Source organism: Dryobates pubescens, chromosome 7, assembly GCF_014839835.1.
Source record: "Dryobates pubescens isolate bDryPub1 chromosome 7, bDryPub1.pri, whole genome shotgun sequence".
NCBI classification, from domain to species: Eukaryota; Metazoa; Chordata; class Aves; order Piciformes; family Picidae; genus Dryobates; species Dryobates pubescens.
The window spans coordinates 11,280,817-11,352,905 of record NC_071618.1 but is presented as its reverse complement, the minus strand read 5'-3'; the positions used below and the strand labels follow the sequence as shown (position 1 = coordinate 11,352,905).

General features: G+C 39.6%; 1 protein-coding gene across 1 annotated transcript; it reads right to left on the bottom strand.

The window, feature by feature from the left end:
- Positions 1–25,630: 25,630 nt before the first annotated feature.
- Positions 25,631–69,697, bottom strand: EFNB2 (ephrin B2). The gene is made up of 5 exons (XM_009898702.2): positions 69,104–69,697; positions 47,549–47,832; positions 29,985–30,077; positions 29,113–29,226; positions 25,631–27,591 (listed from the first exon to the last, which is right to left on the bottom strand). The coding sequence occupies exons 1-5, from the start codon at positions 69,229–69,231 to the stop codon at positions 27,209–27,211; spliced, it is 1,002 nt and encodes a 333-aa protein (XP_009897004.1). The 5' UTR covers positions 69,232–69,697; the 3' UTR covers positions 25,631–27,208.
- Positions 69,698–72,089: the final 2,392 nt, after the last annotated feature.

Sequence of the window (72,089 nt, the reverse complement as noted above, 5' to 3'; positions counted from 1 at the left end):
ATGAAAAAAAAAACAAACACAAAACTAGCAAACATACAAACCAGCAAACAAAAAGTCAGAAGAATATCCAGTGTTTGTTTCAGAAGGATCTCATAGAGGTGAACAACTTCACCTAACGTTGGCAGAGTCAGATTAATTATTCACTTTAAATTAAAAAGTAAATCTGGTTCATAGTTAGCTCCATATGCTGTTTATGAAAATCCTGTCTCACTGATCAGAAATGCATTGTTTTATAGCTGTGAAACAGAAGTTAAAGACACATCATTGATTAATATGGTACAGATGAATACTACAATTTCCGTTATTTCAGAATTTATTTATTTATAATTTATTATTATTTCATTTATTATTATCTGCTCATTATTTTGGATATTCAATAGGGGTCTGGAAGAGGCAAGATGAAGAGTTGCTGAAGATCCAGATCTATATCACTAGGTATTCCTTGGACACCTCATTAGGCTTTATGAAATGCAAAGAAAGGAAAAATTTCTCCCACCCTCCAAAACACAATAATCAGAAAAGGCTCTCACGACCAGAAGTTGAAAATGAAGTCACTATTGAGGTTTAGCTATCCAAAGGGATTTGCAAGACATCTAAAAACACAGAAGGGTTTTATCATCCTCACAGTGAAGGAAGTCAGAAAAGCCTCTGTTAATCAGAAGGTAACATAATTCCAAACATCGCTTTAGAATACCTGTATTACCAATGTGTTTAACAGTGATGTATAGTGTTGATTGCCCCAACTTTGTGTAGCCATCCTGATTTTAAAATGCTTGCTTTTTAGTGGATGGAACTGAGGTGTTTGAAACCACTAATCCAAAAATCTCAATACCTTTAAAAAGTGAAGTTCTGCCATCAGTTTTCTGAGAGTGCTTCCTAATTTTCTCACTATTCCTAAAATATGGCTGATGAGAAGTGAGATCCCTGAAGCACAGAGCTATCTGGACTAACTTAACCTAGTTAGCTCAGACATCATTACCACTCTGGTGGCAGCAGTTCAAACTGATTTCTTCTCCTCAGCAGAGCAAATTGCTCTAACTTTGGCAGAGATAGTGTTAACACAAGAAATTGTCCATTTCTGTAGATATGGTGTGCAACCTCTTGCAGTTAGCTTTTAATGTGTACACAGTAAATCATCATTAGCATTTGAGTAATGTGCTAGGGATTTTTCAAGTCCTGACGGATCTTCGGGTATGCAATAAAACCCTCTTTTTTTTGCCCATGAAGGGATGAAATGGCGAAGCAAAACTGAACATTTACAAATGTTAACATTTGTGGCACTGAAAGATCAAGTAGCAGAACTAAAGGGACAAGTACATGCACTTGGAAAAAAATCAATGCATATGAGATATTTCTTTGATGACATATGCCTCATTTTAGACTCCAAAGAGGTGACAGGAGAGGGAGGCCAACTGCAGGGATGGAAAGATGAGTGAAGCAGAGATAAAGCACAAGAGGAGCAGGATAATATAAAAGATAATGATTCAGTAATTGTGAAGACACATTAAAAGAGGAAGGAAGCATGGCAAAAACAGTGAATGCAATAATGCTGTCTAATATATTGAGTATTGGATATCATAGACAGGGAATCAGAAATTTTAATAAAACTCTTTGAAATAAATAAGAAGGGACAAAACTATGTAATTCACGCTAGAATATTTTTCACTAGTAGTAAAATGTAGAAGGGAAGATTGAGAGAAGCATTTCAAAGAAGAAAAAAATATGGCAACAAAATATTGTAACTTTTTTCCTTTCATTAAAGTTTATCTTTATTCTTTTGTATCAATCTGCAATAGTTGAATCTTTTTACTAAATTTTGTTTTCTTTACCATATCGGGGGGTTTATTCATAATAGTATTATTACAAAGCTGTGTTTTCTTAGTGAATTTCTGAGAATAAAAAAGGGTATGATCTTTATGGATATGGTGGGCCTTACATTGCAGGGGAAGGAGAGTGATCCACAAGGAAAGTTATACTTCCAGCTTAAGTTCTAACACAATACCTTGTCTCCTGACCTTATCATTATGCAAAGAACTGCAATTAAATGTATATGAAATCATGGCACTCTATATAGAATTAAATAAAAAATATCATCATACATTATTTTGTGTTAATGTTTTTGAATTTTTTACTGAGATATGGAAGAGAAAATGCAGGCATAGAATCATAGATTCACAGAACGGTTTGGGTTGGAAGGGACCTCCAGAAGTCAGCTAGTCCAGCCCTCTGCAGTGAGCAGAAACAGCCTCCACAGCCAGATCAGGCTGCCCAGAGCTCTGTTGAGCCCCACTTTGAGTATCTCCAGGGATGGGGCCTCAAATACCTCCCTGGGCAACCTGTTCCAGTGTTCCACCACCCTCATGGTAAAGAACTTGTTCCTAATGTCCAACCTAAATCTACTCTAATTTAAAACCATTGCCCTTCATCCTATCACTACAGGCCTTTGTAAACAGTCTCTATCCTTCCTGTAGGCCCCCTTCAGGTTCTGGAAAGCTGCAATTAGATCTCCCTTCAGTCCTCCCTTCTTCAGGCTAAACAACCCCAGCTCCATTAGCCTGTTTTCGTAGGAGAGGTGTTTCTACCTCCCTGATGATTTTCTTGGCCCTCCTCTGGACCTGCTCTATTAGGTACATGTCGTTCACGTGCTGAGGGCCCGAGAGCTGGATGCGGTACTCCATGTGAGGTCTCACCAGAGCAAAGTGGTAGAATCACCTCTCTGGATCTGATGGCCACACTGCTTTTGATGCAGCCCAGGATGCAATTTGCCTTCTGGTCTGCAAGCACACCCTGTTGGCTCATGTCCAGCTTCTCATCCATCAGCATCCCCAAGTCCTTTTCCACAGGGCTGCTTTCTGTCATCTCACCCCCCAGCTTATATTGATAGTGAGGATTGTTCTGGCCCAGGTGCAGAACCCTGCACTTTGTCTTGTTGAACCTCATGAGGTTCACCTGGGTCCACTGTTCCAGCTCATCCAGGTCCCTCTGGATGACTTCCCGTCCCTCTGGCATATCAACAACACTGCTCATCTTGGTGTCATCTGCAAACTTGGTGGTGCACGTGATCCCACTATCTATATCACTGATAAAAATATTAAACCTTACTGGTCTCAGTACAGACCCCTGAGGGACACCATTTGTTACTAATCTCTGTCTGGAATTTAAGCCATTGCTGGACCATCCAGCCAGTTCCTTATATACTGGAAAGCCCACCCATGAAATCCATATCTCTCCAACTTGGCAAGTAGGATGTTATGGGGGATGCTATCAAAGGCCTTGCAGAAGTCCTGATAGACGACAGCTATAGGTCATCCTAACATGCTATGAGAATAGTTGGTTTTCCAACAGAGAAGACAGTTGCTGATTGGAAGCAAAAAGAAAGTTAGACTTACATATGGCATTTTGTCTTACAATTCTCCCTTATTCTTTAAAGTAAAAAAAAAAAAAACAACAAAAAAAACCCCAAACCCCAAGCCAAGACTATTTTCTTGATCTAATTTAAACTAGATCAAGTATGGAGTTATTAATCTACCAAAAAAAAAAAAAAAAAAAAAAAAAAAAAGGAAAGAAAAAAAGGCAAGACATAAAATGAGGTCATTCTTTTTAATATCATTATTATAATCACTTTCTTGGTAGCTGCTTCTCACAGTTAATTCAGCTGTAGATAATACCAAGCATGCAGGTGTCAATTGATTTTTCTGAAATTTCTGAATGTTTTCATTGAATGACTCACAATGGCACTGCTGGGTAATTTGGTCCCTCGCAACATTCTGAAACTCTTAACAGCCGTTGTTTGTCTTTCACAGAAATGAAGCTTAAGCATCACATTACCATGGGCTTCACTCACTGCAAGTTGCATTTATAGCAAAAGAGACTGCAAGTTTAAATTGTTCAAAAGTACAGCCAAAGTTGCAAGCTTTCCAGATGAAGAGGACTTTGTCTTAGTAGTTAGAACTCACACCTGTTCACCAGGTCCTTAAAATTAATTTAAGCCTCATAATACTGCTATAAACATAAGTAATAAATTATCACATGAGCCTTAATCTGGCTCCAGCCCCAGGAATGAATTTCACCTGTGGTGAGTGTTGTGTGAAGGGAAAAAAATAATATGGAAAAAAAAAAAAAGTATGAGAAAGATTCCACAGAACTAAGCAACCTGGTAAGTTAAACAAGAGGACTGGCAGAGAGCCTGCTATGATTGGTCAGATTGGATAAACAATGTGAGAAAAGTAATCTGAGATATTTAAAAAGCCATTCCAAATCCCTACCTAGAAACAAAGGAGATACTACACTTTCTTTGTGTTAGCCAAGAAGGAGGGAGAATATCATTCTTCCATTCATGCTTTTGTTGAGGCTCTGAATTTTCAAAAGTACCGAGTTGAAGCCAGAGGACAATCTGAGCTCTAGAGATACTAAACAAACCAGTGATAAAGGAAAAGACTGAATAATAGGATAACATTAAATGCTATTTTCCACCAATTAATATCATAACAGATACAGTTCTAATAGTATTAGAAAAATATTGTTTGACATGGTATCTCTGTGACATAAAGCAGAAAAAAACCCAAAGCCTATTGATAAAAATAAAAGGAAAATACTGAATTATGGGCCAACCAAACAGATTTATAGCTAAAAAATCAAAGCAAAAAATATTTAATTCAGGCAGTAAAAATCTACTAGCAGTTATCTAAACCCAACTTTAAGAGGCTTCACTGATCAAGTATTTAAGCTCCAAGGGTACCATTTCACACCTTTTCTATGCTGCCAACTTCTGCAGGGATTTATCTGCTTACATGGCATGATACTTCATGTCCCTATGTGCCTGACCACACAAACTACACATCAAAATGCAGATTGTACACACATCTTCCCGCTTTTACACATGATTGGTGCCTGAAACAAATAAGTGGATTTGAAGTAAAGTTTAAATTAATTACTGTATTTATCTGGGCCTCTGAGGTATTACCAGGCCTACCACAGGCTAGGACTGAGCTTATAAATACAGATGTCAAGGTAACAGATTAAAGGTTTTATAGAGAAGGAAATAATCAAAAAGCCAACCAACTGAATTGTTAAATCAGGTGATAAAAACACCTGAGGATAGGGTAACACAGTTTGTAAAATCCTTTCTGAAACTAAGGAATGTTGAGGGTTTTCTTTAAAATGTCATCGTTCAGTGGGAAATGCAATTTAACTTAACGAGGCAATGTATGTGCTGTTGAATGACCTTCCTTTTGTTTTACAGTGACATCAGGTATTCTGACATAAGACTAGGGCCAAGTAGAATAGAAAGCATATGGCAACTCTTGAAAGAAAAGCATCAAATTTTGGAACTTAGGTTCACATTTGCAGATACTCAAATATTCGTTTCACTTCAGGAAATACTGCATACAGTTACAATATAACTGCTCAAACATTACTCGTGCAGGGCAACTGTATTTCATTTCCCTATCATGCATGATTTCTGAAACTAGCTTCAAAACTGTATTCTAGAAATGGCTTCATTCCAAGACATTGTGTGTTGGGTATTTCTGTATATAATAAAGCCCAGTTTCTGCTGAATACGAAATGGCTTTTATTCATGTATTTCTTGTGCCAGAGTCAAGCTTACCCTGAATTTGTGGTTAACCAAAGCGCAATTCGGTGTGTGACACAAGAAAAATCTGAGATAATTAATGATCTAAAACTTATATGCTCTCAGCAGTGATAATAAAATGCCTTTATTCACACTTATGGAGTGTCCATCTTATTGCATAAATTTAAAGCAATATTTTGAGAGCGTAATTGTAGCGGCGTTGATTAGATAGAACCGGAGTCATTCTTCATCCTGCCATACCTGAGTAAAGCTTGTAAAAACGAGCTCTAACTAGAAAAAAACCCAAAGTGTTATAACCTATCATAGACTAAATGTACAGACTTTATGCAGAGTGTGAATGCATAATGTGAAAAATTATAATATGCTACCTGGTTTTACTATTTTTTAATTATTCTGCACAGTTTTTATAAATGGTTCTTTTTCTGAATAGAGCAATTGTAACATGTCATCCTTCTTGTTACCCCGAGTATTAATTTAGTAAGTTTTAATTAAATACGAGCATATGAAGATTAGAGCATCATACCGTGGCACGTATGTGTGCATACCTTTTTAGGAGACATTTGGTACACCTGAAAGTGAATGATAAGGAGAAATTTGAGGGTTCTAATTTCCATCTAATTTGAGGTTAAACCAATAAACAAATGTAATATAAGTTGAGGTAAAATTAAGTATGCACTTCCTGGACATAGCTGCCTTTTCCTCTCCAGCAAACCATAATGTTTCACAGGCATAAGAGTAATGTGAGCCGTGTGGATGGCATGGATAAAAGTGGCTGAATCAATATTTCTGAATATTCATGTTTAATTTGATTTAACCATATGCTGTGGGAGCTTATTGTATTTAATTATGAATTTGCTTTTTAAAAAAATAAATCTTTTTAATCTTCCAGGTAAAACTTTCCAGACTTCTTCTCTGGGAATCTTTTTGTCATTATTACTGTTTTTTGACAGGCCCACTGTGTGGAAAAGACTTATCATTTCATTACTCCAGGACATTAAACTGCTCAGCAGTGTGAGTGCATCCCCCTCTTGGTGTGTTGAGTCATGCAGCATCTATGCAGGGTTTCCAAAATTCCTTTATCTCTAGTAACCTCTGTGACCCACTCCAGTGACTGACTGGCACCTTCACTGTGTGGGGTTAGAATACCTCCAGGCTTTCACTTTGAGGAGCTTTTGTAAACTGTCCTTTTAAAAGCTGAACAAGGCTTTCACAATTATGAAGTAATCCAGGAACCTTTTCTGTCTTTTTGAGTTCTTGCACAAGAGTCTACTGTCAATGAAACTATGTGCCTAAATGAGCTCTGTTACAAAAAGAGATAAAGATTACAATTGTAGTGTTTAAGCTGACCTGTGATTATCTGAACTGAATCTGACACAGCTTTGCTCCATGCTAAAAGCTGCAGTGGCCGCTGGCAAATTACTAAGCCCTGGCAACTCAACAAACATTTTCATTTTAATTATATCAAAATGATGACCCTGTTCAAATCTTCCCATTTTCATCATCCAGGTTGGAAACACTGGCTGATAATGTTGTCATTAAAATCAACTGTCCTAGCTACAAAATTGAGAGCCCTGGGCAATGGTGACTTTCAATTATCATTTTGCCTTGCAAAGCTCGCCCACATGTAAGTTGGCACAAATGCTTATTGAGCTAAATCAATGAGACAGGACAGCCAAACACATGTTGTTGTTGTTTGTGGGTTTGGTTTGGTTTAATAAAATGGTAGTACCACAATAGGCCTAATAATTCTATTTCAGGGTATGGGTGTATGCACAAAGGTGAAGACTTGCTTAGTTTGAACTTGATTTTTCAAAGAAATGTTCAAATATATACCTAAAGTGGAGAAAAAATTATGTACCATAATCTAATTTTTGGCTGTGCATAAAAAAGATAAAATTTAAAGTATAAGACATACAGAAACTTTTATTTTTCAGTACATTCTTTAATTTATATCCATCTGAAATTACACAATATTTTACAGTGTAGGCATACCTAAAAAATGAATAGAGAAAGGGAAGCTAGTGGCTCCATTCCTATCCATAGTAGTTGCATATTGCCTTCAGAAGAATAATTTATCGAAACAAATTAACAAAACAAAAATAAAAGCAACCTCAACCCTCCTATAAGAGCAAGATAATGTAAGCCTATAGCCACAAAGCACTGAAGAGCTTTTGAATCATATGATTAGTCTTGTGGTAGTATTTATGTCTTTCCTTGAAACAATGTGGCACTGATGTACACTACTGTGACATTCTTGGTACCAAAATTAGAAGCTATTTTTGAAAATATAATAATAATTTAAAAAAAAAAAACCAAAACAACCAAGCAAACAAAAAAACCACCCAACAACAAACAAAACAAACACACAAAAAACCCCCACAACCAATTATTCTGTTCTATACTATGTCCATCCTTCTCCAGGAATACCTACCCCTGCACTTGCAGCTCTTCAAATTCCTAATCTCTGAGTGAAACCACTTCTTGCCACAGCATTGCACTAGGGTAATTGTAACAACAACTACATAATAGTTGTTAGGCATGACTGTTTTTCTAGATTCTCTTTCCTTTCCTGAACTAGCATCGGTGGAAAAATGAAAGTGTCTTGACATTTGTTACTATAAATGCAAATTTTCATGTTTAATATTAAGAGTTACATTTCATACATTATATCACTTCAAAAGGGGATTCTTAGGTTTGGTGACCTTGGTGTTGCTTTTTTTCTTTTCAAATGGCCAGCAAAAGGACACTTAGAACATAGACCTCTTCTTTAGCTGCATGGTAGCACTTCGCATTGGTATTTCCAGAACTGTTTTACACTTAAAACAGCAGAGTGTTTTTTCTTTATTTATTTGTCATTATACTCCTAGCATTTTCCTTCTTAGATTTCTTTTCTAAAAGTTTACTCAAAGTCAGCCAAGTATGCAAGTTCCCTTTTATTTCTTAATTCCAAAAGGGAATATGGTAAGTGCCTGCTCTGCTTTTTATTAATGCATAATTTACAGTGGAGATAATCCGGATGATCCAAGGAACAAAAACACCCACTTCATGCAGGTGTGTGGGCGTGGTTGAGTTTCACTGTGCTGCCAGAAATCTAACACAGGCCTTGAGACTGAAGCTCCCTGGATAAATATGCAATTCTTAAAAGATTTTGCATCCAATATATCACTGATGAATAAAAGTAAATAAACAAAAAACTGGTACTTGCCATTTTTGTACAGTCTTTGAAAAGACTTGGTACAACAGCGATTTACCTTGCTTAACAAGGAGAAAATAACACCTAGTACACAGTTGTTAACACTTCTTATAAACGTCTAAACCAATTTTTTTTTTTTTTTTTGCTCAGTGACAAAAGAAATCTTCACAGGTTTTCACATCTCTAAGCAGCTGTCCACAATCTGCAGGTTTTTTCTGCCAGTGCTCTTCCTCCTTCTGTTTGCTACTCTGCTTGTCTCTGCTCTTACGTGTTAATATGAAGTGCCACCCTAGAACAAAACTTTCATCAAAAGCATATAAAAGTGCAGATGTGATGGTATATTAAACACAAAGGTGGCTAGAGCAGACTTTAAAGAAAACCCACAGCATTCTGCGATACTGCAAGCATACGCTGCACTGAATAATATGCATGTTTCATTATTGTATTTCAGAAACAAGCTATCCATACCCTGTACCTGGTACCTGCCTGGTACTGTCTATCCTTCTGTTCCTGGGCACTCGCTGCTCTGGGAGGGGTTATTTGCTCAGATGCAGCAGTGGGTGAGCATAGGGGGCTGGCTCAAGCCACAGGTACTGTGGCTTGCTTTCTTAACCTTACCCAGTGAGTCCTCTTATAACTAGATATATTATAATACTAGAATATTAACCTTCAGTACAGGCTCTTCAAATGTGACTTTATTGTTTCTGGACAGTGGTTCCAAATATTCATGCCACACAACACATAAGCTAGTAAGTGTGTCCAGATTTCTGTTGCTTCTGTTGAGTCATGCCTGGCTTTCCATCATGCCTGTATTTGTATTTGACTGTACTTACTAAGGTCTCAAACCAAGGTTTTCCTTCACCTTACCAGACCTGACCTTATGTGCGCATGGCACTGGTAATTGCCAGTAGCCAGTATTGTTAACAGAAACTTTATCTCTGATTCACAAAGCAGTATGGTAGTCTTTTGACATTGGTCTCTTTCATCTTCACATGAAAGTATTGGAAAGAGAACTTCAGCCCATTCATTTTAATGCATTTTAATCTTGTGTCTTACTTTGCCACACTTACTTATTTAAACTTACTTCACAAGTCCTCACATTGATGTTATTAAAATATTACCATACTGTGATCAGGCTACTTTTGAGACCCTTACTGAAAAAAAAAAAAAAAATTAATTTTATCTCTATCAAATTCTTTAGTCTCATATAAATATAAAGCCTCTTCAAACAAATGCTCAATAGAATAGGTATCATAATAAATTATGTGGGCAGATAATTATGTTAATTTCTTCTTATTATTGCCTTGTCCTATTCATAAACTATTGCCTACTATGCCCTTGACACATATCAAATAACCCTCATGCTAAGATATTTCGAGGATAGAGGGTCTCCCAATACAAGAAGCATTGCAAACGATGCACAGCTTTGTGTGTTTTAGTTCACAAGAGAAGTGAGAATCGGAATGTCACAAGGAGTGCTTGCAAAACAGGAGGCCTTATTAGGGTGCAGTGTGACCGTTTGAGGCTGTGCCTTTAAGAAATGGACAGTACTGGGACACTGGCTGAATGTTTTTGTATTAAAATGAAAACATGATATTCTAAACAAATTTCATTGGTGAAGGGGCAAAATGCAACTTTAAATTGTAGGGCAGTTGGAATTTTTTCTCAGTTTGGGTTTCAGCCTGTCCTCCATGCTAGCCTGAACTGCTTCTCTCTGCCTGCCTGCTTCTCAGCAAACTAAGTGGAGCTGACCTTGAGATAAGCAAACTAATTCTGCATGGGCTTTTGAAGCTTAATAACAACTCTTTTCTCTTTCTTTCTCTCTAACCCCTTTTTGGGAAAAAAGGGAGGTAGGGGGGGAGAGAAGGGGTTACAGGGAGGGAAACCCTCCCTGAGGAGGGAATTTTGTTGTTATTTCTCTTTGCTGTATATTTCTGTATATATATTGTAAATACCTGTATATATTTGTGTTATATATAATCTGCTTCCTATATATGCTTGTAAATATAGTCTGCTTCTCTGACTGAGTTTAGCTGTGGTTTCTTACTCTGTGGGGGAGGGAGAGCTAGGCCCTCTCTCAACCTACAACACAGAGTAATAAGTGGGAGCACGTGCGACAACTGGGGAAAGGTTTTTTTACATATGGTATGTGTGTAGTAGTACATAACTCCATGACGGTTTTGGTAACTCTCTTTCATCTTCAGTTGTTTATGATTTTCCATTGCTCTATCCTGTTTCTCATCAGACTGCAACACTTCTGAGAGAAAGCTTCTGTCAAGCAGATCTGTTTTTAAGGCATCTAAGACACTACAAGGGCATCATAAGTGCATATTTTGAATCTTTTCTTCTCCCTAGTCATATTCTTATTTCTGTCTCTCCTGGTCTTGAAGATTTGCCACTTTCCTGCTTCTCTGTGGTGTTAGATGCTGCCTCTAATTCAAGCAACAAAATTAAGCCAATGGCACCAGCTTCTCTCTCCAGGCTTTCACTTGCTGCTTCAAGGCAGAAAAAAGAGCAGTTCTGCTCAGTCTGCAGCTGCAGGATAATTAACTCTGGTCTGTCAGCAGAAAAATTTAAAGAAATACACACTTTAAGTCTTATTTTAATTTCTTTCAAGTAAACCACAGGCCAAGTGTTCCCCATTTATTTTTAAATTCAACCTCACTGACTGTGGAGTCTGCAACTAATAGCTGAATTTAGCTGGGTAGATTTTGATTCACCTAGTTCTTCTCCCCAGGCACTAGATGGGGAATTCACACAATATATTTGGGTCTCTGGATTCCACTACAGAAGTCAGATACCTAAAATTTAGGTTTGATCATTGCCATGCTACAACACTTTCTGCATCTGGGGCAGAGACCTACATCAGCTGTGCCTAAGACTGCTTTTCACTCCCACACTACATCAGACTGAGGTTTCCTGTCCCACCTTAGGAAATAAATGAATGAAGAGCATTAAAGACACAGAGTCTTTCTTTCCTTCTGTCCGATTATAAATGTTTAGGATGGTGCCTTGCTTTCAGAGGAAATTCAGTCTCATTTCTAAAGATGTAGAGGTGGGGTTTTTTTCTGAAAGCAGTTTGATAAGAGCTCTAAATATATTAGCAAGTTTAAAAGTTTATTATTCCTCTTCAGAGCAGCAGGAAGAAATTAAAAAATAGGTGTCAATAGCTGACAACTTCCTTTAATGATCCAGTTAAATATGACACAATAAGGTGACCCAAAGTTTACACCTGTACTATTTGAACACCACTGAAAGAAGCATATGGAGCAATGTTGAATTCTCTGTTTACCTGGCAGTAATTTTATTCATGTTGCCATGGGGAATACACAACTCATTAATTAGTTTACTCATCCTTACTATTCTTTGCATTAGTTTGTAAATAGACATTTCTAGCTTAAATCAATCATTTGTCAAGGATCTAATGGGTTGGCCATGTCCTTGTCAGAGAAAATGGTTAACACTGCATTAAGCAGCTAAAAATTGCCATCTCTGCTAATGGAAGAGAGACAGGAATCTGTCCAAATCTCATGGAACTAATTCTAAAATAACAAGGCAAACCAGAGATGCTTTCATACACTTCTTTCCCACCTTGTAGTGGAGAATTGAAAGCGGTTGCAGACACCTAAGCAACTGAAGCCCATGGAAAAGACATATGGCATAGGATAAATCACATGATTGCCTTAATGCAAACTACTGAAGACAACTGAAAATGTCATCTGTGAATCTTGACTGTTGGTGAGAACATCTCACCCAGAGCTAAGCTTTTTGAAGTGCGAGGCCTCAGCTGTTTCCTCAACACTTCCTGCTGACATCCTTGTCTTTGATGCCAGCAGCAGCTCTGCCTCTTCTAGGATAAAGTACATGTTCTTAACATGAGAGTAGGTTTTATTTATTGAGCCTTAAACAATATATTTTTTTTCCCAACTGTTAGTAATATCATTTTGTTTAATAATTTTGTTGTGACTGTTACAAAATAAAATCTCCCAAATGCTCCAATGAGAGGGTATTTTCTTTGGTTATTTTACACGCTGCAAAATTGCCCCTGCTACCTGACCATTCTGGCTCTCAGTGGCAGAAAATGCACGAGTAAGTTTAATTCATAAAGTGTGTTTAGAGAAGTCATCCTTTCTGCCTCTAGTCTTACCCTTTGTAGTTACATGAACCTTAAGAAAGCCATAAACACAGTTCTGAAGTGGTTAAGTAAGTATTTAAGCAAACAAAATATGTGTCCAGGCTTGAAACTTTTGAAATGCCATCTAAAAATCAGTGTGTAGGAAATAGCACTGGCTCAGCCACTGAACACAAAAAGCAGTACTTTGAAAAAAAAGCACTTTATTGTTCAAGTACTCTAGAAGTGTATTTTTAAACATCTGGAGCTGTGAAAGCTGTAAGGCTGAGACAGTTTGTTACAGGAGGAGGCAAAGGATGGCAAACAGTGGTGGGATTAACAATGAAACACCTGGTTTCTGGCCTAAAATGACTAAGAAACTGAAGATCTCACTACTGACAACCACAGCTCCCTGGCAACCTGAGCTCTTCTGTGATATATTTGTCTAATGCTGGTTTTAGACCTCCTGTAGGCTCTCACGCCAGGGGAAAAACAAAACAAAATGAAACAACAAAAAACCACCACACATAACCAAAAAAACCCCAACAACATGTGGGTTCTTTCTTTGCTTGTAGAAACTGGAAAAGAGATGAGAAACAAAGTACAAAAGATAGCAAATAGACATTGGTAATGAGGAGTCCCTTTCCCTGTATAATGACCAGCCAGTGTGCCTGTTGCTGTAATGCAGACATTCAAATTGTTTCTTCAAAATCACCAAGCATTTCCTAGCCCTCACGGATTCCCTAGTTTTCCCTCCATTTCCACAACATAGCATTCACATTTCCTGCTACAGGGGTCTAACTGCATCAAATGTTTCTCAGTCTGCCAGAAGGATTGCTTACTAGCACCATATATACATGTTCCTGTCCTATGTACTTCCGTACATTTTGGAGTGTAGATGAGTACAAAGTCAGTGGGAATTATGCCTGTGTATGCCAGAGCTGAATACGGACCTAGATTTACTGTGTCATCCAATATTTGTAATACAATAGCATTTGTCAAAGTGCCAGTGTGAAGTGCAAGTGGATTTCAAACAGCTGTAGTGCTGCCATATGCTGCCCTTTGGTTAAGCCATGACTTAAAGTTCAGCTTCCTATTTAGAGCAAAAATTGACAGACTAATCTTTTTCAGATCTTCAGAAGCAGTCAGGCTGTTTGCTGTGCTTTTCCCCATCTAAACCACAGAATCACAGAAGGTAGGGGCTGGAAGGAACCTCATAAGATCATCTAGTCCAACCCTCCTGCCAGAGCAGGATCACCTATACCAGATCACACAGGAATGCATCCAGGTGGGTTTTAAATATCTACAGAGAGGGAGACTCCACAACCCCCCTGGGCAGCCTGTTCCATGGTTCTGTCATCCTCACAGTGAAAAATTTTTAACTCATGTTTCCATGGAACTTCCTATGCCTCAAATTCCACCCATTGCCCCTTGTCTTGTCATTTGGCATCACCAAGAAGAGCCTGATTCCATCCTCTTGGCACTCACCCTTTACATATTTATGAACATCAATGAGATCACCCCTCAGTCTCCTCCAAGCTGAAGAGCCCCATCTCTTTCAGTCTCTCCTCATAAGGAAGAGGTTCCACTCCCTTAATCATTTTTGTGGTTCTGTGCTGGACTTATTAAAGCAGTTCCCTGTCCTTCCTGAACTGAGGGGCCCAGAACTGGATACAATATTCCAGATGTGGCCTCACCAGGTCATAGTAGGGGGGGAGGAGAACCTCTCTCAAACTGCTGACCACACGCCTCCTAATCCACCCCAGAATGTCACTGGCCTTCTTGGCCACAAGAGCACATTGCTGGCTCATGGTCAACCTTTCATCCACTAGGACCTCCAGAACCCTTTCCCCTTCACTGTTCTCCAACAGGTCAGTCGCCAACGTGGGGTTGTTCTTTCCCACGTGCAAGACCCTACACTTGCCTTGTTGAACTTCATTAAATTTCTCCCTGCCTAACTCTCCAGCCTAAGATTCACTGCATGGCATCACAACTCTCCAGTGTCAGCCACTCCACCCAGTTTGGTGCCATCAGCAAACTTGCTGACAGTTCACTCTGTGCCCTCACCCAGGTCATTGATGAATATATTGAATAGTACTGGTCCCACTACTGACCCCTGAAGAACTCCACTACATACAGGCCTCCAGCTAGCCTCTGTTCCATTGACCACAACTGACTTCTTTCCTTCATCCAGTTCTCAATCCACCACACTGCCTCACCTTAGCTGCAAGGATGCAGTAGGAGACAGTGTCAAATGCTTTACTGAAAGCAAGATAAACCACATCCACTGCTCTACCATCATCTATCCACCTGTTTATGCCCTCATAAAAGGCTATCAGGTTGGTTAAACTTGACTTCCCCTTGGTAAAACCATGTCGACTGCTCCTAATGACCCTCTTGTCCTTGATATGCCTAAGGATAGCACTGCTGATAAGTTGTTCCACTACCTTTCTGGGGATGGAGGTGAGGCTGACTGATCTATAGTTACCTGGGTCCAGCTTCTTACCCTTTTTGAATATTGGAGTGACGTTTGCCTCCCTCCAGTCCCCAGGCATCTCTTCTGTCCACCATGACTTACCAAAGACGGTGGGGAGTGGCCTGGCAATGACCTCCACCAGCTCCCTCAGCACCCGTGGGTGCATGCCATCAGGAACCATGGATTTATGGATGTCCATATTACTTAACTGTTCCCTAACCCAGTCCTCATTCAGATGGGTGCTGCTGACAGCTCCCTCTGACACTGGACCCAGCAGGTGCCTTGGTTTCTGGAAGAAAAAAAATCCAACCACCCTCTTGCTGGAGCACACTGTCCACTATGAAGTGTGTGAGATCTCAGCCTAAACCAAAGCTCAGAGAAGAGCTTGCAAACAGGTACGTTACCAGTATGACACAATTTCCCACATAGAACATGTTGACTTGGAAGACTGTAAATGTCAAAGCCCTCAGACAAGATTTTGGCTGTGTAGCTAGGCTTGTAGTCCATTCTGCAATGTGAGCCATTCCTTCTGTGTTGAAGAAGAGTACCCTAACCAATAAGTTTTGAGATATTCTTGATCTAGCCCTTTTAGTGAACAGCAACAGGATAATGTCACTGCACATAATGGGTGAGGCTGGACAAGTAGGGTTAGAGCCTAACTCCCTAGACTGCTGCTTTGCAAATTTTAGTGCATTATGAGGCTCCTCTGAGCAGTAGCTGTTCAGCTGCAAAAAGTGACAAAACTCCAATAGAAAAGAACAGAATCAAAACAGCTGGAAGGGCACTAACCTGAAATCACACATCCATTCTGAGTCATGCTGGCTAGCCATGAATTTAAATCCAGCACTCCTACATCCCTGGAAACTAACCTAAACTTGAAGGCATAAGTATGTTTTTAGAGGCAATGGAAATGAAGACCCTTAGTTCATGGGTAAAGACCTAGCCTTTCCTCAAAGTGTGGTCTGTCTACAGAGGAACATAAGACACATTGTTAGACAGGAGTGATTCACGTGATTTGGGAGAAAAAAAATTATTAAGAGACCAAGTTGGAATATACAGTGACAGAGTATTCAGAGAAAGATCTCCTATTAAAATATTACAAAGGAAATATTTCAATTTTGCTATAGAGAGACACAGGTCAATACTTCTTAAGCTTTGTGGCTGCGACCAAAGATATAATCCTCTCTTTCTGGATAGAATGCCTAAGAGGTGCTGAGCAGTTTCAGATCCATTAATGCAAGCTTAAAGTGCTAATCACCATCCAAGATGTTTTACAGCAGCACTTTCCCACCATGCTGTGGACAAGATTGGCCATGATGGTATCCGGACTGTTTCATGTACAGTTCCTCCTCAGCTCTTCTATGATTACACTGTAGGAAAAAGCCTCCACTAGTAAACTACATATATTCCCTCTCTGTTTGTTTTTAAAGGATAAAGCAGAACTAAGGGAGAGTTCAAAGTAGAGCAAAAAGAGAAATATTATTTGAGGTATGGAAAATTCACTAAATGGAAATATATTAAGGAGCATGGGTACTGTAAGAATGAGATTTTTTTTTTCCTTTCTTTCTTTTTAAAGGTAGAGATATGCTAATATGTGGTAGAACTTAGGAGCTGATTTCTCTGGCTCACAAGAAATGAATAGAGAAAGTTTCAAAGGTGGAAAGCTAAAAATTGATCAAAGAAAATGCTCTTTGGTATAATGTGTGACTGAAGTATAAAATTCACCTCCACAGAAAACCACTCAGCCCCAGAATTTAGGATGATTAAAAAAAAAAGCAGAATTTGAACACTGATTAAGAGTGTTCTGAGTTCTGATTTTCATTGTTTTTAAAGAAGAAGGACTTGGTAGACTCAACGATTATGTTTATCTTAAAATAGCTGTCAGTGAGTAGGATTTTTTGGAAGCGTCATTATTGCCAAGAGACTTGCAAGTGTTACTAAATAGGTCTTATATTTTACAGTGATTTAATTGCCACCTGATTCATGGCTGTCAGTCAGTTAGTAATCAAGGGCCAAATTCTTCAGGGTATTGAAATCTCTCAACTGCATTCACAAAAAACCCCTCCATGTCAGGCTTTAAAAAAACCCCAAAAGACAAAAACCATTTGGATCAAACACTGTTCTAGGAACCAGTAGTAATATTAAGTAGAGCTGTCAAATAAGATATAACAAGTGTAAGGCTTCCCAGACCTCCTTCTGCAGCCCCAAAACAGCCTCTCCTGAGAAGCCGATACTCCCTCCAGGTCTGCAGAAGTTGCTGCTGTGATAGCTGCAGCTGTTTCTCCCTGCTTCCATGATTCTCACCACCAGAGCAGTTTCCAAGGGTTTAATTAAGCCGGATCCTCCTCATTGTTTGCATCTTGCAAAGCACAGCTGGCAGAGTGCTCGGCGGCAGTACAGCAGATGAGCTAAGGCATGCCAAAAGTCCTGGATCAGCCCCCGCATGCCTTCCTTACACTATCAGCCCACTTCCAAGAAATTTTTTTATTTCCAAACAGTTGCTGTCACAGCCGTGTGCAAAAAGCTGAATGACTGAGCGCCATCACTTGGAGCTTCAGCCCCGCATTTATCACACACTTGGTGCCGCAGGGAGGGCCGTGTGAAACTCCCATCTTGTGCAACACGGAGCAGCTCTTCCCTTTGAGAAGGAACGATCAAAGTGCTGGGGACTGAGGCCTCACCACCTCCTCTCCGCCTCCTTGCAAAAGCCTGAATAGCCCAGGGTAATCCCTCACTGCTGGTGACTGAAAGAGAGAAAATAAAATCAGTCCTTACAATTTCTGTGAGCAGAGATGAGGCCTTTCCGGACCAAGGTGTATTGGTGTTTCAATCTGTCAGTGATGTGACACAACTAAAATGTGGCAGTAAGTTATTGCTTAAAATATGGATGCAATCACATGTCAGACTCATCCCAAGTCTCATCTGGATGTTCATAGGCACTGGTCTGTTAATGGTATCTTCAGTAAGGGAACACTACAGAAATGTTGCACAAATGCTACACAGAAAAACAAAAGTGGTGTATAACTTTATAAACATAGCTCTGGTGCTATCTTTAAAGTATTTAGGATGGGTAAAATTCCAGAAGAAAAAAGTTGGCTGGTTTAAATGCAGCACTAGAAGCAGGTGGAGAGGAGATGGTAAAAGGGATTTATGTTTCTCCTGCAGGAACAATGTCTTAGTATAAATCCCTTGTATTGTGTGTAATCACATAGGTTACATCTACCAGTGGCCAAAGCATCCAGACTTTAGTTTTATCACTGCCTGTCATAAGAGACTGAAAGGACAAAGCTATATAAATAAGCCCCAAGCTGGGGCACCAACAGTAAAAACAGCAGCAATTTTGCTTCTCAGTATTGATCTGACTTAAGGAAAGAACAAAAAAACAAATACAGGTTATAGTCAAAAGTCATTCTGTCTTTCAAATATGTTCACTCAATTTTGAATTTCACACCAATCACTGTTTCTTAATTATGTGCAAATAGTATCTTCAAGTGTGAAAAGCTTACACTTTTCTGAAAACAGATTTTACTTTTTACCTTTTTTTTTTTAAGAAACAAGACAAAATAATCTGAGATTCTTTAACTTCATGTATTGATGAATGGAGATGTAAAACCAAATGGACTGAAATGAGCTATATTTAAATTGTATTTAAGAATTTTACTGCATGCTATTTTCCTTCAGATGCAATTGAATAAATACAAAAGGAAGAGATAAAGCCACATAAAAAATTCAAAGTAAAGCTACTTGGAAAGTAAGGGGCTTAGAAGAAAACACGCTTTTGGTACAAGGACTGTTTCTGTGTTCCATCAGAATATTTTTTTTTTTCATTAATAATTTGTCATCAGCTGAAATCCAGAGCCACTCATACATAAAGGAGAAAAGCCTAGTGAAAAGAAACTTTCATGGTGAGGGACAAAAGCTTTGTCCAGAAGTGAAATATTATCTGAGGAGATACAAAGAACCAGACAGGGCCTTGGGACTGATAGGGGCTGGTGTACTGAGCAGGTGACCAGGACATGGCATCAGCATATCTGATAAGCAGACTGAAGGTAAGCAGCCACCGTTTTCTAAACAGTGGAAATTCAAGAGAAGACCTTCAGACCCAGTCATATGAATCTCTATGATTTGAACACTCAAGACCTGAAAAATTTACATGTGCTTTGTTGGTTAGGTATAAAATGACAACATAGCACATAATGAAGGAAAAAGTGTGAAGCAAAGGCAGCAAAAGCAACGATTTTTAACTCTTGCACCATCATTTGGGTTTCCCCAAATCCTGAGATCAAAAAGTGACATATAAAGAGTTATTTTGCATCTTCTCCTGCCTTTTGGCCTCACATCCACCAGTATTGCTCTTGCTTCTGAATAACTACTAAACAGTTTATGTGATCATATATTTCTGAGAGCTGAGCTTAAAGGATGCCAAAATTCAGTACTTTGATCAAATTATGAGATTTGTAAACACTGGGAACATAGCATGTGGGGATGAACAGATAATGTAATAACAGCAGACAGCATATACATATGGAATAGAAACGAATGCAGGAAAGAAGTAGGAAAGAATGAGTTTAAATATCAGAAGAGAGGACAAAAAGACACATTAAAATGTGAACAATTTTTATTGTAGATATGCTAGTAATCCAACCTACTTTTAATAAACAGATACAGCAATTCGCTGAAAATGTTCAATAAAAGACAAATTACATTTTTTAATGTCACTTAATAACACTCTTCTAAAAGCATGTCATTGTTGGTATGGTTTTGAGTATAGTCTTCATAATATTCAGGACAACACTCTTATATAGCACTTTCTTATAGCTAAAAGGTATAAAAAATCTCTATGAGTGTTGCTTATGTATATGCAATTCTGAACTGTGATAAGTAGGATCAGAAATGAGACTGAACTATGATAATTTATATCCAGTGAAGGTCTGATCTAGAAGCAATGATTCTCCCACCCTCCGTGAATTCCTCACATTATTAAATTAATTGCCCTTCTTTAGCAGCCTAAGCACATAAAAACAAGTCTTCTTCCAGAGGTTATAACAGCTATGCACCAGATCCTTAGCTGTTTAGTCTTCTATAGTCCTGCAGTTATTCAGCTCTTTTTCACAGGATTGCAGCTTGCAGAAAACACTGAGTTCTGGTCTTGGTTCTCCATCCTGTGTAGGATCTATGTCCTCTCAGTGCCTAGCAGAACCACCTGGCCTGAACTCCTTACCTGCTAAAACAACAGCCAACACTTTGCAAATACTGCACTTACTTGCCTTTTGTCTATCAACATTCTTCTTCTGCTTGTTGTTGCCTGTGTTCCACCAAAGCCCTTACCAGAGTTGCTAACCAGAGATGTAAACACCTTGTTCCTCTAAGTACCTCTACATCTGAGCCTCTGATTTCTTCCCAGAGTTTTGTCATTACAGATGTCCCCAAGCCACTTCCCCGGGATATCCTTGCCCTCTCACACAACTTCCTTCTCCTTGCCTTCTGTCTCTGCCTCACTGGCTTTTCTCCAGGAACAGCCACTTGCAGCTGCCCTTTCTCATCCTCACTGCCCATGAGCAGGTTCTTGACCCTGTTTCACAGGACTTGTTAGCCCCTGTTTGCCAGCACCTCACCCATCACTGGCAGATCCAGGCATGGACAAAGATATCATCTGTGCCCTACTTTTAATAGGAACTCCAGTTCCACTATCAGCCCCACGATTTTATCTGTAGGATGACTCCTACGGGTTGCATTAAGCCTTAATTAAGCACCAAATTATTTCTGTGAGTCATGTGAAAGACATCATTTCACAGATGATAGAACAGTCAGTTGAATCCCAGCACCAGTGAAATCATGAATGGCACAATCGTGAACGCACTGTGGTATATCCTCCAACACTCATCTTTTTCCAAAAGATTGATTTCTGATCTGATGCTTCATGTAATGACGTGCCAACTGTAAAATGGGTGTGTTTGGTGGTTTTAAACCATGGGCTTTTTCCCCACCAAAATTTCTATTGTGGCTAGGAAGATGGAAAGTGTCTCTTAGACTGAGTTTTCATCTGCCTTTATTTTGCTAACCACTACACAGTTTTAAGCTTTTCTACAAAAATAATCTTTCCAGCATCCACAGAATCAAAACAAGCGTGTTGCTGAGTGATCAAACACTTGATCAATGCATCACAGCAAAGCTAAATAGAAAGGCTAAAGAAAGGTAGAACATTTTAAACCTGGGCAGTAACATTGTTATGCTTGCTTTGTGAGGCACTATTTCATGTGACAGATCCTTATTCCATTCTAGATGGGTAGCAACTGTGAATTATAATTTTATTTTCCACTTAGCAGAGCCTATTGACTTGGACTAGCTCTTATCAGGAAATCAGTTTCATAATAAAGGCAGTAAATCCTGATTTTGTGCTTGTTTGATAATTAATAGTGCAGTGTCAGCAGCAGAGCAAAATGCAGCATGATTTTTTTTAAACTCTGTAATTTATAAAAAATGGATCATAAGTCAATGACTTTATGCTGAGTGTCTAAGGCACATATTCTTTACTAAAATGAGTTTAGCAGGCTCAGCGGGGGTTCTGTTATGTTTGTGAAAGTATGCGTGTAAGGCCCTCCCATTAACCCAGAATCTTGTGTCCCAATGTATAACTACGTAGGTACAGTTGGACTAGCAACTATTTCCCCCACTATGTGAGTGGAGTCACCACTTATAGCAACACTTTCTTTTCCTTTATTGGTGAAAGAATGACAAAGATTGGGATGTGTGTGTCAGTCAGTACAAATGCTAGTTACAAATGCAATATATAAATATTTATCATAGATGGAAAATAGAGGCACAGAAACAAAAATGCTCTGTTAAGCTATGTAAACTTGACACTGTCAAATGATTGTTTTTCTTATCACCATATTTCAGCATTTACCAAAGTCTAAAAGGAAAACAATAGCCTTAGCCTTTACTAAGCTAGAGTCATAGTCCTAACAGATGTATCAGACAAGCTTTTAGCATAGACCAGAGCATCTCACAGCTACTAATGATGTGGGGACCCTCATGGCAGCACACCAAGATGAGCAAGTGAAATCCCTTGTGTGTAAAAAAGAAGCAGGGAGTGAAGTCTCAGTAAGCATGTGCCTCTGAGTATGCAAGACTGTCTTCTTTAAAGGGACTTTCAGACTTAAATATGGGATTAGGTCCAAAGGATTTACTGGGAAGTCACAGAATGATCACACACTCCACCATGGGCACCTATGCCTTCTGCTGGACTAAGTAACTCTTGCAGAGACATTGTGTCAGTCAGACGAACCTCAGTGCTGCTGCGTGACTTTCCCTCTAATACCAACTTCAAGTACAGATTCCGTAAACTGGACCTACAAAATGAGCTCTGTCAGCCAAAGAGCCACGCTAGGCCAACCATTCCAGTCTTTAGGGCTTTCTGTATGTCCAGATTCAGAACACCTTTGCCTTTGCAACAAAGAGCACTGTTTCCATAGTCATTTCCTCTCCAGTTATGCAGAAAATTTAACAAATCAGAATGGTGAGACCAATACAATGCATAACAAGCTGCCATTCCTCAGTAAAAATACTATGACAAATTGGTATTTGCTGGCATCTTTCCCTGTTGTAGACCTTCCCGTTATTCCATGGATGATCATGCCATTTACTTCATGGTGATTGCACTTGGTCAAAAAATGAAGTTATTGAGAGAATTTGTTATCCTGGTGAAAATTGAGTAACACAACCACAGAACTTGTATTAAGGCTTGTGATCCCTGCACATAACACTCATCTCCCTAACATAAGGCACAGTAAAGCAGGGACAGGACAATGCATGAGCCTACTGAAAGAACCACGCAGAAATATTTTGACTTTGCATCATTTCTAATCCCTCACTGTTCTAAATTCTCCCATCACCTGTTCCTTCTTGCTCAGCCTCACCACCCCCCGGGCTCACCACTCCCCCTCCTCAGGAGCAGCAGGGACAGAAACTGTGCCCAGAACAACGCAGATGTAATTTCTTCTCTGACTCTACCCCCAGTATAAATCCACTCTAATGTCTGGGAATTATTTCTGTGGTTATAATCTCACTTCCCAGATCACCCAGGCAACCTGGCTACTGCACCCAACTGAAGCTTGTTGACTTCCAAGGGTGTAAGACCCCAAATGTGCTTTTAAAATCTGCTGGCATATATAAGAGAATATCTGGGAAAGAAGCAGGTTAACAGAAATCAGTGTACTATAACGAGCAATCAGGGTGGAGAGACAGGGAAGAGAGAGGAGAGGGAGGGGTAGAGGGAGGCAGACTTGGTGGCTTTCTTATTTTCATCTTAAAAAAAAATAAATCACAAATCAAAAGAAGAAAATACTTAGAAGGCAAAGTTTCCATAGGAAAAAAAATATTTTATTTTTTTTTTAAGAACAAATTCAGTTTGAAACAAATGTGGAATGTCAATTTTGTAATTCTCCTTTTCTGGGAACTAATTGCAATGTGGAACTAAAGCAGATTTCCAACTTATGACCGGCTAGTTTTAAAACAGAAAACAAACAAACAACAAAAAACCCCAAACAAACAAAAATAAAAAGGAAGAAAAATTATTTATAACTCAAGCATAATACTGTGTTACAGACTGGACAATGAAATTCTTAAATAAATATTCATGGTACACAATTTCAGCACAAATATGCGGCAATTTGGCAACCTTTTATACCATTTGTTTCTTCAATACAGTGCAAAGGGGAATGACACTGCTTTTAAACAAGCTGTAGCTAAATACATTGCAAAATTCAAATTTTATACAAAACATCTTGCTCAGACTTTATAAAAAACCAACATTGCTCTATATACACAATCTGGTTAAGAAAAGCGATTTTTATCTTAATTTTACTGTGGTTTTTTAATTATTATTATTTAAAAAGGTGAATAAGGCTACTGTAACACCCCAAATCCATATACAGTAAATCTGAACCTATTTACAGCATCTTCACTTAGACATGATGGTGCAAATTCAAGTCAGGTGACTAGGGATGATCATACAAGCAAGGCATTTACAGTAACTTTTCAAAGCTGGACCAACGTCAAATAAAGGAACAGTTGGTAGATTGTCATAATTCTGCACCAGACACAAAACAGATGCACAGTACATTTTTTTTTTTTCCAATTGGTTGCAGGTTGCTCTTGAGCAATTAATCTGATTTTTTTCACAGTTTAGTACATAACTAGAATGTAGCCAACTGATGAAGCATAGATTTGATTTAATAAAGATAAGTATCGGTAAACCCACCTTTTCCCCTCCTCCCCCAAAACAAAATCTTAATGACTTACAAGAGAACCTTGTATGGATGGAATCACAGAAAGGAAGGGTTGTTGAAAAGAATTACATATGTACTGTAGTTAGTCACCATGGTAACCTTCCACAGAACCATGGGTTGGGATATTTTTTGCTTTGTTTCTCTCTTTTGGACTAACATCCCAGTATCATTTTCAGGTTCAGGAAACAGAGAGAGTGATCATTTCTATGATAAATTCCTTTCTTTCTTTCCTTTTTTTTTTTTTTTTCTTGCAGGTGCTCACTGGAGGTCTGAGAACCCCAACATGCTGTTGCTACATTTTCTTTCCAAATCAGAAAGCGAAGTGTTACCATAGTAACACGACTACGTTAGAAATGTCTATTTGCATAGCACATATGAAAGCAGAGGTTTTTTTATTTGCTCCCCAGGGTGGGAGCTTTAAGGGAATAGCCATGCTAAAGAGAAAACTTTAACCTGAAACCCCCCTCTATGAACCTCAATGAAATCTACAGAACACATCAGCCTGTAAGGCAAGGGAAAATACAACACAACACAGAAAAGAAATGCCGGCACATCTTGTCATTGTTAAACACGTGATGCAGTAGCACTCGCTTGCTGATATTTTGGGCCTTTTATTTCCTAGTTTTCTCTTATGAGATGTGTTGAATTTATTTATTTTTATTTATTATTATTAATAGGCTCCCACTGTTATTTGTGGATGGCTGATGTTTTTCCCCGAAGCAGTTTCTTTTTGGTTTTGAATGTGTGTGAGTGTATATATATATGTGTGTGTGTGTGTGTGTGTGCACACACGCATGTGTATATGTGCACATATATGCATATATAAATATATGTATGTACACACACATATATATGTGAAATGATGACAAGTTAAGACTATTTAATTGCCACAAATGAGTTTCACATCTTCTTGTGTAGATTCTGTGCAATCTCAAAATATTAGTTAAAAGCAAGTAAACCAAAAGAAAGAAGAATGAACAAAATACTCTCACTTTATATCCCTTGTGTTCTATACACCTACTATAAATAAGACATATCTTCCTTCTCCATCTCAGTGTCATAATTTATTTAATTCTTACAGACTGCAAGAGGTTTGCCATATGTGCTTTAACTTTGCAACAGAGCACCAATGAACGGCTGTGTCAGTCACAGTACCTATACTCACTGTGCAGGGACAGCACTACAACGAACCAAACTGTCAAAAGACTTGATCAGACAGAAATTCTGTCTTAACTTTTAGAGATGAGAAAGGTTTGGTTTCTTGTTTTCACAATTTTACCAGTCACAGAACCAGCAACAGCTCATTTGACCCATTGGCTTATAATCATCTTGGCCAGATTTGGCTCTCTGATATTTTATTAAATGCTCTCCCTGTGTTTAGTATAATGTGATAGTATAGCAGCTGAGCCTGCTTAAAAGTCATCCGAAGCAGACTACGTTTCCACTACAGCTTCAAAGCTGTATATTTTATTGCCAGTACCACAACAGCCCTGCCCTAATATATTCTCAGCGGCCTGCTATTGTCTTGTCCTCTCTAAGCTTGTTCACTTACTAACAATAACCCTTTGTTCTACTTTATTGAAGGTACTATTGTTTTCTGCACACTGGTATTTGGTTACCACAAAATCCTTCAAATGCAGCCCTAATCCACTGTGTATGCTATTGTCTCCTACTTGCCTCTTAAAACTTAGCATACCAAAGTGCTGTACTACCTAAATGGTTTTGTTTTCTTTTTTTTCTTTCCAGCTTCTATTTTTGAGGCATCAGTATTCAACTGCAACTGCAGTGAGCCCTTCCCTCCACCACCCAGTCCTGCTCTTGACTTTGTTGACGGCCTAACTTGCTGGCTGGAAGGCTCCTTACTATCAAACACGATTTCTATAAATGCATTAGCCCATTCAAGTGAGGCTGTGTAGCAGATGGATGGAGCACACATCTCCAAACATTAATGTTTCATTAGTGATTCAGGAGGTGGAGTGAAAGGAAATATTATGTGAAGGATGGCAGATCCCTGGATTACAGAAAAAAATGGAACAGTGATGGACTAAAAGCAAGAGAACTTTAACCAGTCTTACTTAGACACTAAGGTCTGTGTGACAAATCCAGTATGCACTGAGACACACAAAAAGTCAGAAGATTGCATTTCAAGGTTGGTATATCCTAGAACACCTTCTCAGGATGCCTAGAGCTATTAAACATCCACAGATCACTCCATCTTCCCTTGGTTTTTGTACATGCCTGAACACCCGCAGCACATGGCTTTGAGGATGATGAATGTAACAAGAGTACAGCAATCAGAATGGGCATCTTCTACGTAAAAGTCTTCCAGCTTTTAGTGAATACTTATTCACCAAGATAGGAATTCTACAGACTAGGTAAGCTGTCCAGCTTGCGTCGGCTCCTGGATAAAGAGCTGTCACCTTCTCCCCCCTGTGCTTGAGTCAATGCTAGCACACAAGGCATCATCACAAACCCCAACAGAAAGCATTTGACCAGTGAGTTTCCTCTATGAATCAAATGTACCACAGAGTTGGTTGTGTGTTTCTCAGACCTTGTAATAAATGTTTGCTGGACTCTGAGGAGGCATCTCTTGAACTATGTACACTGGATGTCCATAGTCGCCGCTGACCTTTTCATAGTGAGGGCAAAAGACACTGTCTGCAGTCCTTAGAGGAATGATAATGTCACTGGGCTCAGAACCATTGTTGTTGCCACTGCGTTTTGGGGTGGCTAATGTACTAAGTGAGAGAGTTGTTGTGTGTTGCGGGGAATGCTTCCTGTGTCTTCTCCGGTACTTCAACAAAAGAACCACCAAAGTGATGATGATGACGATGAAAATGATGCACCCTGATGCAATCCCTGCAAATAAGGCCACCTCTGAACCCAGTATACTGGAATGCCCAGCCTTACTGCCATCTGTGCTAGATCCTGGAAAGAACGGAAATACAACAGACAAAAGTTATTGCCATCCTGTGACCCATTTACGCTGCTTAAAAATGTGTAGAGTAAGCAAGACTGGAAGAATTAACTGACAGCTAAACTTTGACAAACCAATTACCCTGTTAGACAGCTAAATGCAAACAGCTGAAGTCAGCAATCAATATTAAACAAGACTTTGTGTCTGTTGGTCTCACTTTTGTGATGCTTCCAAGCCACCCTGTTTCATACATCATCATCCATCACCAGCAAGGACTGGCATTGACAAGGCAGCCTTTGATGCACACCACATCTTTTAACAGATGATGACCTGTCTCAGGCAGCAGAGAGGGGTGGGATAGGACTGTGAGGGGAAATAACACAGGGAAGTAACTATTCTCAGGGCAACTGGTCTCACATTGTTCGGCTATTTTATCTTTCACACATTGATTTAAGTTAAACCCGCCCTTAGTACCTCTTTACGTGGACTCCTCTTGCTTGCAAATGAAACAAAAGAGCTTGAGGCAGCAGGGAACACAAGCAAAATGGCCATGGTGTGTGTCTGCTTGTCCTTATTTACATTAACTTAGAAGAAAACTACACCACATGTTTGGTAGTCAGGAAAAGCTCACATGTTGAACAGCCTGTTGAATATTTGGTGCCATCACACTGTCATGTTATTTGTCACAAAAATTAAGTGAACGCTCACTTGCCACTTTCTCACTTGAAAATTTGAATTGACTTTGCTCACTTGATGCTCGCTCTCAGGTGGAAGAAGTGTGAACTGCTAGAACCTCTGTAGGATATGGCTGAAACCTGCTCAATGACTGCCATATCAAAGGTTCATTAGGCCACTAACTAATGACAGAGCTAGGAATGAAAACTTGAAGCCATTTTCAAGAACGCCATGATCATCGGTAAGCCAGTTGTGCCTCATAGCATTCCCAGTTCACTGAGTTGCTCTTTTGGAGACCTTAGATCTTCAGAGTTAGCTTTTTTTCCTGTTCACCTCATATCTGAAATGCATCCTAAAGATATTTGTTTGGAACCAGTTTAGTGAAAGATCAGCCATTTATGTGCAGACCCTATAAAGGGTCAGTTAAAAGACCAGGACATTAATTATATATCCTTTGACAATAAACTTTATAAATGGCTGTTGAGAACTGTTTGATAATGTATTATACGGGAAGAGGAAGAAAAAATGACTTGTTCATCTGCCAGAGTACTACATGTAAAGCACCGCCTAAATGTAAGCACCATCGTAAAGCTGCTTAGAGAACGTCCTATCCAAAACCTTTCCTGTAAATGAGTGATGCTCTCACATGATGGTATTGACTTCCACTGCAGAATGATAGAGGGAAGAGAGAAGCTTCCAGACACCATCCACCAGAGCATCAGAACTGGCTTTTGCTCCATCTCAGTATGTAAACATTTGTTTATCTGGCACTTTAATGGTGAAACAAAATGAGTTTGGGGAAAAACGATTAAACTCCACCAGAACCCCATCCCAGGTGGGAGCTCCACCTCACTTACCTGAGTGGTCCTTTACAAAGGGGCTGGTGGTGGAACTCTTCCCATTGGTGCCTGCTTCTTGCTCAGGGCGCTTGGTGGGATCCGTGTGCCGGGGTAGCCCTGCCGAGTTCGGATCTAGGGAAGAAAAAGACGATTCATGCCGCTTCAGCACTTGATGGTATAGAGCCTTACAAGATGGCTCTAGACACCTTGTGAGACAGGAATGGTTTTGAACAGAAGAATTATTATGCAAAGGACTGGGAGATACAAGAATGTTATTTTCTTTTTGAAGCAAAATGGTTGTATTAGTTATTGCAGAGGTTTAAAATGTGAGGCCACTTGCAGAAACTATAGGGATTCCTGTAATTGGCAAGAAAAGCTTTGCAGATGACATTTCAGTTTAACCGAGGAAGCTGATTGACTACTAAACCAACTTCTACTTAGAAGAATAATTCTTTCTTCCTGCACAATAGGTTACCTATATGTGAAAAGAGACAATGAACAAAAAACCCTCTGTAATCAGAATTCATAACAAGCAAACTATAGTAATATTAGCTGCCCTCTTTTCATGTATTTTAAATAATTTTAAGCATTAGAGTTGTGGCTTTTGTTTTTAAAATAAAAATAAAAATGACTGAAATACACTACTCCCAGGTGACCTTTCCTTCTAGGGACTTCTCCAATGAATAGATCTTATTACACTAACCCTCCTTCTGTAGCAATCTGTCAGTAGCTGAAGAAGAGAAAATAGGCTTTGCTTTCAGACTGTAAGGGAGGAAGGACCACACTAGACTTGTCTGGTTCTCTGGTGTACACCACTAGAAGAAGCCTGAAGACTACAAAGACATTGAGACTGATCAAAGTAATTTAATGAAATGGCAGATAATCTTTACCTTGTCCAACTTTCATGAGGATCTTCATGGTTTTTGTCTGGCACACCCCTCCCTCCTGGTTATCCAGGCCCTCCAAAGACCCATTTGATGTTGCTGATTAAAAAATAAAATAAAAATAAAAATAAATAAACAAACAAACAAACAAACAGGAAATCAACAGGCAAAGTGATGTGAACATGAGTATCTGAAAGCAGAAATCTTTTAATCTACCAAGACCTGTTCTTGTTGCTCAGGCTGACCTATGAAACATTGTGAAATGTTGAAAGCCAAATGAATGAATACACTGGTAAGCCATACAATATATACAAATGGAGAAGTATGTTATCAATGTTTCAGATTTACACAGCCATCTTATTTTCCCAGGCACAATTGACTGAGTGACTGACTTGGACAAAAACACAGTACCTTGGATAAAAGGTGATGGAGTCAGCTGAAAAGGAAGCCCTGGCAGGCTTAGAGAAGCAAAGCACTGAAAATTCACCCTTTTTTTTTTTTTCCCCAACAATATCTTTCTAATCACCACCTTACACCTGCTTCCTCTATTACAAATCTCCTGCTGGAAAAAGTGAACACATACAAAAGACCCAGGTGAAAGCTGAGATTCTGCACTGATTGGAAAACCATTTAATATTTTAAAGTACAATCTCACTTTTCTCAGCATTGAGGAACCTCTGTGGGGGTGGGGGGGCGAGGAGGGAAATGCTGCATTCTCACAGGAGAGTTTTAGCTCATACAAACAAATGGGTGCTTTCCCCTGCATTTATATTATTCTCGCTTATCTAGGTGCTGGCGGGAAACAGGCAACCCTGCCACAAGCTGACACTGCAATGCAATTTGTGAGCATAGTACAGCTCCCTTGGAGAATACAAAATGTTGAGTCATGGTCTAGGGGTGCACCCCCTCAGGCAGCAAGCCAGCTGTTGATTGCAAAAAACCCAACAGCTGCTGGAAAACTATTTGGCAGCTGCCTGACCCTGGGCATCACCACTGCTCTGCACTGTGCCAAGCACTGGCTATGTCTGTATGTGCACTGGTGTCTCAGCCACAGTGGCAAAGCAGGGATGTCTACTGATGGTGGACTCTGGCTTTGCTAATTAGGGAATGCACCAGGGTTTTTCCCACCCCAGTTGTCCTGGGGAAATAAATTTCATCATTGTTTCTTGGAGCTGTTTATCCAAGGCCCAAAACACAGCTATGAGCAGGTGCCAGCACATACACTGGCACTGGGCCACCAGCTGGAGAAAAGAAGCAGAAAATGGGAGATAACAGAGCTCACTGCTTGCCGTGGCTGTGGTGAACTGCTTAAGCAGCACTTTCCTGCCCCAGCCCTTCTCCTTTCAGCTCAGGATCTAATTCAGCCAGGGCTTCACACTGTTTGGACCTTTGTTTTTAATTCTCGTTCCTTCGCTTTTGCCTTCCTTGGGGATTTTCTTTCAAAATGCAGCCTATGTATATTTCCTTCTTCTTTCACAATGTCATCCTAGCCCCATGGTAGTATTTTTCTTGCTCTAATCTTCTCTCTAGCTGTAAAGATATAAACCCCATACTGCTGAACCCTGCTTCCTAGCCTTTGATCTGCCTCTTGTTTTTGTTCCACTTCTGCCTCTTTTGTGACTAACTCGAATTACAGCCACCATACAAACTTCCCGAATTGTGCTTTCTTTTCCTAACATTCCCTTCTTCTTATATGTGGTCCCTCCTAGCTCCTCCTCTTGTTCCTTCCCTCCTAAAAACATGACAATGCCCATATGCACAACGAATTGTGGGATTTTATTCCCCCCCACAAAAAAAAAGAACGAAGAAAAGAAGACTTTTTTAAATATAAAAGAGTACAATGAGTAATTCAAGGTAAAAGATGACCTGAAATGTGCCAATGCATTGCCAGACTAGGAAAATAATGGAGACATATAGTTTTGCTTTCTTTTATTTTTTCCAGAGGGGTAAAAAATCAATACTATGAACCACTTCTACACATAAATCAAATGTGTCTTTGCTGAAAGTGGGTTTTATGACCTATTTGCCAATGTACTAGCACAAGGACAAGGGGAAAAAAGCAGTAAATAGAAATATCAAATCTGAGCATCAGCTCGAAGTACAACTAATACAAAATGATTTTGGCTTGCATTTTTTATTCGTTTTACAATTGAGGTGATGGGGGTTGCGTATCTCCTTAAACACCTTCAATGTGATTTTAATTGAAGGGGTTATGCTTCTTCTGCACATCAATGCCATTTTGTTTTTTAATGGTCTATCCATTTAGCCCACAGACCAGCAGACCTCAGTAAGACGCAGAGGGTGCAGTCTTACCCCAGTTCAGAACAAGAAAGTAAGACGGCAAAAAGAATGCAAAGTTACTTCAAATAGTCTCCAAACGGGAAGGTCCAGATGTACAATGAGTCTGGTTGTGTGCCGATGCGCGAGCGCAGTCTGCCTTGCTTGCTGGCTAAAAGAATGTGTTCATAGCTTTGATGTCAGATGAATGAATTTGCAGAACTGTTCACTTTTTTCCACAGCTCTTCAACAAGGGGTTTTCGAAAAGCCTATGTTACAGCTCAGAGTAGAGACTGCTACATCCTGAGAACCAGGGAATTTCAAAGAGGAGCATTTCATTGACAAAGCAAAGTTTCCATCTCAGCCTCTCCCTGTAATTAAACTGACAATTATCCATGGCCACTAGAGGAAATTATTTTTCAAAATTCATTAAGACTATTGAAATATAACCTCAGAGATCCCTAGTGTACCAGGAAGAAAGTGGGTAGCTTTAAACACATTGTTTCAAGCTTTGAAAAGCTGCAAGGAGGAAAAAAAAAAAAAGGTAACCTGGGACATCAGGGAAAACAGAATTTCATACTGCTAATGTCCCTTGACAGTTTAGTGTGCAGAAGTCAAACAAGGGAGCAAGTACAAAATATTCCTCAAACACTTGCTGCCTTTCTATATTGATCTCCAAATAAAACTTATACTTGCTAGCATGTAAGATCCTCCACCACAGTCACTTCTACAGGAAAGTGACCCTGCATCTGGAGCTCTACTCAGAGTTAAAGGCTATTTAAAAAAAAAAAAGTGTCTGTGACAAAGACTTCTGACAATAAACACAGAATGTATCACAAATTCCTTGCATGTAAAATGGAAATGTTACTCTGTGGTGTGTTTAGATGATCAAATTAATCCAGTTTATTTTTATACACACACACACACACACATATATACATATATATATAATATATAAAAGAACAGGCTTGGGGGTTTTTTTTATATTTAGATCTATATATGGCTGTGTTTTAGAAGCATTTGCTCACAAATTACCGTGCATGGCCCTGCACTAAAGAAGACGAGATAATACATCGATATTAACATTACTAAGCGTAAGTAATATACAGTGACTATAGAATGTTCTCAGGATCCCACATTTTACATTGCATTAATGCAGCAACAAATAGGAAAATAGAAGTGAGTAGGATGTTGCTACATAGGTAACAAAATATTTTTAAATCTTTTGAGGGATGGGTACCTCTGATTTTCTCAGGCCTGTCCTACTCCACTGGTGTCCATTGCAAAATTAATAAATGCAGTCAAAAGCACACTAAGCTATCTAGACAACAGTTTAGTCACGCCTACAGATAAACAGATATAAGTGTTTTAAAATCTCTATTAATTTTAAGACTTTCTGACAAATTTGTTGTAATTTATAGACAATGTTTACAGCAGTCAGTCAAAAATGATGTTTGATCTCTGTGAACACAGACACTGTGTTTGCATTTTTTCAGTGCAACAGCAGCTGCTATATTGTAAGGAATGGGAGTTTGGAGTCTTCAACTTCCAGAAAAAAAATACTTGCTATGAAATTATAGCTAAGAGCCTGCTGATACATACTTACTTTGGAGAAGCTAGTCTACATTTTCAGTTTCTTAAAACACTGCCTTAACATATATTCTCCCTTATACAAGAAGACATGACATTATTCAGACCAAAGAATCATTCCAGCTCTGCCTTGCCTTCTTCAAAATATATGTATTATTTAAAAAAAAAGGGCAAACCCCAACAAACAATCACACACAAACCCCTGCAACTCATGTGGATCAATCTGTGATGTTTTGCATTTATTTGCTTTTAAAACTTCACAACTCTTGTTTATTGCATGAAATGCTTTAGTCATAAATGCAGAAGCAGGGAATCAGTGAGCAAAAGAGAGTCAGCTGACAAGAATAGTTCCTGGCTATGATTCTTATACAGTCCCCATGGAGAGGAAGTAATATTACATTTTAATATGTCTTCATTTGATTGTTATTACTCTGCCTCCCAGGAGGCTAAGCCAATGCATGGATCTTGGCTGTTTTCAGCCTATCAGGTTGGTAACATTGCTCTAATCAGATGGAGAATTAAGCGGCTGGATTTGTGCCTTTATATAGCTTTTCATTCACAAAGAGATTAGAAATGAAGGCACAGTCACAAAAATTCAACTTCTTTCACTCCTAAAAAAAACACATCACAAAATGAAAAAACATCAACACAATTACTTAAAACACCAGCAGATGAAAATATCAGCCTCTTAATTCTGTCACAATTATTAACCACACTTTTATCTTTTAGAATTATGAAAAACATCACCTACTTACAAATTCCATGTCACATCCTTTGAACTACCACAACTTTGTAATACATTTACTTCTAGAGTTTGAATATGAAATGGACTACATAGCCGAAGACAGGAATTATGATCATCATGCTTTATTTTCCTGTGAAAACTAAAGGGACCTTAAACCACAGACTATAGGAAAATATGTCAACTAATGGGCAGGGACAAAATAAGGTTTGTCCCTCTTCAGTCTGCTGTCATTTGGCAATGTATCAAAAGACATATCACTGACGAAGCAAGCAAGAATGTATTGCTGCTGGTGTGGATCTGCTAATAGAAAAATGAGAGTTACAGAAGCTTTTGAAGTAGATCAGTGCTTTCCAATAGTAGTGATTCTCAACATTTTTTTTTCTTAAATACTGCTTGATTTAGTGTCAGAAAACAGGTTTCTCAGAATCAGAGCTAAATAAAATCAAATAACCCTACTCATCTCCACTTTCCCTAGATGTGCTTAGAACGAAAAAAGCCTAAACACCAGTAAAAAGCCACAAAAGCTTTAGATCCAACAGCAGGAAGAAGTTATTCTTAAACCAAACCTGCACTTGATCTCTTCCTGCACTCGCAGGATTACTAAGTGCATGTAAAGCTTCTGAGGGTTTTTTATTTTATTAATTAGTAGAACACTATTTTGGACAGGCATTGTGCATTTGTGCTCTGCTTTCATCTAATTTTGGTTCTTTTAATGACTCTTAATGACTCTTTCCCATAAATTATCTAAATTTATGGGGCAGGTTTAAGAACACCAGAAATCACACACTGTGAAACCACAAATCATAGATCACAACATGGAGGTTGTTTCTAGACCAGTCAGGGATGAAGAACAAAGAAGCTGAGGTAACAGAAAGAGTGTTTTAATTAAATTTATTTTTTTGCCCCCCTTTGGCCCCCAACTTACTAGCAATGCCAGATCTGCATGGAGATTGGAAACAACTAAAAAGCATTGCTCAGGCCACTAACCAAAGATCAGGTAGTTTGGCAAACACTGTGTTCTGTGAACTGCAGTTTACAATGAAGATAAATACAGTAATATACTCCTAGCAACTAATGGTTTACCCTTGCTTGCAGTGACAAAAAAAAAACAACATAAGACTGACACTGAAACCTTTACTTTAAAAAAAAAAGAAATGGTCTACTAAAATTTAACTACCAGCAGTCCCAAACCTGGACTAAAACTTAAATGCATAATGAATAGTTGTATGGAGTACTGTCAGTGCGCTGTGTTTAAATCCACAGTAAAATCACATCCTAACTTTTCTACTGATCATATAGAGACAAAGAAAGGATCCTTAATGAAAGAGGACAAAACCCTTCTGCATTTGTGCAATTAATACAATTTAGGAAACTGAGACACTCATGAAAAGTGTATAAACACGGTTTACCAATAATTCTGTGCTTTTCTAACAGATCTGGGATTTTATTTGCTCTACTTGCAAAGTTGAGATGGCAGCAAAATCTTGAGGAGTTCCTCAACCTAAAGGCCATTCAGAAACTCTCATTCCTTCAACCTTATTCCACACATTTCTTCAAATTAAGACAGATTTTTAAAAATTAAACTAAAGCTTTTAAGAGTGTTTATAAATAACTCTTGAAGCCAGGCTTTTTTTCTCTCTATCCACACAGGAGGCAAAACTTCTGTGTGAAGGGCAAGAATTCTTCTTTCTCATTCTTGCTCTTTCTTAAATTAAGTCAAATGTTCTATGTCTTCAGGATTTGTATCTACACAAGTTTCACAAATATATATTCACAAGCTTATTCTGGACAGCAAGTAAGCAACAACAACCTCCCCAGTCAAGCTAATACCAGAAGAAAATGAAGTAAAATAAAAATAGGCCTTTTTCTGTCTAGAAAAAGGCAAAAGCTCTGAAGTAAAACTCTGATTCACTTTTCCAACCACTGCTCTAAAATGTGTTTTGACCAAATGAGAATGTCATGAGTTGTGGTATTTATGATGTGGGAGTCATGATATAGGGGGTCTTTATATAATTCCCCATAAAAGTCTCTACTTGTGTTCATATGCTAAGAGAGGGACGGATTTTATTATTGCTTCATAATGTAATGTGGAGAACACAAGCAGGACACAGCCAACCCGTTCTGTAACTTAATATACCTTGATATGTGTCAACTTTTTAATTCCAGATACACATCTGGAAATCTGCAGACTTTCCTTCCTGCCTCTCATGTCATTCAACTGAGAAGTACTGTCCAAGTATTAAGAATAAAATAGGGAGAGAGTTCTTGTATATAACTTGTTTCCTGCACGCAGAATGATTCTATTAATTCCAGGGAGACATGCCATCATATAGCAAGAATATAGGAGGTAAAAACAACAAACGCTTTATGCCAACAAAGTCTTTCCATACAGGGAAAAAGAAACTGTGAGTAAGATGAAATTGGAAAGTATAAAAAAAATCTGTGAGTTTCCATGGGCTTCTGATGCCCATCATTTAAAAACCAGCATCATTTAATCTCTGGGTTAGGGAATATCAAAGATGAAGTATACTTAACAGTAAACTATTTGCTGAATTATTATCCATTAGAGAAAGTCACAGCATCCACCTACCCACAACAAAATCCTACTTGCTTCAATGCTGCCAAATGTCCCTTTTCAAAATTCTCTTGGAATGATTTAGAGGTTCTATTAAAAAAATAAAAATCAATTAAAAGCATCTTAATACTGTTTCATATTGAATGACAATTTAAGTCTTCCATTACAGTTAAGCATTTGTTAAAGTTCTGTATTTCACATACTCCCAAGAAATACTGTCAGATAATGATGTACTGTACACATGGCTACTTCTAGTTTACATAAACAAATTATATATTGTGAGTGCTGAAGTAACTGTGGCAGAGGTGTTCAGGAGGAGACTTGATAGGGTGCTTGGTTGCATGGTTTAGTTGATTAGGTGGTGTTGGATGATAGGTTGGACACGATGATCTTGAAGGTCTCTTCCAACCTGGTTTATTCTATTCTATTCTAGTCTAGTCTAGTCTAGTCTATTCTATTCTAGATGTAAGCCCACTAATTGTGAAATATTCAGTATATATCAGAAAGAATGTTAAGTATGTTACAGATTACTAGCTAGTTATCTCCACCAACCACAAACAGGTATTTCATGCAAGTCTATCCATTCTCCCAGCAAAAAATTGGATGAGGAAAAATATCTCCCCACTGCCACAAGCAGCTTTGCTTAAGAGTTCACCTAAACAGAACTAACAGAACCAGTTAGCATTCAAGTTACATTGATTGCTGCTAATGACAAGCAGGCTTGCTGGAAACAAAAGTAGAAGCTCTAATGTTAAATGAGGACCCTATTTTCTACATTGTACAAGCACACCACCACTCTTCAAGGATGTTCATCTGCCTTGAAAATCTCTCTGGTTTCTGCAGCACTTGGCTAAGAAAGGGTTATAGTGAAAGTTCATATTAAATAAACAAACCTCTTGCTCATTCTACTGTCACTAATTGCATGCAATGATATTAATGACCCAGTAATTGCTGTACGAGTAGCACTGAAGTGGAAAACATCATTTTGAGGCAGAGTTCATCTCTAGGTGGTAGGACTTCACCAGTGACTGAGTTAATGCCTAGTGACAGTTCAGAATGTAACACTATAGATGAGAAAATGTGCCAGTCTCATGGTTATAACAGTTCAGATGGACATGATGTTATTTGTTTTGACCACCCAGAGTCCAGGAGTAACCCTAATAAAGTGCCACAGTCAGAGTTTGCCCTACAGATGAACTTCATTCCTTTCAGGGGAGATGCTCTGTACTATAACAATCCAGAGCAATTTTCCACATGTTTGCTTCAATAAAAAAATACCTTCATCTCCTGCTTTTGCATCAAGCACAACAATAGTGTGCTTTACTGCAAAACACAAAAAAGCTGTTTATATCATCTAACTATCCTTCAGCAACACAGAGTTTGGCACCTCAGTACTGAGATCAGTTATGATACCAATGGGTGACTGTACACTTGGCAAAGATGATCAGAAGTTAAGCACTGTTTTCATTGCAGTGTGCTGATGTTTGTATTTAGAATTTGAAAATACCCATGGAGTAAAACTTAATGAGGGAATATTGCTAAAATAAAGCAATTGCTACATTTCCAAGGTGCTACAGGATTTCTGGTTCAGATACATGCCAGAAGAAATTAAGGAGCTTAGCTTCGTTAGAAAATATCACACAGGCACATCTTGTTCATTTTACGAATCTCTGATGAGGTAGGTATGTTAATCATCCAGTGTTTGGGATTTTGAAAAGTCATAACTAGACAGAGGAACCAATACTTTTAGTAAGTATGTTCACACAATTACTAATATTTCACTAGTGTTTTAACAGTGTAATATTATTTGGTTGGGGGTTTTTTCCCTTTTGCAACACAAATCATTTAATGAATGTCTTGATTCTACTACCACATCTGCTGTGGCAGCCTCTGGACAGCAAGTGGAATTGAGTTTCAGTACATGCTGGGGACAAACACCTGGAAAGTGGCTTTACATAAAAGGTACTGGGGAGTTATGGTGGACACCAAGTTTGATAACACTATGAGTCACTTGACCCTTAATCTCTGCCTGGGGCCACCACTAGTCTCCCAACAGCTGGGGTAGGATAGGATAGGATAGGATAGGATAGGATAGGATAGGATAGGATAGGATAGGATAGGATAGGATAGGATAGGATAGGATAGGATTAACCAGGTTGGAAAAGATTTTTGAGATCATCGAGTCCAACCTATCCATCCAACACTATCTAATCAACTAAATCACAGCAACAAGCACCCCATCCAGTCTCTTCCTAAGCACCTCCAGTGATGGTGACTCCACCACCTCCCTGGGCAGCACATCCCAATGGCCAATCACACTTTCCGTGAAGAACTTCTTCCTAACATCCAGCCTAAACCTCCCCTGGTGCAGCTTGAGACTGTGTCCTCTTGTTACATATATATAGAATACATATACACAGAATAATCCAGGTTGGAAGAGACCTTCAAGATCATCGCGTCCAACCCATCAACCAATCCAACACCACCTAATCAACTAAACCATGGCACCAAGCACCCCATCAAGTCTCCTCCTGAACACCTCCAATGATGGTGACTCCACCACCTCCCCGAGCAGCCCATTCCAATGGGCAATCACTCTCTCTGTATAGAACTTCTTCCTAACATCCAGACTGGTGCAGCCTGAGACTGTGTCCTCTTGTTCTGATACTGGCTGCCTGGGAGAAGAGACCAACATCTGCCTGTCTACAACCTCCCTTCAGGTAGTTATAGACAGCAATAAGGTCTCCCCTGAGTCTCCTCTTCTCCAGGCTAAGCAACCCCAGCTTCCTAAGCCTTTCCTCACAGGGCTTGTGCTCCAAACCCCTCACCAGCTTTGTTGCCCTTCTCTGGACATGTTCCAGCAAGTCAACATCTTTCCTAAACTGGGGGGCCCAGAACTGGACACAGTATTCAAGGTGTGGCCTAACCAGCTGATAATACACCAGCAGCCTCCTGGGCTGCATTTGGCAAAGCATTGACAGTAAACAGAGGGAGGTGATCCTTCCTATCTACTCTGCAGTGATGCTCATAGACATGATAAAGGAACTGGAGCATTTGTATAGGAGGCAAGGCTGAGGACTTGGACATTGGACTGTTCAGTCTCAAATGAAAATGCTGAAAGGGATCTTATCTGCCTGGTATAAAACACCTGGTGAGGGCAGTAAAGGAAGGTGCCAAGTGGCAGGTCAAGAAGCCACAGGTACAAACTGAAATACATGCAATGCTGTTTAAATGTGAGAAAATATTTTTGAATGTGAGGGTGAGAGAGCACTGGACCAGTTTGTCCAGGCAGCTGTGGAGTCCCTGTTGCTGGAGATACTCAAAAGTTGGTGGAACACAAGCATGAGCAACTAGCTGCAGCTGAACCTGCCTAATCAAGGGACTAGATGATTTCCAGAGGTGTCATTCAAACTCAACCATTCTGTGGTTCTGCGATCAACTGCACTGTTGTGGTCTAAATGAATTTATGTGATGATATGAAATACTTTTAAAATAAATCCTTCTTGGTTTCCCTGGCAGGATTGGAATTCAGATCTCTGTTTCTCTCACAGCAGCCCAGCGAGCACATAGGGACTACTCTGCTGCTGGAGTTTAGCTATTTTTGCTCTCTACATCCACTGAACAGAAAACTGATAAATTATGCTAACAAAGACCCTAACGTGCTTTTTAAAACCACCCTTATCAGCTTAATATGGACTCCTCTCCAAGAGCTGCTAAAACTACCTTAAGCCTAATCCTGATTTTACTCACAGAAATATTTCAATTATTTCCTTGGGACTGAAAAAAAATAGCAACTGGAAGACTGCCCATTAGGGCTTAGTTTTATAGTCAGATTTATCAGAAATAAATCCTGAAACTCTTTCTTCTAAGTTTCCAGGATTCACTAAAGTCATGAAATAAAGTCTAAGCAGACATTTAACCCTGTTTTACAACAGTTTCAACGCTGGTTTTAGCTAATGTTAAAAATATACTTTTGTCAGGCAAAAGTACATTTTCCTCCAGTCCAGCTGTGTAAAGACTTTAATGAGGCAAGCAACTCCAAGTATTTTAAATCAATTTCATTAAAACCCTTATGCAGCTCCCAGTCTTATTTTAGGACTGAAAATACTATAATACATGAGAGATACAGTATAAACAACTGTATGAAATAAAGACTGATCATCCCACTTGATGAGGTAAATGCTCATCACCAAACATAGGTACAAAATGAAAGTCAAATATGTCTCAGTATGCTAGTGTGCTTCCAGTCTTCAGACAGACACTTTCATCATAGCATGGCATATGTCACCACATCCCCTTTATTTAAACAATTACTCATACCCTGCATATAAAGCACAAAATACACACTCAACCCATCTTTATTCTGTGTGTAGTCCTGTTAAAGACTATGTAACATGTAAATATAAGATATGTAAATCTAAGAACATATACAACTCATACAAGATCAGGGTTTAATCTGATTTTGACAAAGCACTCCAAGTGTCCCTTATTGTTAATATGTATACTATATATATACAGACTTCTAAGTAAGAATATTGTATATTTCTTTTTAAACATATTGTCTGCAATATTTATAAATTGTTCATGAGGAACTAATACAATCAGAAAAATAAATAGTAGCTAAAAATACTAAACACTGTCCTATGAAATGTTACAACTTGTTTAATTCCTATTTCCCGAACAACTCTTTCTTCATTTTCACCTTATTTCCTATCTATCTGGAATACTTGGGGCATTCATGGGAGGATAAATGTATTCTTTCACAAGACACCATCAATTAACAGAGTATTCCTATCTCTCATTTCCCTCCCTCAGGAATACATAAATAATAACAGATTTCCTGCTGAACTATCTCTGTCTACTTTCAAGAAGATAAACAGTCAGTACTGCCTAGGAAATGGCACCTAGTATGAACAAAGTCCATCAATCTGAAATAGCCTTATTCTCTAACAAGACCTGTGTGGTCTGGGACAAAACCCCAAAGGACCATCACTCCATTAATCCTGTAGATCTTAGATTCTGTTAGAAATCTGAAGCTGCACAGTGATTTTTTTTCCTCAAATAATATTATTATTTGTATGTGCTGTATTTCTATTTAATTCAACAAGAGCTAAGTGGTATTGCTGATATACCCCTTGAAAGACTCTGAGCAAAATCAAAGACTGGCCTCTGGGTATCATTTTACAATAAGAACAAATGATTTTCTGAGTATGAAGAAGGAGAAAGGAAAGAAAAAAAATAAAAGTGATCTTTGTATAACTGGAATCAGGGTGGCTATTATCACACAGGCTTTCATCAACACCATCACCACAAATATTAAGTAGCAATTAATTTCTGGACCACAGAAGCTTTACCAAAAAGCATGAACAATGTCTTTGCTGTTGCAAGAAAAATGGAACTGAAATTCTGATACAGATTTTGTCCTCATTTTGGCTAGTTCCGAATTAACATCCAGACAAAGGAAAATACACTGCTTCCTTTCAGGTAGCTCTCACTAAGTGTTAGGGAGGTTGCAGGGGGCTGCAGACTGAACCCTGCCTCAGAGAAGTGTCAGAATGCCCAGTCAGCCAGATTACCTAGTGTTTAAATTGTTTGGTCAGAATACTAAAATAATATTTTAATATAAATCTATCTGGCCACATGAAGAGATTTATTCTTCCCAGCTGAGACATATTTCAGGACAATCTATATTGTCCTTTAATGTGTTCTTCTTCAATTACTGCCCTTTAATTATAACAGAATGACAAAGTGAGAACATAAAAAGCTTTGTGATTTTGTCAAACCAGCTAATACTGCAGTTTCAGAATGATTGTTTTGATTTTAAAAGCCACAGTACTATTAAAGCAATTATACAAAATATAGCGCTACTAGCCAGTATAAACATTTAAATCAGTCAGGGATCTAATATATATATGGTTTTTAATGTAAGCCACAGGCCAATTATCTAAGTGGGTCACTTGAAAAAATGTTGACAACAAACATTTAAGGAAAGCTGCGTATTCTATTTTGCCAGTGTCAAAGCCAATGAGCATCATTACCTTGGCAACCTTCGCTAATGAGGTGGCAGGCCGAGCAAGCATCTGAAGGACCTTTCCTAGGACCATTCCATTGCCCCTTCCCCAAGTCTCAAGCCACTCTTTTACAAATTTTGAACAAATACAGACTTCATTACAGGTGACTTATTTTTTAATGCTGATGATGTCAGCCCATAATCTACACTTCCTTTATGCAAAACAAGAGGTTAAGTAAGCAGAGTATGTGCTTGTTTGGCCAAACCAGCTCGGGAGCGTAACAGTGGCTGAAAGGCAAGCAGCACTGTACTGCTCCTTTACAAGCCTCTGGCATAGCTTCCCCAGGGCATCCCTTCAGTGAAAACACAGGATACCACAGTGTTCTCTGTGTCCTCTGAGTAAAGGCCACATTTCTTGGCAAGGGCTCATGACACCTCCTGTTCACCAAAAGTAAACATCTTTGGCATACTATATATACTTGCACTACGCTCACATGTCAGAAATGTCACATCAGAGAGAGGTACTGATGCAGTTATACCAGGACCCAAGTACCTGCAGATCAGTCTCCTATTATTGCGATCCTCATTGCTCGTTCTGAGCAATCCATAACAGCAGAATATTACACTTTGTTCCCTAACTATATAAAGATATTAAAAACTTTTTCATGCAAACATCAGAGTGTAAATCTGCACAACCTTCCTCTGCTTAACTTTGCCCTTCAGACAGAAATTTTCATTGTTGGGCAGGATGTATCTTCCTTCACATATCTAATTAAGGATTTCCTTAGAGACATGATATGTTAGCTAAATGGACACATTTTCGGATAATCTAACATTAATGCTTCTGGGATCTCAAGTACATTTGACCTTCCCCAGTTCTGCTGAAATCAGGTAACTGTAGGAAAATTAATTTATTAAGGTCCCAGGAACTAAAAATTGGTGATACCAAACAAAAGAAAAGTAAGGACACTGCTACATCATTTACTCACTTTGACAATACCATTCAGTATCATCTTTCAAAGCGCTGCTGTTCACACAATTATTCTTCGAATATTGAGGAATATTTTGTCAAGAAATTGATTAGGTTATTTTTGGATTAAAGTATCATTAAATGTGAAAACAGGTATCAGAAACTCATCTACATTTTAACTTGTATTAAAAATTGGGAACTGTAGAATAAGAAAAGTTGCATATTGTATATGCTTAGGGAAATACTGAGTAGGAAAGATGTCCTTCTGCTATACCTATCATGAATACATCTAGAAATTATGTCCTGAAGGATTCCTGTGTAATCACATTTCCCTAATGGTACACAGGGTTCAGGAACGGCTTCATCCTGTGTTATAACTCTTCATCACAAAATGACTAAACCCCTAAAACTGAATAGAGGTTTTACTGTTTAATACAGCTCTGCAAAACACGTATCATTACCTTAGAAAAACAAGCTCTTTTCAAATAATGGCAAGATGATAAAGGTACATGATGATGCACAAAACATACAAAAGGGCTGAAAACAACCTGCCGCTGTAAACAGCATGAGATTAGGCTGTAGATGCAGCCATAACAAAGCACTGCAAAGATTAAGTTTTGAGTGTGGTTTGTTTCATGCTCTTTAGCCAAGGGAAAAGATCACAGAACAGAATCATAGAATCATTAAGCTTGGAAAAGACCTCCAACTCACCTAACGTTGTCAAGTCCACCACTTAACCATGACACTAAGCATCATGTCTACACATTTTTTTAACATTCCGAGGGACGGTGATTCTACTACTTCCATGGACAGCCTGTTCCAATGCTTCACCACTCTTTCCTAATAAGTCAGTCTAAACCTGCCCCAGTACAACTCGAGGTCATTTCCTGTCATCCAAATGCTTGTTACTTGGGAGAAGACAGTGATCCCCACATTGATACAACTACCTTTCAGGTAGTCCTGAGCCCTGGCCTGTTTTTCTACCACTCTTAGCATTTGTGAGATTGCATCACTAAATTTATTGTTTTGTTCCTGAATGACAAAAAAATCACGAGTTTCAGGATGGCTGGGTTTTCAGAGCTGGGGATTTTTGTCCAACCTGTCAAAATGTATGTGCACCCCTGCTCAGTTAGTATGATAGTAATATAGTGATAAATTAGCCATTTGTTTATGTCAGAATGAATAGGGAAAATAATATCCTAAGACACTCCACTACTACTGCAAAGCCAGTGTGATTTTTGAGGTATTAGGCTGAAACCTGAGCAAGTTCTTTGAACCAAACTATACTGTAATCATCCAAGAAATGCAATGTCTATTATGTTTTATTGATATAATAATTATACAAAACTAGTGAAAAATGAGACATATTTAGTAATTTTCTGGGTAAATCCATGAGACAGATATGACAGAACTGACAGGGTATCAGAAAACTCCATTTATACCCGTAATTTTCAGGTAGTAATTGTAACCTCCGTTTGTTGCACTACAGCTGGTCTGTTGTGGAGGTTTTTAAAAGCAGCACAAAGTACTGAATGTATTTCATCATTAAACCCAGCTTTTGAGCGTGATCATTTACATGCTGCACATTTTCACTGAAGTTACAGACAACTATCTCTCAACATCTAATCTTGCAGTTGGTAAATCTTTGTAAATCTCACTGCATTTCAGTGGTAAGTTTGTCAAAGTTAAATGCTGTGTAAATGGGATTAGGTTTTCATATACCCCCTGACTAAACAAGGAAAGCACCTAAATTAAGTGATCTTTTTTCAAACCTTAAAACCCAAAAATCCACTACCACCAACAAAGTGTTTTTTAGCTCTCACAACTATTATTTAGTAATTTCTATATTTAATTTTTAATACAGTTAATTCTTAGCTTTTGTGACGTACAACTTATTTTATAGAGAGTGTGATTATGGATAACTGAGAATTAAGCATCAATTCAAATTTATTAAATGTATTTCCATTTTAAAAATATTTGCTAAAAGCACTTGTAAAATTAGAGTATTTTTAATTCAGAAACAATCAGAGTGACAGGCAATACATGAAACAGCAGCTGTCCAATATTCAAGGAAGTGGCAGTAATGTGTTTGGGGACAAACTTAGCAGGGTATGCTGTGATAGGTTAAGGACTAATAGTTTTACACTAAAAGAGGGTAGATTTAGACTGGGTAGAAGTAGTAAGTTTTTTACAATGAGGGTGGTGAAATACTGGAACAGGTTGCCCAGAGAGAGATGGCAGATGCCCCATTGCTAAAAACATTCAAAGTCAGGTTAGAGAGGACTCTAAGTAACCTGATCCAGTTGAAAATGTCCCTGCCCCCTCTGCAGAGGGGCTAGATGACTTTTAAAGGTCCCTTTCAACCGTAACTACTCTATGATCCTACAAACTTCCTTTTAATTAGAGAAATGCCCATGCACAGAATTTGTCCACTTCCTACTAACTGGTGATCCTTGCTCCAGACTTCAAAAGTCCCCAGGAGGCTAACTGAGATCCACAGATCATGGTATCACAACCTAAAGTAATTATTATACTACAAACCTAAATAATGTAAATTGTTGTTGTCCTGATGAGGTCTTGCCTTATGCTGATTTCTGACTCACATCATTAACTTTATACATCATAAATAATTCAAATCACTAAACACAGCAGTTACCCCCAGATTTGCTTTCAGTCATAAATCCCTGGTCAGATTAAAACTTACACAAAGTTTATATTGCTGGACACAAGGCCTATATCACAGTTATTCTTTTTACAAGCACAGGACCATGAAAAAGAAGGAAATACATAATCATGCTAGTCCAGGTTTTGCCCAATAACTCTTCTAGCTACTGTATGGACATGGTATGTTTTGTGGCTAGGTATGTTCAACTAGAGCCCACTAGCAACCCCTGTGGGGAAATAACACTATCAAAATTGGCTCCAAAGCAGCCAAAAGGTGATTCCTGTGAGAATCCCTGGACCACTTGGAGCAATGGTCAGCCATCTCATGTAAGATGCCTCAGTTCAGAATTGCCAGGCCACCCTTACCCTGCTCCTGGCATAAGAGCATCTGAGAGCAAGGCACATGACACTAGACCCGTGAGCAGGAAACACACCATGGTTTAGCTGCACACAGCTTTCCATATGAATGCAAGACAGAGTGTATTGGACAAATGGAGAAGCCCTTTACAGGCATGGAAATACAATCTAATTTGGTTTACACATACCAAAGGAAAAAGAGAGAGAGACTCTACAGAAGTCAGGAATTATGTCAAAAACATGTTGGCAAGAAAGTATTTTCAGAGAAAAAAATACAAACCCATTCACACTCTTACTGGGTTTGCTTCTATTGTACAAGGCAACATGCAAAACAACAAACAATTTTATTTAAAAGAATAAACAACTGATACTTTTAACTTACATATGACGTAATAATCTTTGTTCTTCTGAAATTCCAGTCCCCAGAGATTAGGACTAAACTCTTGAAACTTGATAGTAAACTTAACATCTTGATCTGGCTTGGCACAGTTGAGTAGAGGTGTATTGTCCTTTTTAATAGCACAGCTATCTGCTTGGTCTTTATCAACCATATAGACTTTATAATATTCATACTGACCAACAGTTTTAGAGTCCACCTTTGGGCATATAATATCCAGTTTGTCTCCTATCTGTGGATATAGTACCAATCCTTGTCCAGGAAGGAATCTAAAACAGGGGGAAAAAAAAAGGGGGGAAAAAAAAAGGAAAATGTGAGATCCTTGATAAAACCTCATCTAGAAAAGCAGCAATTGCAGTAGACAGAAAGGAGCAAACACATAGTTTCCAAAACCAAAATAACTGAGCAAACCAGATCTTAACAGCTCGGGCCTGGCTCAATATAAAATCAACAAGATGTTCAGTCAGATCTTTCAAAGTACAGATGGATTGAATTTCTTACTCCTTATTCCTGTTTCAGAAACTCTAGGTTTTACATCTCTGGCAGACACTGCTATTTCTTACACAATTGGCCACTTACAACATCTAGTACAAAATCTGGTGGCCTACAATCCTGTTTTTCTGCTTTGGTAACATTTCTACTATTCTTGCATATATTTTTCTAACTTTGAACATGGGAGAATGACATGATTAATCTTTCAAATAGTTGAGCAGCCATGTAGAAAAGGAAACAACTTTAAGACTTAACAACATATTAAGGTGCTGATTGATATTACAAAGGAGTATCAGTCACTCACTAGAATCATGCTTACAGACCTGGGGTGGACAGAGATTTACCTGACCAAAGCATCACACATGCTTCTGATGAAACATTTTTCCATGACAGTGTGACTCTACACTACAGTGATTTCTTCTCCTCATAAACCCCACCATTACTGCCTTTATTTTAGCTCTTTTTTATTTCTTATGCTGCAAGTGAAATGTAAGTGTACTTTTGCCTTAAAGGCTTTTTGCACAAATTCAATATTGTAACTTTCCTACTGGTATTATAGGTGAATTTCACCACTTCTTCATGAAAGAAGAATATAAATAATTACTTAAGAGTACTGATTCACCCACAAAATGAGAAGCCTTGTTCTCACACTCAGAAAAGCCATAGCAGGTTTGTTTGTTTCTTTCTCTGTAAGATATAGTTGTTCCAATTAAGGCCAAGAAGTGCGTGTTTTAGAACTACAGCCAACAACACAACATCCTTGAGTGCACAGACCTAAAAGACTGACTTTCTTTCCTCTTTCTTCTGCCTGCCAGCCTTTTCCAAAGGTCTTCCTTAATGGAGAATCAGCCTGAAAAAATGACTGAAACAATTGTTGCCTAATGAACACCCTTCTCCAAGTGCTAGCATTTAAACAGTGCACATAGTAAATCTAGCTTATTCAGAGACAGCTTTCCTGGAAACTTTAAATTTAGAGTGTTAAGGTCCAAGCAGAACAAAGCTGTAGGCTCAGTGACCTCCAGCCTCTGTCTTGGCAACAGGAGCCCACAACATGTAGTAGTGTTGGGGTAGAACTTATTAAATTAGAGAAGAGGATGATGTGATGCCCCAAATTTCAAATCCATCATTTACAACTGCTTGCTGTCACACAATGCAAGTTTATGATCTGTGTTAATTGAGCAGGATTATTTTCACTCACAAAGCCTATGTAAGAATTGTATTTGTTGTGAAGCAGCACATAGCAGGACAAAGACATATAATTACAGATTTAGGGGAAAAGAACAATGAAATGTTATGGCAAGAAAAGCAATTGCTGATGTATAAATCACTGGGCTCTTTTGTGTCATGCAGTATAATTTTCAGACTACAGAAAGTAGACTTGGCCATGGCTGTCCAAACTGAGAGGTACTGGAGACAGGGTGAAGCTGCACCTCCTCCTCCAGTTTTCAGGCACTGCCAAAGGAATGCAGTTGCTCTCATTCCCTGAAAGCTAAAATGATGAAACAAATGGAATGATGAAAATGCAGCCTCCTCAATCACTGTCCCAGTGAGGGACAACTGAGGGAGAGGCCAGGTCTACAAAGGCATCAGGGAAATGGCAGGAGGAAGAACCCATCTCACAAACATTGCCAAGGAAGCAGCATGCATCCTGATGCAGGCTTGCCTCAGGGATCAACTCTGACCAGGCAAAGGGACAGAGTGTCTATCGCCTGTGTCTGAATTTACCACTTTGCCTGATCATAGTTCTGTTTTACTTTGCTCTTGTGCAGCAGTGTTGTACCAGAAAGGCGAAAATAACTTGTATTCCCCCATCTGCATGCTAGGACAAAGGCTGCATGATCCCATCACTGCAAATGTTTCTTCCTGTCAGCAAGTCTTCTTCATGCAATATGAAATACATGAGACTAAGATTATAGGATTTAAATTAATCAATGTAGATTCATAAGCATAGCAAACATGGTACTTGTAACATCAGAAAAAAATTGCCCTGGAAAATAAACCCCACAAATTCCACTTTAAAATTTTGTATATGTACGTGTGTGTGTGTGTAATGAAACGACAGCGGAATGCCTGCTGTGTGTGTAATGAAACAGCAGCATTCTACATGCAATCTCTGATCACAGACAGGACAGGTTCAGAGACAGTGTGCCAGGCAATTTTCAGAAACAGCTATCAGAGAGAAAGCACGCTTGTATGTCTTGCTTAAGTAGTCATGAATTGCCCCATAAAAGGTAGAGGGCAAACCCACCCCCAACAGACAGCTAAAACACATTTTAAAAGAGCTTTAAACAGACTCGGAGTTTATGGCAGGGAAATACTCTCGCTATGGCTCTGAAGTCTGTATGGTTTGAGAACTAAACTCAGTAAATCTCCTTCCATTTGAGTTTGTGAACTTGTAGGATGTAACGCTGATGGGATTAGGAAAGAAAAATGGCTGAAAATGAAAGGATTAATCTGAGAACTTGATTGTATTTAAGTTTTTTCCAGTTTGCAGTTTTGATCATGACCTTTGCGAGAACGGTATTTTTCCAATTTACTTTCCTTATTTCTTTACAATAATACAGCACAAATGTGGACAGAGAGAATAAAAGTTTCACCTCATACACTTCAATTCAGCCACAAAATTTACAGTGGCTGATTAGTAGAAGGCATGATTACTATCCCTGCCTTTGTGCAATACTTTAGCTACAGTATTTTCATAAAGAGTTTAAATAAATAATTTGCTGAGTACTAAGCATTTTCTGAAGCTATTTATTAAATCTCAGAAGGATTAAGACTGTTTTATGATCCCATTTTTTAAAACCTTATATAAAAAAAAAAAAAAAAAAAGACAATGTACTACATTCAACCTTGTAAGAGGCTAACAAAAACTTCAGGATTATTCCTAAATATTTCTGCAGCTGATAAAGTAGCCTTAAGCATTCTGGGGTATCATCAACACTTATGAAATCTTTGCAGGATGGCATCTGTAAAAACAAAGTTAACTAGCTTTATAAGTTTGATCAGAATGTGCTTTCAACTAATTAAAAAACTGGTCCCCCCACCATTAAAAAAAAACAAAAAAACCACAACAACAAACAACACAACAAAACCACCAAGACCACCACCCAACAAAAAAAAGAGAAATATATATTAAAGATGGAGTAAGGGGTTATCAGAACCTCGTGACTGATGAATCCCAAGGAGGATGCGTCACTCCAGTGGTTGCTTGGGAAAATGACACGTTCCCTGAGCAGTTGGGATAGCATCAGCACTGGAACCACTGCTTTCTACAAAAAAGCTAACTTTTTAAACTTTCTTTAAATGTTCTTTATTAAGTCCCTGTAGCCCAACTGAAACTGAGGAAATATGCTTAGTGAGTTTCCCCAATTACTTCTGTCAGCAGTCGGATACAGTGAGACCAGAGAATTTGAAGAATCTTGCTTACAATTAATAATCACAGGTTTTATGGTGAGAAAACACAGAAAAGTGTGTTAAGTACAATAAAAGCTGTACAATAAAATTCATGCACTTTCTGGATACGGGGAGCATTTTCACTGTCAGCCCAAAACTGCTGTCTTGTGGGCAACACTTGACATCTGTGCAAGGCCCATGGATGCAAATCCCTCCATGATGTCAAACTAGTCATGCAGCTTAACAAAAAGCAACATGCAGAGTTCCCAAACCTTTTAAAAAATAAGTATTATATTAGTAAAAAAAAAATAATTATATGACATATGAGCAGAAAACAAGAATAGAATAGTCTGTTCCTCAATCCCACCAGTATTACAGAAATTTTCTGCATCACACTTATTTAGAGGAACAGCAGTTCCTGGCACTAATATACCCTTAGTGATAAAAGTCCTAACAAAGTTAAATTTGGTTTTAAATATCTACCCCCCCCAAAAAAAATAAAAAAATCAATCTATCTATATATATATATATTAAAATCTACTCTTTATTCAGGGAAATGTAGCATATTTAACCACATCAAAATATAAAGGAGTCTTCCTTTGTGATAACCAAATCTGCCTAATTTCATAATAGTAAATTCTCAAAAATATTAGAACATTACCTGCAGGCATTCTTTTTCATTGAGAATATTCTACTATGTTGTATTACAGACATTTCTGAAACTGTAAAATTATCAACACATAAAATTCTTAGAGAAAAAAAAAATCTTAAGAGATTTCATCATCAATATTGATTGATGTAACAAATATGTTGTCATGATTTTCCCAATTTTCAAGACTATATACACACCCACTATAGAGGCACATTTGCACATTTAGCTTTAAGTATATCCAGTAATTATAAAATAAATGCAATTTTAGAAAACACGTTAGTACTTGTTGTGAACCTTATATACTTAACTAGGGAAACAGTGCCAAATTTCTGTGCTTTAATACCTTACCTGAACTAACTGGTGTAGGCAGTTAGTTTTAAATTAATGTTTCAAAAATAACCCTAAAAATGCAAACAATCAAGACATTTCTTAAAATGCTGTCTGAAACCTTCTGTTAGGGAATCCTACCCACTCATAACTTTATGATGTTTAACTACCAGCCTGACTATAAAGTCTTTCATTGAAAACTTTTATTAAAGAAATGTCACAAATACAGTTAGTCCATTACTTGAACAACTGCAAATTGAGAAAGTACAGAGTAATGTTGCATATACAATTCCTTACTGTTTAAAAAAATAATTGTTACGAAACAGTGTATGTATTTATCACCTGGTTTTCAAGGAAAAAAAGGCAACATTTATATTTTTAATATAATTTTGTCCACAGGAAATATATTTAAGCAAGGCAAAAGTCCAACCAGCTTGACATAAAGCAAATAAAAGTTCCAGGAAAAAGTTCTAGTGATTTCAGTTAAGTAGCAGTGGGTTAAAATCAAAGCTTGCTCAATGAGGTAAAGCATAGTTTACTGATTTCCAAATACTTTCAATTGAATAAAATCCAAAAACACAGAATAGAGGACTTTGTAGCAGTTTTCGCTCCACACAGAGCTATCACATTATGTTCTGTCATATTTAACATCACATACAAAGATATGGCATGTGTATATAGGTTATATATCCATCTGTAAACCCGAAATGCTTCTCCGTAGAAGAGGTGATTTTATGGGGCTGATCTCACTCCATTTAAGTGGATTAAATAAATGTGAATTCAATGAGAAGGGGACCAGTAACTCCTGTGGAACAGACAGGAAAAAAAGCTTCATCAAAAAAGATTTGTGTGGAGTCTGTGTCTCAAAATGGGTATGACATTTTGTTAAAAAGGCACTGCTCCCATGTGAAGTCTCCACAAGAAAAATTACCATAATGTGACAGAGCAAAACTGCAGGCTGGTTTTACGCAGGCTAACAAATGAAACTCTGAAAACTAGAGAAGCACAGCATTTCATATCATTAAAATTCCTTTAAGTGAGTTTTGGAAGATACTTTTATTTTCCAGTGCACTATTATTAAATTACTTTAAGACTATAACAAACAGAACATGCTAAATAGGGATGGGTTTAAATGTAAATAAAATGTAAGTTTAATCTGCTGACCTTTATTACTTACATGTAACATTTTTTCATGCACTTAATGAATGTATGCATGTAAGCAATGATTACTTGCATCAGTAGGACTTGCAGGCTAGAAACTGAATTGTATTCAAAGAAATATATATCCCTTAATATCTTTACTGTTAAGTACCACATTATACAAAGAAAGATTATAAAACACTGTAACATAAGTTTCTAAAGCTGCAGCTCTTGCATTCCTCACTTCCACTGGAAACAAGGAAATAATTTTTCAGGGCCTCCTCAGGCCCTCCTGCAGTAACTCTTGCTGAAAATTCATAAATTGAAACAATCCCCTGAAGCTGTAGCTAACATCCATCCCAGCGTTTGTGGTTCTTCCTTGTTCACCCCTCTTCCTCATCTCCAAAGGAGCCCATCTTCTTTTGGACTACATGGGTGAAAAACTTGTAGTGCAGTGAATAAAGAAATGGTCAAGGGTTTATTTTTGTTTCAATTGCTACCCTGGACGCAGACTGGTAGCAGTGCCACCATTCCATGTGTCCACAGTAGCCATTTTCCTGAACCTATTCTTATTGAAATTGGTTGGAAAACTTATACTGACTTCCGTAAGGCAAGGCAATGCAATATATTTACAACTGAAATTTTAATAAGCTACACAAGAATGACTCTGCAGCATTATGTTCTCTCAAAATTTAAAGTGGACAGGGAAGGAGGAAAACTTAAGAAATTTTAGCTGTTTCACTTATCAATTCATTGCACTACCTTTTGCAAAATACTAGAGGAAAGCATCTGAAATACAAGAAAGGATTTCCAATAAGCATAAAAGAAGGATGGGCTGAGAATGCAATTTTTTTTTTTTTGCATGGACTTGCAGGATTTCAGAGACAAATTTTACCACATCACAGTCCTAAAAGCACAGAACTTTTCACTGTATAGAAAAACGCCCACAGACACCGTTCCTCTTCAAACGCATCAGAAAACACCCCAACCAGTTTTCTATAAAGATGCATCATGAGTTTCCTTTACTGATAACTCACGTGACTAATGTGACTACTACTGTTGCAAAGACACAGATACTCACTTCTTCACCCCAGGTGAAGTAAGTGAAGGAATGAAGCTTAGGACAGTCACAAGTCTACAGGTGTCATGCTCTTGAGAGAGCACAGAACTTGCAGTTAAGTCATGATATTTAGCAAGAGCCGTATTGCTTTTGCCTTTCATATGTGCACCTGCAACCTGGCACCAAACACACTGGAAACACTCTAAAAGAAAACCAAGCTCACTTAAGAGAAAACCTGTCTCCTTAAAAGTTACGATGCATAAGGTTACGGATGTGACCTCATTCCATGGAAATAACAAACCATCCAAAGGTGGGGCTGCAGACTCTTTCAGGGCCACCCAATCCTGGGCTCCAGCAGAGGCAGCTGTCTCTTCAATTTCTGTCCAGCAGACTGCGGCATCTTGTGGTGGCCATGGAGTTGGGGATGCCAGGAGCCCCCCTCTCTCCAGCTCACCCCACTGAGCAGTGGTAGCAGCACTCTGCCTTCAACCCCTTGGCATGCAGCTGCCAGAAAGGTTTTGCTGTAGGACAACGTGTGATTCAACTGAATGCCATCTCTGCCTAGTTTAGTGTTGCTGGAAAGCTGTCCTTTCCCTCCCTGCTTGGCTCTCACAGAACAAAGCAAAAAAGCCATTTACACAACCAAAACCTTCAGACTCACTTCTGTTTTACCCCTCCGTCCCCCACCCAAATCCAAGGTGTGAAAATGAATGCAGAGTTGTCCTCCCATAGAAAAGAAGCATGTTTTCCTGTGTCTTTAAAAAAAAAATTATGAGAGCAAACATCTATGTGTTTGGTTTTAACTCTCTAATGGGAAACAAGATCTGCTTTTTGCAGAAGAACATGCAGCTTGCCTTAGAACATTTACCACATGGATAAGGCTTGAATTGCTGAAAGAAAAGAACCATGATTCTATTTTTCACTAAAGTTGACAAAGGAACTTTTAAAATAAAATATAGATTTTATATTAATTTTTCATATATGACCTACACATAAAGCATGATTAATAGCAATTAACTTTTTGTATTATTGTGCAGAAAGCAATTACTGCTCTGCTAAAAGTACTTAAAGCACTAGAGAATTCAGATCCATTTACTAAATCAATTCTGGTTACTACAAAAAAACCACTAATGTGCTTCAGGACAGTCTTGTAGCTAAGGAGAAGAGGAGGGAAAAAAAAAAAGAATGGATATGACCAGTGTTCTATTTTAAAGTGTATTATATTAACATTTCGTCAGCATTTACAGAAATATGAACCCTCACAACACTACTGGACTTGCTTCACTTCAGCAAACAGGGAATGACTCCTTAAATTACTGTTCTTTCTCATGAACAAGCGTGGAAACACACAGACGCACATTCTCCTTTTTATTGCATTTCAGTGGAAACATGCTTCCTACATAGAATTAAAAAACTTCAAGTGGCTGCAGTGGAGAGATGTAGCCAAACTGTATAAATGGCTTATTCTGAGAATTGCTGAAAGAGAAAACACTCAGTAGGTGCATTGTAATTAGTTGCTCTTTCTAGTTGCCTCTTGACAAATGATGCATGCAGGTCTGGATGAGAGCCCAACTCTTGACCCATGCCACCACTACACACTTTAGTACTTGAAGCAGAAACCCCTAGCCTCAGCATCTTTTCATTTTGTTTTTCTAGAAATGCAGTACTGGTAATGCACAACGTGAGAACCAGACGTGATTAGCAAAGTTGGAATTCTTTCAGAAGTGCATCGTATAGCTATGTCCTAAATATATCTGAGGAAAGCTTCCTGCCTTTGATTTCTTACAAATATATTGCATGTTTCAGGACTGGGTTAAAGGACAAAAAATGCAAATACATACAGCAAACGCTGTTCCCACAATGCTTAATGATATGCTTTAGTGACATTTCTAAGCCTTTCAAACAGAAGATAGTCATGGGATCATTAATTTAAATACAGGAGATTATAACCCTACTGAGAAATGCAACTTTTGCCACAAAAAAATACTCTTAAAAAAAATAAACATTTTTTGGAAAGCACTTTACTGCCCCCTTTTGCACTTTAACATTAGAACAGGTTTCAACACGAACATATGTCTGAGAAACACTGTGAAGATATGGGGTAATCCGACATGACATCATATTTACATACTAGTAGACTATCAATCACTGCTTTCAGGCCATCTCCCACTTGCCTACACTGTAAGTAAGTGAAGCATCCAGCTTTCATTGTCCCTAATCTTCCACTGAAGAGATTTGTAATGGATGGTTTAACTTACCATCTTCCATTTTAATCTGCATGTATATGGGCAACTGGGAAGGAAAGGGATATTGCTCATTAACACTAGTTGTCTCTCTAGCACAATTTTCTAAAGCAAAGATCATCTACAATTTGAATTTGTTTTATTCATCAAGAAAAAAAAGAATGACAAAGGGCTTTCCAGTCTGAGGCCATTCATGTGTTAGCAATCCTTTAACTGGAAGGATGGGTGTATCCTTCAGAAGAAAAACTTCACAAACTGGCAGGCAAGAATATTTTCATGAAAGGTGAAGACAAGAAGCCTAGACATTCAAATTCTCTGCAAGCCTACAGGCATAAACCCGTTCTGCAACTCCACACTGCAATTACAGTCAGTACAGAATCTACATATGTTTGTGTGGGTCCACATATATCTACAAAAGGTAATAAATCTATAGTCTAGTGGCCAGCTATTTACAAAATACTAATTCAGTATGACAGAGCCAGAGGGGGGCCCATCCTGCCTCAACCCTCAGCTTCCATTCGACAAAGTCCATGTGCTGCTGTATACACTTATATTTAAACTTAATCCATTTTCCTCTGTCATCCTACAATTATAATACAAGTCACAATAATATTAAATTTCATTGCCTACAGCACTGCACAATTTAACCATTACTGTAATGAAAACTGACTCTCTTTGATATTAACACTGGTGTTTTCTCTCATTTGCTAGCCATGAAATACAGGAAGAGACCAATGTTGTTTTAATTAAAGAATTGTTGTTCAAAATATGCTACTGGGAATATTAAAGTAGTTCTTTGCTCTCAGAGCAAAGATAATCAGGTATTTATATGGTTTGGATTTTTGGGGGAAAAAAAAAAAAATCTGTGTCATGAATTCAGCATAACACAAAACCACTGCCCTGCTCAACTTTTATTCAGAGGCTGGGTGTGCCAAACCCAAGGAAGATGGCGCATTATTGAAAAGATGTAGAGCAGTAGTTAGCGTGGAATGGAAAGTCAAACTAAACCATGTGTGCTTCTTACACAAGTCACTAAAGTCTTTTGCTTTCAGAAAGCTAATAGGGAGCAGCTGCCATTTGCCAAATAATTACTTTTCAAAAAGGGCACTGTAAATCACAAAAGAAACAATAAAACCAGACTGTTCTATCACTGTGCTATTCTGTGCTCTTCTGCACCATTCCCATTACAAAAACAAATGTCTTCTGTCAGCCACAACATAAGGATACCAACCAAAGTTTGCAGTCTTCCTTCTCTTAACTACAATTTGTTCATACCTGTACAGTCTTGTTCCAAGACATGCTCCAAGTAAAGTCTATAAAAGAGGGCGGGGCTTGTCTTGTTACTTGATGAGACATTAATAATCAGTGATTATATCTCAAATTCAAAGAAAAAAAGAACAACTGCTTTGCAGTTGTTAGAAAATGTATGGCTGCATACCATTTGCCTGAATAAATAAACACTGGAAGTAGAACAAGTATTTAACTCACAACTTTAAGGAAAATTTATGTCAAATCAGTAACAGCTTTGTATGACAAACCAAACCCATTTTGCTTATGCAAAGATTTTCAGAATCCAGTTACAACTGTTTATCACTCCTTGACCACATACTTTTTTGTTTTATATTAAATTAAAAAAGACAATTTTCAGGTGAGAGAAAAAGACCTTGAGCAAAAATCCAAATGCAAGATCTACAATCAATCTGTACTTGCATTACACATTAAACACAAGATTTAGCCACTCCTAAGTGGGAGATCTTATGTACTTATACTAAACACCAACTTTTCCAGTCTGACTTGCACAAGCAGAGTAAAACTGCTACTGTCGCCTCCAAGGCAACAGTAATATCTAACAAACCAAGAAAGAGATTTTGGCCTGCTTCAGGTATGAGCCTCGCAAATTACACTAAAATGACACTGAAGTAGTTAAAAATTCCTGTAAATGCCCAGAAGTGCACTCAACTGGATGTCTCTGCCTCAGATGGAAGGGTCCAAAAGAGCGTGCAACAGGGGGCTGAGGACTGCGAGAACTCCAGACACTTGATTTTAACCCACTGCCCTGCACCCATGAGATGCTGGCATTTTGTTCAGCCTGTACCACAGGGATGCCCAGCATGCCTGTGAACGTATTCCAAACTGTTTTCTCTCAGGGAGGTAACTTGGGCTCTTGGCAGTTGGGTTGCTCTCAGGTATCACTAGATACATGCTGATGGCATTACACGGAACTGCAAGCAAAAGCACAGAAAACTTGATTCCAGCAGAGCTACTGGTGCAGCCAGACCTCCAGGAACACAGCTGACAGACTTGCTGAAGCTATCCCAGATGACAGAAGGGATTGCCACTGGGACAGCTAGGCTGACTACTGGCAAGCTAAAGAAAAATTAAGGCTTCTTCTAAATGCAGACTGGGCTGTAGCTTCTGACACTACTTTCTGATACCAAAAAAAAAAAATGTCATGAAACTTTAGAGAGATCCGTATTTGTTCAACCCTAAAACACTTTTGTAGTCTGCCCATGGTTCAAGATAGCTTATGATTAAATTTGTCCCACTTCAGCAAAAATACTCAGCATCCAGCATGTTTAACACAAGTGTTTCTGAATAAGGACAGTTTTCTGATGCAGGCCCTAGGAGCTCAGTGCCATCATTCTTGCCTTGCTGTCACAGACTGATCCACAGAATGGAAAAGACTGTAATAACAATGAATTTATGAAAATGTAGCTTTTGTTTTTCTTCAAAAGTGCTTGAAAACTGTCTGAAAGAAGGAAAGATGATTACCATTAAAAACTGTCTCCTTAAAAATATTTATCACACAGACTAGTTATCTTGCCTGCCAGTGTGACCTTCGTTTGTTCAGCTAATCAATATAGCTTGGAAATACCTTGGAGAAAAAGAAAGAAAAAAGAAGAAAAAGAAGGGGGGAAAAAAAAGAAGAAAAAGAAAGAAAAAACAACAAAACCTAAAAGTCAAGTGTCATGCATGATTCAGCTGAAATTAATTAACATGAAGAAAGCAACTTAAGTGTGGACAGTGAACATTACAGGATTGCAAATTCTCAAAAGGAATTATGATGTTACCAACTCCAAATTTACATTTTATCCAATCAGGTACAGAAACCAACTGCAGCTCATGCAGTAGGTAAGCAGATGGCAAGCACCAGCAAAAATGAAAATGCAGAATGATAGTCAGAAGCGCAGTTATGTGTGCTTTCACCAGCACTTGCTGTATAGGTTCCTTAAACAAACTGCTTCAAACTTGCGGAACATCAAAAGCCAGATGGGTCTTCCTGAATGAATCCACAGGCAAGGAGCCAGGATTCCTGTTTGCTGCAGAAATAGGCCTGGACTTGATTTCAGTCTTCTCAGCTCTGACAGGCTGAAGTCTGGCAGAACTCCCAATCCAAAATAAAATACCATTCAATTGCAACTAGGCTTTAACTACTAATAATAAATTTTAAATCTCTCTTATTAGCTTTAACATGTACTTCCCTTTACAGCACTTTGTTCACCTTCCCCACTACTGCTCTTTGGTTTGGGTACCCAAGTAAATGTACTATACAAACAAACTCTAAGAAAACGGTGAGAAGTAATTTGCAGCATCACAGATTTTTCAGCCTAACACAACATTCCACCATCTAACCTATCCTCCTCATTTTCTGTTGATACATGTAAAATGTGGTTATGCTTAAAGTGTACACAGCTCTGAATCCTACAAAATAAAGTTCTGTAAATCCTATTTTAGCCATTAAGCACGAGACATCTGCCCACACTATAGGCAGAAAACCCATCTTACAGCAATGTATATGCCATACACCACGAATGATTCACCTAGCAACATAATCCTCTATGAGCCTTTATCTTTTTTTGTCTTGGAACCTACATTTAAAGACAGAAGACAGCACAGTCTATTACATCAAAGTTTAAATCAGCTGCATTATAATTACCATGCTGATACCGCAATAAACACTGGGTGTTGGCTGGCCAGGACTGCCAAAAAAGATAGAGGTCCTGCCCTTACTCAGTGTCTTTGACAATATATGTAACTACATCAAAGAAAGGTCTCTCAGTTAATTGGGGGAAGGAAGAACCTACATATTCTTTTTCCTTGAGTAAAATTATAGATTTTGTTCATTATAAGAAACTTCAAATTTTCCCTATAATGTAAAAACAATTATAATGTAAAGCCCTTGAAGGCTAATGCAATTACCAGAGGAACTTTCATGGAGTTGAACAGGAACTAGACAGAAGCCTTGTACATGCTTCCTACTCACAACTAGTAAAATACTAAACGACATTTTCAAACACAGAGTTTAAAATTATCAATTGTAATTCTGCACTTAAGTCTGCTCTAAGATTTTTGAAAATCAGGCTAAGATTAAACATGAATTTACAAGCATGCCAGGAAAAAAAAAAAAAGGCACTGAATATGCTTGCAGTTTAAGGAATTTCTGTGTGCATGCTTTATAGCTTCAGTTTTAAAGAGATTATCTGTCCTTGGGGCAGAGGAGGCAAAATGCTTTTTTTTTTTGCTCTGCCATTTTGTTGTCACGTTTGGCTTTCAGAAACGCACCGAGTGCAGTGGGTTTGTTTTCTCCATGTTTCTCTACTGTTTTGGGTTTGGGGTTGGGTTTTTTCCCTCAACTAGGGCAACAGAAGTGCAAATTGCAAAATCTCCGGGTTTTTGAGTATATCTTCGAGATAATGCACGTCAGTGAAGACTATTTCAGGAGAGGGGAACCTGCAGAGGATTCTGTATGGGAAGAGAAACCTGGTGCACTGCCCAGGATGCGCTCCATAAAGAATTACCCGTTCCTTTCTGTACCCTGACAAACCCACCGAGCCTTATCTGGCACATTTCTGAGATGTGACATGACAGGCAGGTTCGAAAGCTAAATGTTGGATAATGGTGGGCAAACAAAGGACATCGGTTTTCGCATTATTTCTTTAATTACTTTAACCCTTGTTCGAACAGAAAGCATAAGGCCAGAGTAATTCAGCTTCTCTCTTTGTCATTTGCCTGCCATAAATATGCACCAGTCTGCATCTGAAAAGCTGAAGGAGGCCGCAAGCTTGCTGGACATTTATCATGCTCTGTTCCCTGTTAACAAGCAAATACTTTAGTTGAATGGCCCATTAGCAATCATTGTCAAATGCAGAATGCAAGGTGCTTGGATGTGACCGGCCTGTAAATTAGATTGAGGGTGCCCCAGCGCTTTGGAGAATTTCAACAAACGAATCAGATCTCGTGATACAGATTTGTGGAGGTTAAACTACAAGGGAGGAAACGTATCTGAGCACTTGAGGTCCCGTATATTCTGCCAATATGTTCCGCTCCCTATATGCACTTGTTTATTTTTCATTTGCTAAATCACGTCAGTGTCAGCAGCTTGACAGTTTTGGTTCTGGAGTTTCCTTTTCTGTCAGAATTGTAAAGCTTTCCAGCTTACTATGGGGTAGGATAAGAATGGTAAATCCAAGCATGCAATTAACGACTTTATTAAAACAAACAAATCCACCCCTACCACCCAAAATGGGGAAAAAAACCAAAACCAACAAAACCCAACCAACCCTAAACTTAAAAGTGTCCAAACCACTGCCAAACAAACACCATGAATTCTATTTTTCTGAGCTCATCCCAAGCTCATTCCTCCAAAAGACCCAACTGTTATTGCAGGCTTCGATGTTTTTCCCCCTTCAAGTCTAGACTCTGCCTAACAAATGCTGAGCGCTTTTTCTCCCTCCTCAGCAGACACGCAAGCAGGCAATAAAGTAAATATTTCTCGTTTGAATCGTATTCCTGATTAGCAATGTAATGCTGACTTGAAGTTGTGGGTGTTTACAGTTGTCAGTTGGGTAGAATAGTAAGCCTTAACTATTTAGAAGGTTCTTTAAGAGTAAAGGCAAGAAAAAGAAGTCCAAGTAGCTGCACTAGAAGAGGTATTTTGGTACCTTTACAGCTACAGATCGCTTAAAATAAATGACAAAACAATGGCTACATTGTCTGCCGGATGAACTCGGGGTGACAGCAAACTCATCCCAATGATTTCAAGCTGGGGTGGAAGGTTGCGGGAGGGTGGGGGGTGGTGGTGGATTTAGGCAGATGCTTATCTCATTCATTTCTAGATCGCTGCCTCTCTTTCGGAAATAAATACCACCTGGAGACTAAGCCAGATCAATTTGGTTATCTGCAACTTCGTTGGTAAATACAAACGGATGGTGTTTTGTTTGTGGGTTGTTTTTTTCTTTTATATTTTTGCAGGATGGGAAACACAAGAGAAGAGATCCTTAAGTATCACCTGGCCAAGGCACAGACAATGCAGCGTGCTTATCTTCGCTGCTCCCATGGAGTGTGAGATGGAGACCACAGTCAGAAACACAGCTGAAACCAAAAGGTCTGTTTTCTTTCCAGATAACCTCACTCTTACCTATCCCCTCTGGTCTCTATTCCTTGCCAGCATGCTCCTGCCCTGAAGCCCAAATAGATTAAGGCAACAAATCCCAAGTGCAGCTAATTCTTCAGAAAGGCTGCTGCTAGGGCAGGAGTTAAAAAGGAAAATCTTCCACACCTAACAATTGTACCATCTCAAGTTTTAATCGGTCCCCATCTCAGCAGAAAGCAGTAAATGAAATCTATCTTTACCATATTATACACCACCAATGAGCAAGAACTGAGCAGCTTTTCTTTAACGCTTCAACCATCCCAAGCCACAAGTAGGCCTTTCATAGTTCCTAATCCTGGCCCCCAAGTTTTGTGCAGTTCTCACATAATACCTTACAGCCCGGAGCAAGGCCCTTAGTTTCCAACACCCCTTTCAGAGACGTGTCATTTCTAACATCAAGCTAATCTATATGTTGCCATGGCATCACCCTTTATCTGCCTTTACATCTTATGAACTGCATGGATTTACCACATTATTTTTATCTGAAAGACAGAAAATGGTGGTTTTATTGCCATACAATCAGATTACTGCTGCTAGTTTCTCTATGCCTTTTTACCATACTTCAATCAAAAGGGATCAGTTTCTTTATACTCTGCCCTTGATTTACATTACATCTGTAAAGACCTAGTCTGGGTTGTAATCCCCTTATTAACTATGACCAGGGTTGATTTGCCTAAAAATAAAAGCAAATTGTGTCAGACCTTTTCACTTTGTTTTTGATTCGGAACTACAAAATGGATTACTAAAGAAATCTTCAGAGTTCACACGGCTAGTATAGTACTGAATTTAAAATGAGAATTAAACAAGTTAAACATGGGAGCTGTGTCAATGGTTTACATTTTCCATCATGGGAGAAAGGCTGAACTGCGTTTGTCTTTGTGTTCTCTGGCTTTAAAGAGACAATGAAGCCACAGGAGTTTTTCCAGGCTTGTCTAACACTGTCCATTTGCCATCCTCCCTTCCTCTGCTTTTCATGCAAACCTCTTTAACTCTTCTCCCTTGCCACTCCCTCCCTAAATACCAAAAAACCCCTCCCCTTACTCAAGACAAAAGTGTTCTGGTTAAAAAGTCTACAATCTGTGACATTGTGTATTTTAATAAAAATACTTCTAGCAGTTTAACATTCCTATTTAAGTTTCCACAATGCCTCACAAAGAATGAGCTCATAAGCAAATCCATGTAGATGTATGATAAATGACCAGAAAAACAGGTTTCTTTATGTCAGCAGCCAAGGCAGGCAGCCATTAGGCCCATATGAATAACATTTTAATCACTACTTTTTTTCTGAGAGCAACACATTCTTCTCATTTGCAACAAGCAGTTTCAAGTACTGCAGGTTGCACACACAGGAAGAGTAGATTTAAAAAAAAAAAAGCAGCCCCAAAAGCAACCCTGGCTCTGACTGCTGCACAGGGTTGAAAGGCCTATCTTTGCCAGCATGTCACAGCAGTCACCTCAGGTCCTCCACTGACTTCCTATTAATTTCAAGAACCTTGGCTGAGAATTTGAGAGTGTCACACCTGAAGCAATGTGATCTCCTTATCTCCTTAAAATAAAACAGGGAAGTGGGGGGGTGGGGAGGAGGAGGCAAGAGGAGCAAGGAGCATTGGAGGTATTTTTTGTATGTGGGTAGAGGGAGAACGTCAGTGATTTTCATTTGACTTTAAGTCATTGCCTTTTTAAAGGCAATTACTTCATTAAATAAAGTGAAATAATGCAGCACGTCTTACAGATAACATGCTTTAAGATAATTACTGTAAATAATATTGCAATTATACTCCACATAAAAGGCTGGAGCAAATAACCAGCTCAAAAATTCATCCTTCAGTTTCTTCTGAATTCATTTTGCCAATTCAATTGCATTTTTGGGACTTGGCTATGAATGCCAGATATCAAATAGATTGGAAGCCACCACTCAGTCCCTGGATTAGCATACCAAGTGTCAACAGCTATGTTTGGGTACAATTTTGAAGCACGTGCTTAAATTTTAAAATCTTTTTAACTTACCACTCCTATTTCTTCATCTTAAAGCTGCAATTGCTGAGGCTACAAAAGTGTGGTCCCATGACACAGGAATCACAAATAAATTCTTGTAGGTGAGAGGCTCCTAAACATCTTGTGAGATATCGTTTTAGCAAGCTCTTTGTGCTCCAGCTGGCTTGCCTGTCCTGTGAAACAAGGGCTGTCCATTACCTACAGTTTATCATCCTGACAAAATGTAAGGAATGTGGATGTGAAAGCACTAACAATTCCACCCCTGGTGCTTTCTCCTTTTTCCTCTCTATATTAAAACCGACAAGATTAACCCAAATGCAAACTGCAGAGCATAGTTCAAGGGGCTATTCAATTGGTAGTGAATGTGCATTTGTTTACCTACAAAAATAAGAATTTCAGATACAATGAAAAGCAGGGCAGTCTATATGCTACTGAATAGAAGATTTAACAGGGTCATCAATTGTAGCTTAGTTTATCAGTTTCTGACATGCTAGCATTCAGAGGTATAGATGGGATATTTTACAGTCTAACTGATTATCAGAGGGAGAGAAGAAGAGTTATATAATCTAACTTAATCGATGTCAAAAGCATCATTTGTGATGATAACCTTCTATATGACACTTGTCTTTACTCACTAGCCTATAGTGCAGGGGAATAGCGACACTCAGACGTAAGCAATGGATTTTTTGAATGAAATTTCTCCACTGCTTGACTTAAAGGTCCTCCATAACACTATGTGTCAGAGGCAGTTGTGAGCCCTTGCAGGTGAAATCGAGATAATACATGCTACCTATAAATGTCATTTGTCTTGGCAGGCACAACATAGGGAGAAAGTCCCATATTAGAAAGTGTCAACAGGACTTACAATCTACAGAGCAATTTTTCTGTGTTTTTATGATCAGGAGATCTAAGACTCTTCAGATGAGAAGTCTGTAAAGTCTAGTGAAACCATCTGCAACAATTATGTTTAACCTCCCAAGCAATGAAGTTGCAGGTATAATTACTTTCTGTATGTCACTGAAGTTGTCACTTGTTATTTGGTTGGGTTAATATAAGCAGATCTCTAAAAAGGGTGAGAGGGGAGGAAAAGGGGAGGGAGATCTGTGTTCAAATAGCTACTGCATATTCTCCATCCCAGCCACCTGCTAGAAATTATAACCTCTAAACTTCAGTGCAAACCCAATTCAATTTAAATGCCCACCTTAACCTAAAATTTATTATTTTATACTTTATATTAACTTAACAACTACTCCCAGCATTTAATTGCCTACCTGTTCAGCAGATTTATGTGTCAAGGCTTTCAGTAATTAAATGTGAAGCTTCCCTGAATAAATTAGCCAGCACCGAAGATAGTTATTATTTCAAACCTAGAAAGGAGCTGCATTATTATACTGTGCCAAGATCTATTCAGCAGCTTACTTATCAAGCTAACATTCAGCTTGAATTCAGTGAGGACAACCTCATCTAAGGAGAAATTATTCAGTATCCTTCAGGCAAACAATTGTGACAAGAATTAGTAAGAAATCCTGCTCTGAGAAGTGGAGCTGTCTCACCGGCAGCAATATTGGTAATGCATTCGTAAGCTTCCTGAAACTACAAGCCTCCAAGTGGCCTATAAATCACTAGCCCCAGCAATTGAAAAGACTAATTTTAATAGTGTACTTCTTCACTGTGGTGATTAAGCCTCAATGAATCACTCAAGAAAACTCAATTACATCAACAGCACAACCTATTTTTAAGCGTGCATTTAAGCTGGAAAAGTAATTAGACATTATCATTAGATCTACCATTAACAGCATGAAGCGTTTTTGGTAATCAAATAGTTTAGAATTAGCCAAATGGAAACACAACTAGTATTTGATAAAGGAAGTATATCCCCAGGCTCTGTAAGATGAGTTGAATTCAGCTGCTCGGATAGTTTTCATTTCACTGGTGGCTAATAAAAGCCATCAAGGTAAGTGAAAGCAGCGAAGGCAGGTTGGGGCTGGCGGAGGAGCGGCCGAAGCAGCAGCGGGCTCTTCTGCATTGGAACAGTGACCTCTGTAGGCACGAACTCACACAGCTCGGGGATGCAAAAGCCCTCCCCTGCCTCTACGGCTGGAGCCGAGCCTGTTTCCCCTAGCACAGCAGGCCCACTAACGCACTGCAACCCCCGCTCGCAGTCTTTGACTTTCCAGAATTCAAACTGTCTTATAAACCCCGCTTTATAACCGTCCGGGTCGCTTTATTGTCAGATGTTATGCCGTACCTTTCTTACGCCAAAGAAAAGCTTTAGCTCTGTAGCGTCATAAAAGCGCAGAGTCAGAGACTGGAGCTAAACTGTTTTAACTGGCTTCCCACCTGGTGTATATATATAATGATAATTTGCGTGCAACTGGGAATAAAAACATGGAACTGAACAGTCCACAGCCTTTCTTCTCAGTTTCCTCCTTCACCACCACCTCCCCTGTCCCCCGCCCGCCCCCCTCCCCTCCCCCCCCCCTTTTTAAACAGAGATCAGAAAACTTTTCTGTAAGGGAATCTGTAAAGATACACCAAATGTGTCCATTATTGAAATACACTGGCATGAATCTGCAGCGACTTTTAACTTCGGGGGGAACAGCGGTGGAGAATGACTGTAACGCAAAACTACTTGATAAACTTGATGCTACTCCAAACTTTGAAATCTTCACGAAACTCATGGAAATCCTGCCGCCTACATTAATCCCTGATCCAGGAAATACTCCATTCTTGTCTCGTCATCACCTAGCATTTCCTCTAATACGTCCCCCAGGAAAAGAAATTACTTTGTGGATTTAATAAAAAAGAAAAAAATAATTCTAAATTTAATTAATATTATTTGCTTTTAAACATATAATGGAATACATGGCGTGAGTTAATTTTAATTATTTTAGCCTATTTTTGGTGTGAAAATCCCTAAACTCACTACAGACTATTTCTTCCTATAGCTATTTTTCTTTACTAAAATAGTGGGTTTAGTAATAAAGAGTTCAAAGGATTTCACAACTGAGCAACGTCAAAAAAATAGAATTTTTTTCATCACTGCCTCAGATTTCCCTTTAGAAAGATGGCCCACTGGAACTGGAAAGTTCTTTCCAGTACCAGTAATTTTCTATGTTTAAATAAATAAGTTTCTTAAAAGATACACCTCTATTTCAGAGTGTGCTTTGGTAGTGAAGTCCTGGGAACACATGTGCTTTTTTGCCTGGGATTGTTAATGAAGAATGACACTAAATGGTTGTGTGATGGGTAATGCTTAGTTCATTACTCACTGACATGTGCCTTGACACCAACTCCACAACCAAATTTAGCCCTGTTATAAGCAGATGTAACTTCGCTGGAGTCAAATGGGATGAATTTGCATCTGCAGACGGAGAAGTTGAAGAGTATCACCCTTTCCTGGTAAAGCCCAGCCCGACCCGCCTCCGCCGCTGCTCCGACCCCGGGGGAGGCAGCGGCTCCGAGGGAGTGGGGCCTGGACCCCACCCGCAGCTTTCAGCCTGAAGCCGCCGCCCCGCTCCCGATCCACCGCCCCATCCCGGCTCCCCCTCCCTCTCGTAACCCTCCCGCCGGCGGCAAGCGGCGGTGGGGCAGCTCCGCCGTAACAGACCACCTGCTCCAGGGAAGAGCAGATCCCACTGCCAGCCCAGGCTTAAGTCCCTAGCAGCCGCCGTTCACAGTGGCCCCCGCCTCGTCCCCAGTGGCCGCAGCCCTGTCCTCCCCACACCCGTCCTGCAGACCGCCGCGGTGGGCACCGCCGACTCCCGGGAGAAAGACGGCGGGAGGGAGCGAGATGGAAACTTACTTGGGATTGGAAGAATTCCAATATATGGGGTCTAAAACGATGGATCTCGCCAGCGCAGTTCTGCATAAAACCATCACGACTCCCCAAAAGTACTTCCAGGCGGAGGCGTCTCGCCTCCGCGCTGCCATGGTCGCAGGCGGCACCGAGTACCTCCCCGGAGCCTCGCCAACTCCGCTGTGCGGCTTCCCCGCACCTGAGCGGCAACAGAGGGGCGTGAGTATCCCAACAGCCGGGAGGATGGATTTAAAAGAATAATTGGAAGAAAAATAAAAATCACATACGAAGCGTCAACGATGCACTTGGCGAGAGCTGCAAGAAGATCTACTGAGTCATGTATGCCACTCTTACATAGGAAATTCTCCTGCGAGACACGATCCAAGCTACCTCCGAAGTAACAGCAGTAACAAAAACAACAACAAAAAAAGGCAAATGCCTCAGTCTTTCCTCTTACTGGGGGTCTCCCGGCTGCCTTGAAAGATGCCACGCAAACTACCAACTCCCATTTGGATCCAGTGCGCCATACACGTTCACAGTGTCTAAGGCTCGCGTGCAAATGAGTTTAAAAAAAAAGAGGGAAACAATGAAAAAAAGAAAAAAAAAAGGAGGTAAAATGAAAGGGTGGTGGGAGAAACGAAAGGTTGGAGGAAAGGGACACAGCATCAGCAGGAGGCTCCTCCTGTGTGTCTCTCTCACTGCTCCCTGCAGTTTGCAATCCTCACAGGCACCAGCTCGGGCTGTTTCGGGGAGCTCGGAAGCAACCGCGAGTCAATACATCCACTCAAAGAGTAAGCTCTGGCAGTCATGGAGAAGTGCATCCGCAAGGCTCCGGCTTCCCCAGGGGGCACAGCTGTCCTTGTCGCCGGCAAAGACCCCGTAGCGAAAGAAGGCAAGAAACGGGTAGAAAACAATTTTAAATAACCCAAAACAAAACAGGGGTGTGGGGAAGGAGGGATCGAAGCATCGAACCGTCCTTCTCTCTCCCGTTCCGCGATCCGCAGTGCGCGACGCAGCGGCAAGATGATGAGGAAAGCCGGGCGTGCGACTCGCGCCGCCGCGCAGCCTAACGCGGAGGAGCAAGAAAGAGGTCGAGCCGCGATGCCGTCTCTGTTTCCCTTCAGTTGAAGCCACCACAGCGAATCCCCAGAACAGGAGCGCGGCCAACAGCAGCGCGTCGCCGTAGCCATATAAGCGCGGCCCTGCCGCCCCGCCGCCGCCGCTCATAGGGCCACCGCCGGGCCGCCGCGCTGGTTGGGCGCCGCGTGTGTCATTTACCGCCGCGGCAGCGGGCGGGGCTACACAGAGCCCCACGGAGCAGGGACGGCAGGTAACACCCTCCCCAGCCTTGCGGGCGGTTGCCAGGCTAGGGGGCTGCTCACTGGTTCTTAGTCAAGCTGGGGCTGAGCGGAAGGCGCGGCTGGGCCACGCGAGACGAAATCGGCGGGGAAGCGGGGGGCGCGAAAGGCATACAATTAAGTGAAAGACACCTTCTCTCCCCCCCCCCCCCCCCCCCCCCCCCCAAATCTCCTTTACTAAAATCGCGCGGTTTTCAAATACACTGCTGTTTAAAGAGTGGGGGGCAGCGGCAGGACTCTCTCGCACCCGCTCCGCTGCTGAGCACAGTCGCTCCCGGGAGAGGGCTGGCGATGCTCTGCAGCAGCGGCTGTCGCTGCGCGGGGAAGCACAGGCTTCCGCTGACGCGGAACTCTCCGCGCAACGTTCCGCATGTGCCCCGCCGCGGGTGGGATGTATGATGTGTGGGGCAGGAGGCTCTCCCACACTCGAACCCGACCGGCCTTTCCCGCGGGTTCTCTGAATTTTCAAAGTTTATCTGGTTACGCGACGATTAGTCATGGGCCGTCCCGAAACACAGGACTGGGGCACGCGGAGCCTCTCCAAAGGGCTGGGGAGCCAGGGGTAGTTAGGAGCGCTGAAGCCGGATGCCGGTTCCCTCACCCTTTCTTGAGCGATCGCTCAGCGCATTTACCTTCCTTTCCATGGCTTTTTTTTTTTTTTTTTTTTTTGGGGGGGGGGGGGGGGGGGGGGGGGGGGGGGCGGGGTGGGAGAAGATTATCAGATCCGGTTCTTTTTGAAATCACACGTATCTCGACAGAACCTGGTCGTTTTATTTCATTTTACTATTAATTTTTGGCCGGATGGAACTACCTCTAGGCAGCGCTGGAGATGCTTCCCAGAGGGGTGGGGAAGGCGCCGGCGGGTGGCCTCAGAGCCCGCGGGTGCGCCCGCCGCTGCGCTATGGGCCCGGCGCGCCGCGGCTCCCCTGGCCATTCCACGGGGCCACAGCTCCCACTAGCGGCTAGTGATAGCTCGCCGCGGGTGTGCAGGGGGAGCGGTGCGTCCCCTCTCCGCGGTTCCTCGCGTCCTGTCCTGGCCGGAGCCTACTCGGGTTCCAGAGCCGGCGGCCATTGTCTCGGTTACGTGGCATCGGGCCGGGGAGGTGACACAGGCGAACCGTACGCCCCAAGAACTGCATCGTGGTTGTACGCGGGTCGTTTAGAATCGCAGTCGCTGCTGTAAAATTAAGGGGGTTACCGAATTCCTTCCAGTAGGGAATTCTTGCCAAAATTCTGCAGAAAGGATTTTCCGAGGAAACTGCGACACTCCTGTCAAACCTTTCACTTAAGGTTTGCATAGAATATGCTACAAAAGACCGCAATAAAGAGCCGATTTCACGTAATTTTATTCCCCAATAAATATGGCCATTTACTTTAAAAAAATCGAGTTGTTGGTGGTGCTTGTTTGGCTTCTAGACGAATGCGGAAAAGGCCTTATAAGGAAAACGAATGACACTGTAATTCGTTTCCCTGATCAATTTGGAAGAAAGTGATCACTTCCCTCCACCCCTACCTTTTTAACTAAATTGGTGTTTCAGCCCAGCCTGGCAAAGACCGCTCCTCTCACTCGCAGCAGAAGGGGAAGGGGATTTGAAGCACGCTCTATGTCCCATAGATTTTGTGTTGTTTGGTAT

Bases quoted from the DNA above. Each gene is read 5' to 3' on its own strand.
- EFNB2 (XM_009898702.2), bottom strand. From the start codon at position 69,231: ATGGCAGCGCGGAGGCGAGACGCCTCCGCCTGGAAGTACTTTTGGGGA. The intron at 30,078-47,548 runs GTAAGTTAAAAG...TTTTTTAATCAG, and splicing joins CAAAGATTATTACGTCATAT to CAACATCAAATGGGTCTTTG. The intron at 27,592-29,112 runs GTAAGTGAGGTG...CGTTCTTTCCAG, and splicing joins CTTTGTAAAGGACCACTCAG to GATCTAGCACAGATGGCAGT.